Source organism: Protopterus annectens, chromosome 3.part1 (assembly GCF_019279795.1).
Source record: "Protopterus annectens isolate FY-2018-M chromosome 3.part1, PAN1.0, whole genome shotgun sequence".
Classification (NCBI taxonomy): domain Eukaryota; kingdom Metazoa; phylum Chordata; order Ceratodontiformes; family Protopteridae; genus Protopterus; species Protopterus annectens.
Window position 1 is genome coordinate 7,471,397 of NC_056732.1, and position 72,089 is coordinate 7,543,485.

Consider the following 72,089-nt stretch of genomic DNA (forward strand, 5'->3'; position numbering starts at 1 on the left):
AATGGTATAAAGAGTTGCAAACCCCCTGCTACCACTGTCAACAATGACTGCTATACAGGGGTGTACACAAATGGCCTGTATAAACAGCTAGACAAATGTATAGAGTCAGCTGAATGTGAATGAATCAAAACAAGTTCCTGACAGAAAGCAAACCACCCTGGTGGGCATCAAGCATACATAGGTTATACAACAAGTAGAAGAAAGTAATGTCTAACAACAAGAGGCAACTGACTCAGAAGAAGAAGGATGCCCTCCACAGCCTGAACAGGAAATTAGCTATCTTGAAAAGTCCTCCAAATCCAGATACAAATCTAAAGTTGCATCCCTACCTAAAGATAATTAGGAGACATTCTTTAGCTATATCAGGCATCTATAAGTGAAGGCCCAGCATTGTGCCCAACTAGTAGTGGATGGTACCACTCATACTGACCCTGAGGACATCACCAACCTGCTACCAGACAGTTTGGGACAAACTTCACCCCCTGTCCCTACCAGACATACCACAAAGCAGACCTGTCATAAGTCCACTACCTAGTAATTTCTTATGAACCTAAGATGATGTCTGCCTTGGCTCCAGGTCAGTGTCTGATCCTGGGCTTGTGGGATGGTTGTATTTGCAATAATTTGTTATCACTAATTACCTCAGCATTATCTGTTGAGCATATGGTGATAACAGTGTACCACATGCTGGTGTAAAAGGATCTCTGTTATGTTAGGTAACAGCTGTCACACATGCACAGTTGATTGCAGTGATAAAAGAACTCCCATCTGTCTAAATACACAGACTACAGAACACAGTATTATACGCAAGCACCACGGAACATGTATGACTTTTACTCTGCAGGTCAACTTATAGTGGATGACATCAGCAGGCCATGTGAGAGACAAGAGATTGGGAGGGCTGCAAGAAATGGATATGTAGGCTTCTGCAAGTATGAAAAGACTAGCAAGCCATGCCACTGGAGAAGTAACTGTAGAATAGTACATCTGTTCTGCTGCGTATGGATACACGCACACCCAATTGACTGTAGTAAGAACAGAACCCCTAACTAAGTATACAGACTATAGAACTCAGTACTATAAGCAAGCGCAACAACACAAGTCTGAATTTTACATGGTTTCATGTAAATTTATGGTAGATGACATCAGCAGGCTATGTGTAGGACAAAAGGTTGTGAGGCCTGCATAGGAACATAGATTCATAGGTTCATATGAAGCCAGTAGCCTAACTCTACAGTGTATCCTACGTGTGTAGAAACCTAGCTGTGTAAAAACAGAAATAAGCTTATTAAGTATAGTTGGGTGTTTCAGTTTAGCAGAGCAAGGTTGTCAGCACCACTGACTGGTCCTGTCCATGAGGAAGCACAAAACATTATATAGTACACTTTGTAGTGTGACTGATATATGTGTGTAAAAATACTGAGCTCCCAGGCTTGTATTGCTTGGTGGGCAGACAATACATGTATGTATTGTAAATATATGACTTATACCGAGAATGTGCCCTAAAAAATTGGTCATATGTACAGATGATTAGGTGAATTTGGAGTGTCACCTCCAGAGAGAGGTGACAATAATGTAATCTTGTTGTTTAGCCAGTTGGACCGAAACAAGTGTGTCAGGTAGACCTGTGTGCAACATGGGGAGCTATGTATGGGATGATTTTTTTGGGGGGAACAGGTGCCCTATTCTTTTTGTGAAGAGAGAGAAGAATGTTTGGAAAGGGACGCAGGTATGTCTGAGGCAGTTAAGTTGGCAAGGTGAGAAAGCAATTTCTGACAGGGAGGACATACAAGACAAGAGACTGGGACTGTGAAGAATAAAAGAGGTGTGTGAACACCATGGTTAGGGTAAGGGTATGGACCTTGCAAACCCATGGATGTCAAGCTGGATGACAGTGAGAAATGAGTCCTCACCCACTGGACTGTCATCACTGTCACCTCACTGCACTGATGGCTCCAGTGTCTGACATCTGTGTGTCCTTGTGTTATTCAGTACAATGATGGAGAGCAGTGTCTCCATCTGGTATAGGCATGCACCCACAATGCAGTACACAATCATGTGCACCATTCCCAGCAGAACCACAGGCCTGTACTCTAGGACAGAAGTACTTGAAGGGCCAGATAGTGCAGGTGCAGCACAGGGAGTGCTGCCTGGTTGTGGCTCAGATGTGCTGGGCCTTAGTGCTATAGCCAGTGGAGTGGGGGCAGGTGGATCCCGTGGGCCAGGACTACCCTGCATTGCTGTGGGGGAAAGAAAAAAAATCAAACAACAAAAGTAAAAATAAGGGCTGGGGTTAAAGATTGCACAAGTTGTCTTATTTGCTTGTTTAGGCTATAGAGGGTGGTCTTCCAGTTCTGGGTTCTCACTTTTGTATTGGTAGACAGCAGTTCTTTTACTTACTGTATAACCTAGTAATGACAGATGTGTCCAGGATAAAATATAAAGTGTCCAACAGGCTGGTGTAAAAGGCTCACTGTAAAGTTCAGCAACAGCACTCTCTCTCACTCACACACACACACACACACACACACACACACACACACACACACACACACACACACACACACACACACACACACACACACACACACACACCAAGCCCCCACCATTTGACTGCCATGAAAACAGAACTCCTACCTCCTACCTAACTTAGTACACAAACTGCAGAATACAGTTCTTATCACACTTGCCACAGCACAAGTCTTATTTTGTCTGGACTGCAGGTCAACTTATAGCATAGAAGCATAGACATCAACAGGCCATGTGGGAGAAAAGAGGGTGGGAAGAGTGTATGAAATGAATGAGTAGGCTTATGCAAGTCACTGGCAAGCCATACCATTGAAGAAGAAATTGCAGGATACATACTTCTGCTCTTCTGTGTAGACATACACACATAGTTAACTTCAGTGAGAATTGAACCTCTACCTAACTAGGTACACATACTGTTGTTAAATTTATCGTGTATTTTTATAGATGTGCATACTCCCACTCACATGTTACATCTCCCTTTAGATGGACGTTATCGGCCATGTGTACATATCTCCTTGACATACACCAGCTATTTGTAGCGCAGCTGTTAAAGGCAACATTGTCACTAATGGAAAGCGTGCTTGAAGCCGCATGAATTGAAAGCGGCTGACCTCTTGACCTTTTTTTATACCTGTTTGTTGATTTTTTGTTATTACTAATACCTTTTATATTTAGCATGTTTAATTCTGGAGCGTGCTGGGTTTAACTCTTTTTGTAATGATGTTGAAGTTTTAAACTGCTCTTAACCTCACTAACTGTAATTTTGTTGCTTAGCGATATTAAAATATATTACTGGTGTTTTTTAGAGCATATGTTGTTTTTATTCTAAATTAATCTCATTTCATTCGAAACTAATAAAATATATTATTGTTATTGTAACCATTATAGGTCCATTATTTTGTTGCTCTAACACGCATTTAACAAGAACTTACCACCTGTATATCACAAGAGGCCGGCCCTATGATATTTGGTATGTGCTAGTTGACAATATTTTTATGACACTACCCTCCCCTATATTTTTTTGAGTGTGTTATTTTACAATGCTTTTTTTGTGTACTTGTTTGTTCCTAATGTTTTGTTGTATTTTACTTTATGTGTGTTTTGAACATATTTTTTTGTAAATGGTTTGTTTGTTGGAGTTACTTTTCTATTCTACACTGTGAGGTGTGTGTTGTTCCTCTAGAATTTCTGTAGGCACTACCTTGTGTTATGACTGCCTTCATTATGAACCTTCTGTGTTCTACTAAACCTCTACTTTCTTTTATCACTAGTACTGCCTAATAGTGTGCCTGGGTGATTAAATCCTGCATTACTTCTATTGTTCTCTCTCTACTACTGGAACAGCCCCTGATTTACCCCCTCACTCCGCCTTTGGACACATCCCTTTCCTCCCTACAAAAGAAGTACAGGTGAAAGCTGTGTATTCTTTCTGCTAGACCTTTACTCCTTGAATTTGCTAGCTTGAAAGCTGCTTTATGCTGCCTTAATAGCAGCCTAACAGTGCCTATCCCAGCTTAACCCCTACTTCTAATCTTACCTCACAGCCTACTTTCCTAACCCCCAGCCCCAAAACAGCCAGTGTGGTCCTAGGAGTTGGGTTCTTTTTCTCTTTCTTTTGCTAGGGCATCAGGTCCCTGACCTTCCTTGACTTATTTTACTCACCCTTTTTATTCTCACAGGCTATAACAGTTCTTCCACCCACCCTCTCCATTCCTACTCTTCTCTGCTCTACACCTCTCTTCTTTCCTCTTTTTCTCCTGCTCCCATTCCTCTACCCACCCTCTCTCTCCTCCTCTCCTCTTTCCTCCCCCCACCCTCCCTCTACCCCTCTGCCCCACATTCTCCCACATTCAACTAGCCTCTCCTGCAGGCCTCTTGTCCCTCTCTGGGCTCTTCCTCTGGGCGTTCCACTTGTCTCCCCCCCTCCTGCCTCCCCTCCCAGATCCCCACCCCCCCCAGCACTCTTTTCTTTTATCCTGCCACTCCCACTCCGCTCCCACTCCCCCCCAATCTGAAGTGAGTCCCCACTCCTCCCTTCCCTTTTTCTTCCCCAAACCAACTGTCACTTCCACCCCTCCCCAAAAAATGATAACAAAACCTTCATACTCTCCTTCTCACCACCTCCCTCTCTCAAACTACCTAGCTAAAACCCCATCTCTTTCTTACCCCTCTTCCATAAACCTCTCACATTATAACTACTAATACCTTTCTAATACTACTCTACTGTTACTCTTCCACATCATACTCTTCTACATATCCTTCTCATACTACATATATACTCTACTTCTTACCTTCATCACTCTCCACCTTCTCCGCATACCTTACCTCCTTATCCTTCCTCACTTTCTCTCTCCCAACCTCCACTTCCACTCACCTCCTTACCCAACTTCATTCACGTATCCTTTATTCACCACGGCACAACTCACCTCAACCTCAAACATATAGACTTATTCCCTATTTTTATCCCACTCACCATCTTCCACTTCTTTACCTCGAAATGGAGCTTTATCTCCTTATCACTCACCACAGGCCAATTCACCAACCTACCTCCCTATTAATCCAAACTATTATAAGCCAACCCTCACTTTCTATCTCTTATCAGGTGACACTATACCCAACCCAGACTCTCTTGTCACTCTTATCAGGTGACATAATTCCCAACCCAGGCCTCCCATTATCTTCAGTAAATCCACCTTGCTTTTCACTTCACACAATTAAAATCGTTTATAAAGTCCCAGAGCAATAAAATTGCTTTGGCTAATACACGACCTAAAATTATTCATCTTGACTATCTCCACCAAAATTCTTCCTCTCTCAAAAAGGATGAGGACTAAAAAGGATTATTTCTTCCTCGGTATAAGGAGGATATCCTCAAAAAACCGGGAGGGAGTAGCTAACAAATATTCCCCCTAACCTCTAGTAGTATTACCCTACAGCAAACACAATTTACTTTAACAACACTGAATAATCGCCCTTACCCTCTGTAATCCTCTAATATTATACTGGCTACTCTGATATTCCTCCCAGCTTCAGACATACTCTGTTGTAATTTAAGCACTGATGTATAAACACCGAAATCATTCCAGCCTTAGCAATGCTTCGGGCGCCAAACCTCTACCTGCAAAACCCACAAGTCAAACTGCAACTTCTACTCTTGCCAACTCAACTCAACCTCTACACCCTGCCAAAACTTCACCTAAAAGGTAGGACCCATTTGGATCCCATCAGCTTCATCCATCCCTCTCTCCTTCCCACTCCTTCATACCCAACTTCCCTACCTGTACTCCTCACTATCCTTACCCATCTGACTTCCTACTATCATATACTGAGCGGGACCAACAGTTCAACCCAACAACCTTTTAAAAACTCTAAAAGCAGTAAATTGTACAAAACTAAATAAAACGATTAAAACTACCTGTCTCTCATATTTTCCTCTCTTGATTCTAAAACTTGATTTTTAACTCACATTCTTCTAAAAAGTACTTGGTTCTCAAACCTAAAGCCTAAAAACTATATAAGCTAAAAACAGCCCCTTATTACCTCTTAATTCTCCAAAGCAAGCATGAAAAGGGATAAACAAAAGCATAAAGCCATTTACAAAACATAAGGCAGAATCCTTCTCAAATATAAAATACTCACTCTCTAATAGACAAAACAAACACTCTAATTACCAACCCAAAACAAACAACTCTACAAAAACTTCAAAAAAAAAAAGAAAGGAACCTCCACTCTCCTCCACCCCACTCAAACCAAACCCAGAACCCACGTTCCTATCTCAGATTTAGCTCCAGAACTAGATCCCAATTCTATTGACTCCTCCTTTTTTACATTGACCTCCTTTCCTCTCTCTACTCCTCCCCCTTCATTTCCTCCCCTTCATCCCCCACCTATCTCTTCCCACCCACACCTCTACACCCACTTCTACTAACCACCCCTCATACACACTCACAAATCCCCATCAATCCTCATCTATACCACTAACATCACAACACATAACACCTCCACTCTTTCACTTACACTTTCCTACTGCTGCTACCATTAAAAAACCTTCAGAAATTGACCCCATGTACCAGCCTCCTTTCCTGATATAATGCTTTGGCACAAAACGCAGAGAATGCAGTCTCTATCCATCGGCATCTTAATTAACCTTAAGGCCTAGTCTCCTCAATTCCCCCACATCCCAGCGTTCCCGCCAATACTCCCGCCCACTAACACTAGGGAAAACACATAACAAACACAGCATTTCCAATCCCCCATAGCAGCCTGTCCCCATTGCAAAAAACTTTGAAAAATCCATTACACCTAACTCACTCTCTCATCTCCCTTGACAACAATCTTATCACCCCCACACCCACACAACGGCACGAACCTAACCACAGACTACCCTTCCCTTCTTCCCTCCTTCCTCAATCAATCATCAAAGCGCGACACAGGACGAACCATTTTCCACTACGCCACCTTCGAATCTCTTTCTTTCAGGCTCTCGACTATCTCTAGCTCTGCTCACAACTAACTAAACTCTCTTCCCTCCTCCCTTCCCTCCTCTTCCGACAGGTATCTTTTCCAACAGAAATCAAGCTGTGTAAAAAGCAAAAACCTCCCTTCCTAACCTCCCTCCACCTACTCCTTTCCGAATTCCTCAACTCTTGGGTCCTCTACCTTACTACTCCAATATCAATGACTCTCTTTCAAAGCTATCCCTCTCTCCAGCATCATCAATTCTCTCTACCTCTCTCTATCATCTGCCTCCATACTTCCATCCCCACTCTACAAAACTTCTTAACTTCTTTGCTGCTTCTTTTCCCACAGAATCTAATCTGCTTAGCATGATGCCACTGCTATTAATTAATTAAAAATAAATTAATGTTATTTACCCCCTCCAAACTCACTCTTCCAATGAAACTCATTTCTGAATCACCAGTCCAAATAACACCTCTCGAATAAATAATGTCACCAACCAGCACTTCCCGATCTTCAGAGAAAAACAAATCACAAAATTCAAAAAAACATCAAAAACACATCAAAAAAAACACATAAAAAAATTGTGGCATCCCACACTATCACCACCACCCAGAACCACTCTAGCTCCTCTTTCTTCTCCTTCCTGCTCCATCACCCTTCTACTCTCAGTAACTACTAAATTCAATATTCAGTCCCATGCTTACTATAAATTTGCTAATCATGCTATATCAAAAATTTGCTACTCTCCACTCTCTCCCCTCTTCCACTCTAAACAAAAAACTTCTCATAAACCTTACTACTTTTACTTAACACCATTACTCCCTTAGCAACTCCTAAATCCTAAACCTCTCAAGTGTCCCTCCCTTGCTTGCATTTAAAAAATACCTACCTAAGGTCTAAAGTGCTAAATAATAAAAAATTTACTAAGTGCTGAAACCCACAACCCCACAGGCAAGAGCCTCCTCTCCTTCCCTTTCTCCTCGCCTCCACTCCAACCAACCACCACTCATCCCACCTCCTCCCCTCACCACTAAAAAGTCCTTTTCCTTGCATCCATACGTCTCACAGGGGTGCTGCTGCTCCCACACCCCTTAACCCCACCTCACTAACAACCCCTAATAAAACCCACAAATCCCACCCTCTTCCCTTTTATTGTGTGTTAAAGTGCATGCATTTTTTGTTTTTTGTTCACTTTCCAATGATTAATTGATTGGCTTTTACTGTTTTGTTTAATTGTTGTGCTTATTTTTTTTGCTTCAATGTATCTAGAAATTAATGTTAATGTATATCTATTTTCTGTTTTTCGAGCTTTTCTCCCCAGGACTCCATTGAAAACGGGTTCTTCAAGGTCCAATGGACTATCCTGGTAAACCAACTGCAATAAATAAATAAATAAATAAATAAATAAATAAATACACATACTACAAAATACAGTATTTATTGCATATGGTATGGCACAAGTCTGAATTGAACAGGACTGCAGGTGAACTTATAGTAGATGACATCAGCAGGCTATGTGGGAGACAAGAAATTGGAAGGCTTGCATGAAATGGATGTGTAGGCTTGTGGAAGTCTCAAAAAATTTCCAAGCCATACTACTGGGGAAGTAACTATGGGACACACACTTCTGATCTTCTGTGGAGACACACACACACAGTTGACTGCAGTAAGAATATAACTCATACCTAAGTTCACAGACTACAGAATGCAGCCCTTACCACATGCACAATGGCACAAGTCCAATTTTAACAGCGTTGCAGGTGAGCTTATAGTAGATGACATTGGCAGACCATGACAGAGACAAAAGGTTGGAAGGCCTGAATAGATACATTGCTTCAGTGTCATCTGAGACTAGCAGCCTAATAGCAGTAGGCTGTTTGGAAGCCTAGCTATGTAACAACACAAGAACCCTTACTGAGCATACTTGACTGGTTGTGTTTTGCAGAGCAAGGCTGTGAGCACCACCAAGTGGCCTTGTCCACGAGTGAGCACACAACATTTATATAACACTTTGTATTGTGGTTAATATATGTGTGGAAAAAGTAATGAGATCCCAGGGTTCTAGTGTTTGTTTGGAGGTGTTTTTGGGGGGAATTAATGTATTGTAAACAACATGTTATTATTGTCCTAACACATATTATATTATATTATATAATATATTATATTGTACAATATTATATTATATTGTACCCTTGGTTTGTAATGTTTCCACATGTAGTTTTATGTCATACAAAGGAAATGGACAATAAACAGTAATAATAAAATATAATTTATCCAATTCCATAGTTGGATTTGTGTGATGGCCTGTTTGGGCATAGGGAAGCAGTGTGCAAATGCGAGAAGCATTGCTAATGCTTGCTACTATAATCCAGTCTCATCTGTACTCCAGGCCAGCTTTTTGCAATGGCTATGAGGATTGATTGAATGCATCTGTTTTCTATTTTTGCGTGTCTGCTTTCTAGGAAATTTGTTTTTCTCCTGTTTTCCGCATGTTGCGCATTGCACAAGCAAGATAGCCTTAGCTAAACTTTTTTTGGTGCGAGGCACATCACGCAAAACTGGAATTAAAAGAAAAAAAATAGGAAAAGATGCTAAAACTAAGAAACACTTACACAAAATCTGTACAAGCACAGTAAAACTTGGTAGTAGATATCACAAATTTCTACATATGTCAGGATTTGAACCCTCACACCTATACAGCTTCAGAAAATAGGAGGGATGCCTTAGTCTTCTTGGCCACACAAATAGCTTTGCATCAACAAAATAGAAAGTCATTCTTCAGACAACCAACTGCATCAGAATGTACACTGCTATCAAACCATCAGCTGTGCTTTGTACATTTAATTCTCTTTACTATATTTGGACATGCCACAGTTAGTGATCACACAACTTGCAATCATTATGCTTACAAATATACATCCGTGTGTTATCTTTCTGTTTATTGATCATTCATCAGTTATCTAACACATGCATTGTGTAAGCCATTCTATATCATTGGCCTTAACATGTGAGAGGATATTCATTGGGAATAATATGATATACAGTTGCCAATAAATGAAGTCCAGGTTGGATGGCACAAACACACATACACTGTTCTTTTGGGGGTAGCATAGCTGAGTTACTGTTATGGCAGGAACAAGGGTGCACTCCTCTTTTGAGGGGAGGCAAATCTCGGTTACTGTTATGACACAAACAAGTCTTAAGTCTAAAAGTGCAATGTGTATCATCACTTTCTAACTTCTACCTTCAATAATTTACCAGTACAAAGGTATGGTGCTAAACTGGGGCCATGGAAGGAACATCAGAATTCTTCAGAGGTATGACTATGTGAGTCTTTTATGAGTGAGGCCTTCTAATTACTAATGAACAAATATAATTAATATAAGTTATTGGTGTCACATATTAAGGTACTTTCTGTACAAATCAACCACTATTTACTTGCTTACTGTAACAAGTTAGGAAGTACAAGAATAGGCTATAATATTATCAAAGAATACACTCTAGGTTCAGGACTTACCTTGTAAATGCAGCAGTTGACACACCTTTAGTTCAGGGCTGACTCTGTCTGATACAAGCAGTACACAGCCGATACATGGTGAGGTAAAGATTGTATGAGATGCCTGGCATCAGTGTTACTATATGTATGTGAGGAGGAGAAAGTTATTAGGTCCCTAGGTGGTCAATGAATGTGCTATGCATTGTCTCTTGCCCAAAGCAAGGGCATACACTTATTGCCTACATCTGCCTACAGGAACAGCAGCTGGGGGCTCCTCCTCTGTGTCTTCTTCTAACTGTGGTTGTGGTGACCTAGGCATTGGTGGGGGGATGTGTGTCCCTTCCCCTTGCTGATCCTGCTGCAGCTGTTTCTGCAGGACCACACTGTGGAGCATACCACATGCTGTGAATATTTGTGCACATGTGCGCGGATTATAATGCAGGGCTCCACCGGATATATCTAGGCACCAGAACTGTGACTTCAGAAACCCAAACACATGCTCTGTGATGTTTCTATTTGGAGCATGTGCCTCATTATGGCATTCTTCCATTGGTGTATGTGCACTTCTGATGGGTGTCATCAGCCAAGGTTCCATGGCACAGCCAGCATTCCCCAGTAAATGGCCTGTGGGATGTCCCCACTAGCAAACATCTGATACAGCTGTGATGTGTGCCAAATATGGGAGTCATGATAACTGCCATGGTTGCCAGCACAGACATTCAAGATAATTCCCTGAACATTACACACAACTTGGCAGTTCATAGATTGGTATCCCTTGTGGTTAACAAATATTCCACCCTGGTCACCAGGTGGTGCTTTGATGTGTACATGAATGCAATCTATGACACCCAGTACTTCAGGGTAGTGTGCTACATGGTAAAACAGTGCCATATTGTTGGCTCTTTCTCCAGAAGTAATTGGTAAAAATATATGCTCACAGGCATGTATGAGCATAGCATCCAGAAATTGGTGGAGGATCCTGGAGGCCAATGCCTGTGACACACCCATCTGTTCCCAGTTGGTCTTTGGAAGGTATCAGTACCTAATATTCTAAAGGCTACACATACCTTAGTTTCCACTGGGATGGGTTCTCCTTGGTTCACTCTGGCTCTGAGTTGAGGGTGGCAGAGCTCACAGCATTCTTGTAATGTGTCCCTGTCCACCCTGTAGCACTGTACAATCTCCAGCACCTGGAAAGTTACCCCGGGCCTGAACACTCTTCTCTTTCTCAGCCTAGGCCTACTGTCATCAGCACCAGCAGCACTGGCTTCAGCCTCTGGCACATGCAGATGTAGAATAGCTGTAGCAGTTCCTAGCACTGTGTCAGTTAAAATTTCTTTGTCTCTATTCCAATGGTGTTGAACGATAAAGGAAAAACCAGAATGGAGGCTACACAGATACTTTATACATTGTTGAATAGCTACACTGTGTTGGATTGGTTGAGTAAAATGCAATTCACCTGCTAATGCTATAAATAGCATCTATTAAACACACCTGTTGTTTGCTCATTAGTGCACTATAAGCAGCTCTGAACATCTCTGCAGACCTTCATATAAATAAGATAAGCACAGGCAAAAGTGATATTTTCACTATTCTTGGGATATTGTGCAAAAATGGACCATAAAAAGTGAAGAAAAGGTTGCACTCAGTGGAGTTGAACCCAGGACTACCTATATTCCAGCTCTAACACATGCATGTGCTGCCACAGGAATAGTTGCATATCATTGAAAAAACTGCCATTCATTCCTTTGTTTCTCATGGTTGCACTAAGCACTGTATTGTACAAACCAGGATAAAAATTTAAAAAATACATTTTAAATTAATGCAGACAGATCTGATAATTTTTATAAACAATAAAAAGGATGACACAGAACTTAGGAATTGTGCACTGCTTACATGCACTTTTACCCTTCACAGCCTTACATGTTAACCTCTGCAAATTTAACCTGACATACCCCCCACCCCAATGTCAACATTCACCGTTACCATTCATTTAACATGAACACTGTGGAAGTGCCTACATCAAGTGAGCATCCCTAATTGGTTACTCTTTTTTGAGAATAAATTCTAATGTGTTTTGACCTCATTTACATCTTCAACTTGATGACAGCCCAGAATTTACATGGTTAGTAACCATGTAGGCAGGGAAACTGCACAGAAGCCCAATGCTGTAACAGATGAATACTGTAATCCATCAGCTACATCCTGCATATGATTACATTACAGTATAATACTCTGTTTCATGGAGGTTTAAACATTTTAGCAGCCTGCATTACTTACAAGTATATTCTTCATTTGAGGGGTGGGGGATCTAAGCTGCATTTATGTCATAGCACTTTAAATACATACATACATACATACATACATCCATACATACAAATATTTTAAGCACAGGCATTAATGCCCTTCTAGCTTGCCAATATACCAAAACACTTGTTCCCATAATAAGTATCCAGGCTGTTCTCAAAAATATCTGAACTAGTACTTGCTATAATGTAATTTGGTAGTCTGTTCCATGCATCACCTACTCTGTCAGAGAACCAATTAGTACCTTCTCATTCCTATAGAACCTTCTACATAGGTTATCTGATGATTCTCTAGTACTTTTTGTTAACCCCAAACATTCGCAGAGGTAGTTGTCTCTAAATGTCCTATATACCTGAATAAGATCTCCTCCTAGATATCTATAAGAAACACTGTACAAGTTTAGATATTTTAGTCTTTCGTAATAACTTAAATTTTCACATCCATGGATGCCCTTGGTATACTTCTGCTGTACTGTTTATAGTTTAATCATGCTTTTCCTATAGGGTTTCCATATTGTTATTCCATACTCAAGTTTGGGTCTAAGGTAACTAACAAACAATGACTTCATTACTTTTGATTTCCTAGATTTTCTAGACTTTATAAATCTTTTTTATGATTTTATTTTATTATGATTGTTACACTGATTTTCTAACATCCACCCTGTGTAATTAGGTCAACATATATGTGGCGTTACGTGTTAAGGGCAGTTCTGTACAAATGTAAGAGCTTTTACTTGCTGTTATTTCTGTGTAGACTCCTTTTCATGTCTGTATTCGGAAAGTTTTGGAATACACAGCCAACACGAACATGGAGTCTACACAGTTGCTTTAGAGGTTGTTGAATCATTCCACCACATTAATTTACTTCATTAGCATAAAATTCAGCTACTTATGCTATAATTTGCATGCCATAAAAGTTTCTATTTGTAAGTGAGTGCGCGCTGCTACCCAGAGTTTACTGAATTTAAAAGTTTTCACACCCATGTGCACATCTCGGCATGATGCACACACAGTAAAAATTGTCTAAACTTTATTGAATCTCCATGATGGAGTGTGTTAACAGCTCAGTGCCTTGAACATGTGTGTGCCACTTTCACAGTCACCCGTTTTAGTCAAAGCCTGAAAAATGTACCGTGTTAGTCAAAGCCTGAAAAATGTACTTCATAAATCCTAATGGTATGACATATTGTAAAAATTCTGTTCTGTCATTATCAGTGTATTTGTCAATGAGATTAATGAATACTGTACTGAATAGGGTATCTGCATGAAACAGACTGCTGTGTAATTTGTGACAATAAGAAATGCCTTCATTAAAATTATAGTACCTACGGCTTGGAGATATAATGTGTACTATGTGTCTGGGACTATTGCCTTACTTCGAAGCAGTACAATGTATCTATAGAATGATCCAGGCTTGATGCAGTTGAATTTATGAATAGATAATATGAATAAATAAGCAATAATCCTGAGCAGAATAAAAATGTCAATCCTTTCAGGTAAGTGTTGATGACGTGCAGGACATAAAAAATTACATAAATGTGGACCCTCTTTTAAAAAAAAAGAGCAATAACATTATTTACATACTGAAATACTCTTTTTATAGGGTAACGTAAACGTTTTGCGATTAATATCCTATCATAGCTCAAGAAAACATTTATGATGTTCAAAAGAATATGTTTACTCAAATGGTGAACCTTTTGGACTGCCGCTAATGATATCCTAGCTTTAAAAGATACAATGACAAAGCATATGATATGCTGTGATAATACAAATATATTTCAATGCAAAAAGCAACACTACAATTTTAGTTACTGCAACAGACTGCTGAGGGACCATATGAAACACTGCTGCTTTGCTCTTTTGGGGTTAATGATGCCTTGTTAATTGATCATTAACAACTGATTCTTGAGATGTACTTGTTTTGTAAATGTCATGAGGAATTGATTATTACACTTCATATAAAATAATGTGATTTTCTTTGGCGATCCCTTGAAGTAGATCATTCAAATTAATGTTCATAGCACTAGAACCTCATCACAACTACACAACATATACCTGTGCCACAATCTGAAAAATAATCATTTTATTGGAGGTATGACTTAAATCATCAGCACTTATTAATAAATAATTATTCTTACAAGTGGATATAATATATTACACTCTGGTCCTTTTGAGGAATTACTTTTAATAAATAACATATTGGAATGGTTTAACGCCTTCTGTAATAGTTCTGTGCAGTGTTCCATTCTGAAGAATCTGTAAATGAAAATATTTATTGTCAGTAGAAATTCAGGTACCATAGTGACAGTTAAACATATATGACCAGAAAGTATAATATTAACATAAATGTAATTTATATCTGCATGCAACATAACGTGTTATGAACATAGTCCTTAATGTCTTTGATCAAAAAGTTTGGACTGAGGGGACAAACAAAAATGTACATATTAACCAAATTTAACTGGTAGTAAATGTGAAGGTGCTGCATCTCAGTGATTACCAAGTTATTTATCTTGGATCCATAAGTGAAGGCTTGAATAATTAATAAGCTAATTATTTATTTGCTTATTTATTTATTTACGTATTTACTTTATTTATACTTGTTGTTAACTAGGGTAAAAACAATGATCCATGTGAACCTGTTTCAAATTCAGCCAGGGAGAGCAAAGTACAGATTTAAAGACCTGCAGTGTCTTCAACACAGTACAGACATGAGGAGACATGCAAATTATCAGTGAAAAGTATGAAGAGTGGATCTGCTTTATTAACTTGCACAATCACTGCTCAAGTTTCATCAAATCATTTCTGATCACTCAAGTCATGGTATTCATATGTCAACAAGCTTTTAAAAAGTATTTTATGCAGAGAGGCAAGTCCCTATTCCCCCTGGCAAGTAGGCTCTGCTGCCCCTCCCCCACACTATAAATATATTACCTCTGAGGTTGTACAAACTTGGAGATTGTGTAGCTGAGTCCGGAATGTACAGACCACGATTCACCTCTAGGCAAATGGGCTACATGCAACAAAACATTAAATAAGTGAAAGAGATGACCATTTGAAATCTCAGGAATTGCTTTGAGTCCCAAGATGGGGAGATCGAGTGGCTAAAAATACGGACTTAGTATATATACTAAGTCCAAGATTGCCATTTCTTGTAACATTTCCTTTTCTCCATGATATGGTGATCTCAGGGTTGGTATCTATAATTTTGGGCTTTCCCCCTGCAAAATACAAGTTTGAAGGAGAAGAGAGATGTTAGATATTCACTCATCTCCTACATTTTCAGTCTTTTTATTTTGTTATCTCATGACATGGCTATGTAAGTCTCAAGATTTTAGTAGGGAGCCAAATAAAAAATAGCCTCAAGCAGTAAATACATCTTAAACCCACAACAGAGTAATAAGGACATTCTGCTGTGGAATAACATGTTTTCCCCAGCATACATTTGAAATATATTTATATCAAGTGTAGTTTAACAGGTACTCAGCATGCATTTTGTTTATTTTACTTTGTAAACAAATTTAGTTCCACTAGGTCATTTCACTGAGCAGCGGAGACCAAGGGAGAAAAACTCCAAGGAAATATTACACAAACAAAGTGTGTTTTATACAGTAGCAGTGTGTCAGAATTCTTTTTATTTTGTTGAGCACTACTTCTGTATGTTGTAGTGAATGGCATGTTTAATCTATTATAAAAGTTCTGTACATTGAATAAATGTTACTGTAATCCATGGCCTACTTATGGGCTTAATACTGTATAGGTTGGATCAGTAAGTAATTTGTTGGACAGGGAATAGCAAGGGGTATTAGAAAAACAAATATACATACCCATACCATTCTGATCATACCTCTTAACCTGCAGACATTGAAAGTAAGAACAAAAGCCCTTGCAAGGTAGGTACATCCAGCTGAATATCTGAACATTTAATTAGCATGCAATTTGAATTTCAAATAACACTTAAACTTATCTACCAGTAAGGATGTTGAATTCTACTCAGAAACATGTTTACTAAACAGAAAGTGACAAAATGATGGAAAGATATATGCACATTATTAGAGACAGTGCACATTTTCTAGACTTTAATGAAATGTATTGCAAAATTCTACACACAAAGTAATTTTGTTTCAGAAAAAGGGAAATGTAAGACATGTCCTCTTTCATTAATTTATTATTGCCACTAGTATGTTGGTCATTCAGTGTCATTTTCTGCTTACTAGACAGCTTTAAAAATCATGCGTGATGGAGGGGATTCAGAAAATTGTGTGAAGGGGTAAATTAAGCCTCAAACTAGGGATATACCTCCTACAGTAGGGACATCCTGTGCAGGGATAAATCAGGCCTGAAAACAGGAATGTTCCTCCAAAATTGGGAGAGTTAAGAGGTCTGATTATGATGAATGCAGTCAGAAGGTGGTAGAAACTCATGATGCAGATAGTAAACAGTAGGCCATAGGAACTGGAGATGGGCATAATAAACATTAATAGAATAAGGCAGGAGTCAGTTATACTTAACAAGGGTAAAATACATTAATTCACATGGGGGCAGACTGAAAGTGAAAATATGGAGAGATAGTAAATGATAGAGCTCAGGCAGAACTTAAAAACACAGAACCTGAAATGCCTTTAAATCTGAGACTTGGGCAACCTAGCAGTATATATGTCTACAGATGTCTATCTGTTTAGCAAAAAATGGTCCTACGCAGGCAAATAACTGGTTTTCATGAGATAAAAGTATCCTGTAAGATGTAATGTCATGGCCAGGTTATTAATGGGTACAGTAAGTATACTCTAAGTGTATACGATCAGTATTTAAGAACATCCTACCACATTATTTGTGCTTTCTAGTCAGTCAGAAAGATTACATTATGTGTACATGTAGTCTACACTTTGATATAACCTTTATGAATCCCCTTCAGTATTTAAAACTGCACGTAAATCAGTAGGAAAACTAAAATTAGGATGACAAAGGTGTGTGTTATGCTTGTGTTGTCTGTTCACTTAGAATGGTGAACACAGTATAGGCATTAATGAATCTCATGTGCAAACTAAAATGTAACCAAATGCAATTATTTATCAATCAGAAATGTAATGAAAAATGTATGCTTATTTTTGTAATATAGTTTACACTACAGATATTTTCTAATTAGTCACTAGTCTTCTCTCCAAAAGCCATGATATAATTAAAAAAATATTTACCAAGCTGTATAATTTACAGCAATATTCCCAAATTGTGAGGCCTTCCCCCCTCAGGAGGATCAGTCCTGTTTCATAGAAGACCCAGCCAAGTCTGAAAATATTGTATGCTTAAAACTCCTAACTATTCAGTATAATTTTTATGGGGAGGGTCTCACTAAACACAGTGGTAATTAAATGCGAGCGATGTAAGAATAATCTACTAAACCAAAGAAAGTGGTTATTTCAAGTATGTCTGTGTGTGTGCAGTTTGGGTATCATGTTTTGGAAAGAGGCTAGCAATAGTTTTCTATACTGTACAGCATATTTTCCAGGGGAAATCTGTAGCACTTTTCAGATGTCTATCAGATGTCTAGAGGAGGCTAAAGGACATATCTGTGGTTAGAGGGAAGCTGAGGGTAATAGAATCTGAGAACCTGTATCATTGTATAATTTTGTAAAAGAAGGTAGAGTGCAACAATGTAACAGTAAATACTAAAAACTAACCTTTGGGTAAGAAATGTTTACTCATAGGCTTTAGACAGAGTGCTGATTTCATGTTTTTATGGATAGCTTTAACTACATGCAGACCACCTTGGTCCTTCAACTTTATTTGACAGCTGGCAGTGGAGACAAAAAAGAGGTCAGAACCACCTACTTACAGGATATGTGTTACTGCGTGACATGTAGGATTGTCATGCAAGAATGTGGTTTCAGGCAAATGTGTTCCTTATGATCACCTAGCCAATGGGATTTTGAGGTGAGAAGAAGGTGACTTCAGTTACTACTTAAGAATTTACTTCTGTTTTAGAAAGTAGCATTTCAAGTTGTTAGTAAAGATTTGGTACAATTTCGTACTAACCACATCAACCTTACACTGAGGTGATTCACCTACATAAACGCAGAGGAAGATGAAAGGGAAAAGCCACCTCTCCCCCACAAGAAAAATAATAAACTGGATTATCTGTCATTATGGTGTGAATTGTGAACCTTGCTATCATACACTGAAAACATGTTTGCAAGAGGGGGAGCAATCCTAATGGAGAGGTTCAGATAAGGGGGTGGAATTGGCATAAGAGTTAAGGTCTTTACCTCACAGATACAGGGTACAGGGTTTGATTCTGATCTCTGATTATCAGTTAGATGTATAATAGCATGCAAACTGATAGGTTTACAAGTAAATGCTAGCCTATGAACCTATATATCTTTGAACTTTATATATATTAATTGCATAGCCATTCTACCTAAGAAAAAGAGGATTACCATGAGATACTACCAGCTGAGAATTAATATCTTTATATGTGTGTGTGTGTGTGTGTGTGTGTGTGTGTATGTATATATATATATATATATATATATATATATAAATATATATATCTATATTATATATATATATATTTTATATATATATATATATATATATATATATATATATATATATATATATATATATATATATATATATATATATATATATATATATATATATATATATATATATATATATATATATATATATATATAAAGTATACCAATAAAAACAGCACTATCAACACAGAAAATACCATAAAAGTAAAACTTTAACAAATAAAATCAGATAAAAGATAAACACTTTTGGGTGTTGTGTCACCCCTCTTCAGATTTGATTCATTTACAAAAAATAGTCCATTAAAAAAAAAACTCCACTGCTCAGACATATTCTTTCCAATGATATGCATTCATTTATGTTTATGGTTATAAATGTTGTTAAAGAAAATCCAAGAGGTGGTGATATTATCCCAGCTACAGAATTAGCAGAAACTCAATGGATTGGAGATCTTCAAGTGGACACATATCCAAGACTTAACATAAGTATTCCATTGACGCCCACCCTAAAGAGGCATATGCTGTTCAAAGGACATTGATTGGTTGTATGTAAAACATCATTATATTTAAAGTCCGCCTTCGAAAGATATAGAGTACCATAAAAGCAATGACTGGTGGACCTTCTAGTATCTTTTATGAATGAATCAGACTTGAAGAACTTGGATTCCATTGAAGCCTACCCTAAAGAGGTGAAGGCTCTTCAAAGGACATTGATTGGTAGTATGTAAAACATCTGTTATATTGAAAGTCCACCTTGGATAGGCATAGAGTGCTATAAAGACAGTCATTGGTGGAGTTTTTCTTTAAATGGAGTATTTTTTATGACTGAATCAGATCTGAAGAGGGGTGACACAACACCCGAAAGCAGTTAACTTTTATCTGATTATATTTGTTTATTAAAGTTTTACTTTTATGGCATTTTCCATGGTGATAGTGCTATTGGTACACTTTGTTATTTTGGTACAGCACTTATCTTTAGTAGTTCTTCATCCACTGTTATTTATAATTATTAATCTATATGTATATAACTATATATATGGATCACAAAACCACGGAAACTTGAAGAATGGATTTTTACTAGGGTAAGTACACACTTGCCCAACATGCCCGTTTCTCCACTGTAGTGCAATCCTGGAGTTGGTATATATAGTTGGGAGGGGTGTGGGGGTGTAGCCTCCCACCTAGATGGGTTTTACTTACCCCAGTATGAGTTTTGTTTCCATTTGGCCAAGTGTTTACTTACCCTAGTAAAAATCCGACATTTGAGTTTTCACGGTTTCATGATTTTCGTCTTGGGATTATAAGCATCAATCTTCTGGGCATCGGGATTTAGAAATAGACCCCATATATAAAGTTTACCATCAAATGTTCAAATGGCACAATATAATCTGTTCAAAATATCACCTTTGCAAAACCACTTCCTGCATACTAAGTAGGGCAGAATGTTGAAGTACATTTAGAGACAGAATTGCATTCACACTTTCAACATTTAGTTTTGCAGTTCAGTACTGCAAATCATGTAACCTAATATTTTTGCAGGGGGTAAGCCCCCCTACACCCCCCACACCCCCTGCAAATTATATATTCCAACTCCAAGATCACACTACAGTGGGGAAAGGGCAATTTACTGATCTGCACTGTACTGCGATATCTAGTCGAAAAATCACAGAGTGGCATTCGCTGTACTGAATAATCGCAGTAGTGATGGTCAGCAATACGGGAAGCAGTCTAATAACTTTTGACATTCCCATATTTACCAGCAACCTTTATTCTATATTTTCTTGGTAAACCTATATTTACAATATTTGCACTTAAATTCTCACTGTTCCTGTGGATGGCAATTACAGTATTTGGATTTCACTAGCAGGCCTCTCCTCCAAACACACAGACTCACTTATATGCTTAAAAGGTTCAGCAGAAATGACAGGTGTCTTTGCAGAATGGTAAATAGGCAAAAATGAGTTTCATTTTTTTCATATTATAGAAACACTGAAAAATAAACAAAAATCTTTAGTTGTTCATTTATTTCAGTTTTATACTTACCATCAAACATAGCTCTTTTTCCCATAAGTCCAACAAAAGAATCTGATTTATGTCCTACAAACAAATACATAAATAAATAAAATTAATGTGAAAAAGACTGTAGATAGAAGCTATACATGCTGTCATTAGATATACTACTCTGCTGACAAAATGTTAACAAATATGCAGATTTGTTATCTCAGTGTTCACTAAGCAGGGCAGTCTTTCAATATTTCATTTTGATCAAAACAGTTTAATTGTTTTAACTGGGATGTGCCATGCAGTTACAGAATATTTTGTGAAGCATGAGAGATGAATTATCTTAAGTTACATAAATGAATGAAGCACTATAAATAAGTTAATTTCCAAGTGAAGTTATTGCTGGTAGCAGCAGCAACTATTGGGCTAGGAATCATCATTGCCAGGAAATACAAAATCTACTAACTGGTAGAACACAAGAAAATTAACATTCTCTGCTCCCCACATAGATTATTATGGCTTGTATGTGTGCAGTGGTACATATAATTTTCCTGCGTTATTAGGCATTTTAACAAAATCATCATGTTTATCTTGGAAATCAACTTTAAAATGACTGCAGATGAAAATGATTGCTTTGTGTGTAGTCTGATTAAAATGTCTTTCACATCAAATGCAAAGATTTTGTTCAGCTCTTTGTTAAGAAAATGGTTTGGCACTAACCAGATCTAGAGCAGCAATGTATTATCATGGAATCAATTAAGTATTATTCAATGACAGGTCATTTAAATTCAAAACATGCATGCTGATTGGTCAACCCAAACCAGCGTGTCTGTTGTAAATCGAGTATATACCAATAGAATAAAGTCCGGTCACCCAGACTTTCTTCTATTAATATATTCTACGGGGCTTTCCAGGGAGTTGCAATCAAGTCTTGGAAGAAAGCAAGATCAGACATAGATGCCGTCCTCAAAAGTGAGAAGGGTAGAAAAGAAATGTGTCTTTTCCCCATGAAGAATGAAAAACACATCAGTTTTCTTAAGCATGGCATTTCAGGCCCCCCCCCCCCCCCAAAAAAGCAAAAAAGCAAACAAATAAAAAAAACAGAAAGACTCCACCCATCAGTTCTTTCCTGGTAGCTTTGAAAACCTTTTGAGTAACAGGAGAACAGAGACTACATTTTCTTTAATGCAGACACAGTTATACAACTCCTTCACACATTCAGGAGATCGTTAAGTCAGGATGAGCCATGAAACTAAATATTAGCACCACTCACTCTGTATTCAATTAGTCTGAGTCTGCAATCTTTCATTTTACTACTGCACACTCAAGTTCACAATTTCTTTTTAGGAAGTTCCAGCCTACTCAGCACAATTTGTTTCACATGCCAGTGTTTCTGCTGTGCTTCCTTTCTGAAGCACTGATGTACTGCATAAGTGAGGGAACGTAAGTCCCATACACATCGCAGTACATGAAGAACCCCAGGATATGGAAACAAAGCAGAAGAACATCACAGAGTCATTATACAAAGACATTTAAGAAAACTAGATATTTTTTCTTAAATAATATCATTGTATAATAGCCTTTGTGACCAATGAAAATCATGGGTAAATCCAGCATTACCCAGACCCGGCCATGGGTTATTGATATATTATTTCATTGTTTAAACTAGAACACCAGAATGTATTGCAAACGAGCTAAGCAGTACTACCTGTAACATGTACATGGAGACTGCAGCTGACGAGTCTTACTGGCAAAAGTTCAACATGTCTTCATATCCTAGTTGTCTCTTGTTTGATAATCACATCGCCACAGTGGTCAGGAAATCCTTCTACATGGCACACCTCATCACAAAAGGTTTCTCATCCAGAATAAAAGAGGTCATTGTTCCTCTCTACTCATCATTCATTAGACCCATTATAGAGTACAACACCCCTTTTGGTATGTACCTCACAAGACATCTACAACAACTAGAAAGGCCTCAGAAATACCTCACAAAGAGGATTACTGGCCTCAAACAGATGCCCTACGCAGACTGTCTCAAAAAACTCCAGCTTTACTCCGTTACATATCACCGACTCAGAGGCAATCTCTGCCTAACATACAAAGCTATGTGAAACCCAGAGTTGTTGGACATGCTCCACTTAAAGAAATCCCAATCCCTCTGAGCTACACACTCTAGGGACCTAAACCTTGTTGCCACAATAAACAGAATATGCTGGAGGGATAGATTCCTGTCCCAGAGACTTCCCATACTCTGGAACAGACTACCTATCTACGTCAAACAGAGCTCCTCATTAGCACTCTTCAAGAAAAATCTTGATGATTGGATGGGAAATAGGAAATTCACCCCAGGGATCACTTCTGGGGCTCTGATTGACAGGGGCACAGGAAAATAATGTTCTTGGGTGGCAAAAGCCAGGGTACCTTTTTGGCTAGGCTTATACAGGCCCCAACGCCAATAGCCTAGTACCTACCTATGAACCTATGAACTTAAATAAGGACTTAAATGCTTAACTTTCTAAAGAAAATGAGAGTATAGCATTTTATACTGTCAGTCATTATTGTTTTTAGCAACCACTAAAATTATCCTGCGTGTGGTATGTCAGTAATTATGTTCAGGCAGGCTGCTGTATCTGTTATGGTCTTAAATTGATTATAATATTTTAAAGCAAAACCACGCACTATCCTAACTTCTTATAAATTGTGTTTCCTTGTCAGTGGAAAGAAATATACTGTAGCAACTTACTGTAATGTGTCTAAGTTTGTCCTTATTGCTTAGAAGTCAAGTAGTACTTGCTGAAAGTGTCCCCTCTGTTGTTGTTGAATTTGCATAATTCATGGCAGCCTCAATAGCATGACAGCTTAAGATACTATCACCTGCTTTACTGTATTTTCTATGTTAAAACAACAGAATGTAATCATCAACATAAGCACAGAAATTAGACCATTTAAAGGGGAAATATACTTACTTAACACACTGCAGATTTGGTCTACAACTAAGTGAAAGTAAAAATCCTACCGTATTACTGATTATAAATTATATATTCATAATGAATGCTAGAATATTATGTCATCACATAAGTGTGCATGGCAGAAAACAGAAAAACTTCATTATGGAGTCAGTAGACTAACTTGTTTTGTGAACCAGCTTCTAAATAAACCTCATATATTCAAATTCCTATGAAAGGATGCTATATATATATATATATATATATATATATATATATATATATATATATATACACACACACACACACACACACACAGTATATATATATATATATATATATATATATATATATATATATATATATATATACACATACACACACACACACACACACACACACACACACACACACACACACACACACACACACACACACACACACACGAAATGTAACCGGATGAATTATGACACACCAAGCCAAATTCCCAAGAAGGGAAAAGATAAAAGGTAAAATCCAAATCCAGCAGTCCAAACACTGCCTTTATTTAATGCTTTTGTCTCGGTCAGTTCTGAGACTTCATCAGAATAAATACAAGGTAAAAATTTCTACTTAAATATATTGCTAAATTAATTGCACTTAAATACGTAATTAAATAAAATGACAATACTAATAATTACAACAATTCTTTTCATTATACCCCAGCACTTCAGGGTACTTGGAACCACCCCAGAGGACAGCAATGGGGGAGATACAGGAATTGATAACCAACATTGAGTGTCTTGAAAAGAAAGGGTAGTTGATGAACACAATGAAAATATTAGGGTTTCAAATGAAAGGAAGTTAGTTAGCCACCAAGGGTTTAAAATTTTTAATTATACCCACTTGGTGATTAATAAAGAACATTTTTCCCTTTTTAATAAGAGTTTTAAATGTATACCCATTTCCACAATAAGTGTACCAGAAACTGACAGAAATTAAGCTATATTAAAGGAAATTAGGATTACATTCGATGTTTCAGAATAAGACAAGGGACTTGTGAGGTAAAAAATAAATATGAATTATTTAAACATAAGAGTACATTTAATCCCCCCACCATGCCCATTGTCGTCTCATATGAGAATTTATGTTTGAAAGACAAACATTCAGTTTTAACCTCATATAGAAACTATTTTAATCTTAACAGACAGGAGATGGCATTATTAAGAGAAATTAGATTAGATGACTCTTAGGGTAATGAAACCAGATATAGGGGGTGGGATGGTATTGGTGGAAAATATAGATTATAGTGCAAAAATGATGGATATTTTTTAGGACAAACAACAAATATATGGAAGCCTTATGCAATGAAGTTATGATTGCCCACAGGAAGGTTCAACTAATCATTTCGGAAGATCTACTTGATTTTCTTAAAACCGAACATCTTACCATCCCACAAGCCTTTGTAATCTCAAAGGTACATAAGGACATATTATACCCACCTTATAGAGTGGTAGTTCTACCTATCCATTGGGTGTATTTATTAATAGACTTTTTAAACTAATTGTGCTCACTACTGAATACATTTTAAGGGACACTTGGTACTATTTGTCTAGAGTAGGGTTTGAATTATTTTCCCCAGAAGTGTCATTTACCACAATGGATGTTGTGGATTTATTTTCAAGTATTCCACACAAGGAAGGGCTCGAACTATTTTTAGAAGCCATAGTAGATCTCACAGATATGAATAGCACCATGATCAGTTTTGTGGTTAGTGTTATGGATATGATTTTAGATAACAATTTTTTCATGTTTGAAGGCAGCTATTTCAAGCAGATAAAGGGGGCAGCAATGAGGGCCAGTTGTGCCCTCATATATGCAAATATGATAATGTATGCATGGAAGCGAAAAAACGTGTTTTCATCTGAGTTTAAGGATAGATGGACTTTGTACCTTCATTTTTTTGGATGATATATTTATCCTTTGGAAAGAACCAATTTCGGCTAACACAGATTTAGCTTATTACTTGAATCAACTTCCCTCATTTTTGAACTTTAGCCGTAAACGTTCAAATACTAGCATTGACTTTTTAGACATAATGCTAAGTAAAGATACATTTAAGGGGAAGTTTTGTTCAACAATTTTTAGGATACATTTTCCAGTTGTCATTTGAATGTTAACAGCCAGCACCCCTTTAAAATAAGGAAGAACATCTTAAAAGGGCAATTCGTGAGAGCCACAAGAATGTGTTCAGACTGGAATCTTCTGAGGAATGAAGTATTATTTATTACTAAACTATTTTTAGAGAGATGCTATCCTGGAGACCTTATTTGTAAGGTGAGCAAAGAGGTGGCACAGGCCTGGGGCACGAAGTTTAAACCACTTTTAGAAACAGGAAGAATAAATGTAGGGGTTAAAACTGATTCACCAACAGAAGAATTTAACAGCAGCATGGTGGTAACATTTGGCGAAGGTTCAAAAGAAGTTAAAGAAATTATGAAAAAATATTGGGTTATTTTTAGGAGTAACACAGAATATATACAAATTTTGGGGGAAGAGCCAAAATTCATGTATAAAATAGGTAAAAATTTGAAGTATTTCTTTGAACATAATATTATATTACCCAATCCATCCGAAAAAGGTACTACAAAATGTAGATGCTGTTCCTATTGTAAATATGTTTTAGAAGAAAAATGTATAAGCTTACCCAATAGGGTGAATCTAGTGGTTTTTAAACCGGGAAATTGTGCAACAAAGGGCTTGGTTTACCATGCTGTGTGTGAGTCGTGTAAACATTTTTATGTGGGTAAAACATAGAGACAGCTAAGTAAATGCATATATGAACATGGTTATGCCATAGTGCAGACGAATGACAATAATGCCCTATATAGACATTCAACTAAATGCCCAGGTTTTAAAAGGTTTAGATTTGTTATTTTAGAAGTGATGCATAAATCTTCAAGATGGGGTTGATGGGAACTGAACATCAAACTATGTGAATTAAAATGGCAATTTTTGTTAAATTCTTTTCAAGAACATGGTTTGACTGAAGCTTTGTCATTAGCACCAGTTTTAAAATTGAGGGCACTGACTAGATGAATTTGTATTTAGAGTGTCTGTTCTTTTAAGAATGTCTGATTATTCAATTAAGTATTTAAGTGCGATTAATTTAGCAATATATTTAAGTAGAAGTTTTTTTAGCTTGTATTTATTCTGATGAAGTCTCAGGATTGACCAAGACGAAAGCGCTTAATAAAGGTTGTGTTTGGACTGCTGGATTTGGATTTTATCTTTTATCTTTTCCCTTCTTGGGAATTTGGCTTGGTGTGTCATAATTCATCCTGTTACATTTCAGTTGTCATTTGGTCAGGATTGAATTTTCTGCCTTTGGTTTTACACACACACACACACACACACACACACACACACACACACACACACACACACACACACACACACACACATACATAGACATAAAACATGAAGGTTCTGCAGAAAATGCAGAGTGTACCAAATTAGAAAGACCCAGGCAAAATATAGTACCATCTGTAAAAAAAAAAATAAATACTAACCTCCTGTGATAAAGATATTATGGGAGATGAGCAAACTGCCCCTTAAGGACTTGCAAGAATACTAGGATACTGGGTTTTGATTTTGAATGCACAACGACACATCTTTATCGATACATTCAGATCAATAAAGCAGGCTTGGTAGCTGTAGACATCTTTCTACTCTTTGCTTAGGTTGCTTAGTACAACATAAATGCTGAGTTTAGCTATGCTATAAAACACTTGGCATATTAAAAGGCTAACATCCATTACATTAGGTTTGGATTTCAAATAAGACCCAAACTAAAAAAAAAGTGTGCTACAACAAAAACATATAGTACCAAACCAGAAAGAGAAAACATAGATGGATAGATAAAAATAATTTTATATATGACTACATGCATAGTTATGTATTTGTGTATATGATATATTGGCCATGGTGGTGCAGCAGTAGCATCGCCACCTCACAGCAAGAGGTTCTCCGGTTCAATCCTCGGCTGGGGTGCTTTCTGTGCAGAGTCTGCATGTCCTCCCTGTGGTCACGTGGGTTTCCTCTGGGTGCTCCAGTTTCCTCCCACATCCCAAAGACATGCTCTAGGTGGATTGGACACTCTAAATTGGCCCTAGGCATGAGTGAGTGCCTTCTGTGGAAGGTTGGGCGCCGGGCTGGCAACTCTTCACCATAAAACTCCACTGTCAATCATGAGCAGACAGGTGATCTGCTGTGGCGTCCCCAAACCGAGAAAAGCCAAAAGAAGAAGACAATATATTGTAAATAACTACAGACATTTCAGGGAGAGACATACCTTATCTGTTGCATAATTTATTTAATGTCCTGCACCAGTGCAGTAAAACATATTGTCCTCCTTTCTTTTCAATCATTCAAACATTTAGACATCCATTCTTCTGTGCCTTACTTCTGTTAGCTGCTGTTGCAGACTATAAGCAGTCATGTACCCCCTAGAAACTGTCTTCTTCACCTTTCTTCTCTTTTCCATATGAACCTGACATTCAGACTTTGTACATCCTCTGTATCTCGGTCCTTATAAAAGGTGAGTATGTGCCTAATTAGGTGCACTACCACTGTGGCTGCCATCATCCTAATAACACTGACTTTTCCCGTTTTGGTTCCCCCTCTTTCATGCAGTTGCTCTATTTATCTCGTCATGGCTCCCATGATGCTTCTGTTCCCTATACCCAGAGTTCCAGATATTTTGCTCCATCTTCACTTCTGTTCCTATCGTTCCTTTTCATTTATCTTGTCCTAAAATCTGTTACCTACTATTTTCATCTCACTGCATGTGTAGCTTATCCCACTTCCCTGCTAAAAGAACTAAATTCTCCCTAAGAAGTGACCAAACATTAATGGGCACCCCGGTCTTCTCACAATGTACTCCGTATCTTGTGATGTTCCTTCACTGGTTAATACTTCCAGTCTGAATTTATAAAGTAATACCCTTATTCACTAAGCAAACTTGCACCCAAACTTCATCAGTCTATAACCTTCCTCAAAAATGACCATTCTACTCAGTGAGGCAAATGCCTGTCAACAATGCTATATTTGCCCCCTACAGTTCTCCTTTCTCCATACTTTCTTGAAAATTCTACAAATACCTACTTACAGATTACTACTAGGCTAACTGCCCCTGGGGGCCATTTTAAGCCTAATTATTCCACTTGAGAATTAAACTCTGCACCTTGTGTCTGTAAGGTAAACACCTTAACCATTATGCCAGCCTCCCAACTCTCATTGCATGTGTGTTACCAGCCATTTTTAGAACATATCAAGTGTCCTTAGTTACACCTGGAAGCACATTTTTTTCAGACTGGTAACATGCATTCTTCCTAGTATCTTGGTATCTGTCTTTATCAAAGATGAGTCTATACACATATCACATTGATCCCCCCTCCCTCCTAATGAAAGACTGCATGCACCTGTAGCTATGAAAGCCCCCTCCCCAAGCTTTCTATCAACATATGGTTCAAGTATAATGTTAAAATCCCCTTACATGACTTCTGCTTTCAAATTCTGCTTCACTGCATTCCATGCACTAAGGCATCTTTTGAAGATTCACTTCCCATCATATTTAGGCCCACAGATGTTTACCTCATGCCATTCCCTACCCTTGCCTGGAAGGATCTACCGAACTTTTAAGTGAATACCATGCTTAGCTCTTTCAATTTGACCCAAATAGTTCAAGGGGGTACACCACAGCACAAGAGTGGAAACCAAACCTCCACCTTAGATGTTCTAATGACTAACATCTCAGAGAATGCCCACATTATAGCAGTTCTCCCTGATTCCATAGGTGACCATAACCCACTACTCTCTACTTGGTCATTCAAAACCACTAAGCTTCCTCCAATATTTAGGAAAATAATTATGAAGACATTTTAAATGCAAAACTAAGCCAACTAGATTGGTTGTCTGCATAGAAAGTCAGATATAGCATCTGCACTGATCAAACAACTCAAAATACTTTACTCAGTGCAAGGCAAACTCTTTCTCTTACAAGCAAGAAGACTTAGCAGCATGTGTATACCTCTGACAATACCAGCATTACATAAATCAAAATGAGAAACACCGCTTGGAGATCTTGGAAACAATAAACTAACAATCCAACTAAGCAAGCAGCCTATAAAACCGTAACAAAAGAAGTCAGATTCAGTATTAATAAGACCAGCATTATATACTGAAGAGTTCACAAACAGCCCATTTCAGAACTTCACAACAATTTCTTAAATCTATGAAGCAAGTTGCCACAGCCAAATTATTCCCCTAATATAAATACAACCAGCGACTCCAGCACAAAAACCTTAAATAAAATGAAATTTGCAAAACATAATCATCCCTCCCTTCCCCAGTGCTACCCTCTTTTTCAACTTTCAGTAACATTTACCCGGAATCCTCTAAACCACCTGGTCTACATTCTATCATTTTACTTTTAGGATGTTGACTGGCAAGAAGTTAAAAAAAATACTTTGACAATATACAGACCATTTTCAGTCTTGACCACCAATGCATTCATCCCTGCGTATATTAACTTGGTAGTCAAATATTATACTATTGGCACAAATCTTTACCTGACTCGAACCTGTAAGCTTCCACAGCAATTCAAATGCACAATTATCCACCCCAACAAAAATTTGCCTAGACACAAAATTACAAATGATTTCTGCTTCATAGCTAAAGTTGATCTTATAGGTGAAATCCTTCAAAAAGCAATTTACAATTAAACCACAAAAACTAATTTACAATTGTAAAACTATTGCCCTCCTCTTAAAACTAGGCTCCAAATAAGAAATAGTCTATATTCACCCAGAAATCCATTGAGTACAACATTATGCAGGCCACATTTAACAACCAGCAATCTCTTGAGTACAACACTGCACAGGTTGTGTTTTGCTATCACCACTGCCCAAAAAACATTCAGTAAAATTATCGCTATTGTGTGGAATTCTTTACCTGAAGAATTTAGAAGTGCAAACACGCTGCAGCAATTCATTAAACTAGGATAATCTGTAACAGCCTCATTCCTCATGCTGGGTACAGGAACTATGCTCTAATTCCTAGCTAGAGATGTTTATGTTGTACATGGTTTCACTCCTGTGTATTATACAAGCAAAACTGTGCTTTTTTGTTTTGCTGTTCTGCAAGATTGCTAATTGATGTTTTGTCTATACCACTGTGCCTTTTTGCTTCTGAGTCCAGGCTGTGTTGAAAAAGAGTCCTTGGACCAGTACACCATCCTAATTAACAAATGGAAACTAACTAACTAACTAACTAACTAACTAACTAACTAACTAACTAACTAACTAACTAAATAAATGCATTCTGCCCTGCAAGATTATCAATCTATTCTCCTAAGTTTGTTTTAATTACAGCTGCCACATCTGAAACAATACTATCGCCCACTTTCTCTTATTTTCATCACCTTTATTGTCTGCGTTCACCTTTATATACTACCTTATCGCCCACTTTCTCTAATTTTCACCACCTTTAACATCGCCGGCTTTCACCTTTATATACTACCTTATCACCCACTTTCTCTTATTTTCACCACCTTTAACATTGTTGGCTTTCACCTTTACATACTACCTTGACTTCAGACTATTGATATCTTCTTAAGAATTGTTAACATGAAAATAAATTGTAGCATTTGTGTTTACTCACCTTCTCTTTCTTTTTTACAGATGATTTTTTAAAACAGTCTCCATCATCTTTTTGAGAATCAGTACTAGTCACATGCCTGTGAAGGTGCTGATGCAGGTAGCAACAGACTCCCAAATATAGCTAGCATTGTCATGCAATCTCTTCAGTTCTTCGTACTAAATTGGTAATGCCAGTTCCTCAGTTTTGCACTGGAGTTAATTAACTGTGGGATGTCTCACACTAGTATGGGTTTGTGATTTTTTTGTTGTTCATAGGTACATAGATGTGTACTAGGCTAATGGCCCTGGACCCTTTACAAGCCTAGCCCAAAGAAATTGCCCAGGCACTGTACCACCCAATGTTAGTTCACAGTGCCCTTATCCAGTAGGGCAACTGGAGTGATCCCTGGGGTAAACTTTCTGTTACTCATCCATTTCTTCAACTAAAGATGGAGACCTTCTTCAGGACAGGAGAAATTAGAACTGTGTTTTCTTGCCTAGTGTGAGAACAAGGTTTGGCATGACTGTACTAGAAGGGACCTTATAACTCTCCATCAGACCGAGGTAGGCAACAGCATTATTTATGTCTCCAGGAAAATAGATCAATATTTTAGCTTCTTTAAGACAGGCAAAAGAAGTCTGCATATAAATAAACATGCCTTGTCAACATGGCTGCCCCACTATGTTGCCTGTTATTGTTGTTTAGTTGTTTAGTTAAGTCTGACTCTTCATGATCTCGAGGACTTCAACATACCATGCCTGTCTGCCAACAACTGCTTCTTTATGTTCTTGCAAATTTATATTCATTTTTTACTAATGCTGTTTCCATCTTAGTGTCTGCCATCCCTTCTTTGCACTTTGAGGTTCAACAGCATCAGTGGCTTCTCTATGGAAGCCTAATTTTGTATTGTGTGGTCAATGCATTTGAGTTTTAGTTTTAGTATCAGACACTGGTGAACATTTGTGGCTTATTTCCTTAGGTATTGACTGGTTTGATTTTCTTGTAGTCCAAGGACTTTTGAAAATTTGCTCCAACACCACAGTTCAAGAACAGTGATATTTTCAGTGAACATCTTTATTTATAGTCCAACAGTCTCTAATATTTTATTGAGATTGTATGCAGTGGTAAACACATGCAGTAGACATTTTTCAGGAACTGTAAGAAACTTTCTATTAGAATAATAGCAGTTTCAGCAGTTTACTTTAGAAATGTTTTGACACAAGATATTATAGAAGCTGCCTTATGGACTACAGCCCACACATTCAAAAATGTTTGTACAATTGAGATAGGCAGTCTAGTGTGAAAACAGGGTTTAGCAAGACTGTAAGAAAGGACCTCGTAACTGCCCACCCAAGGGTAGTCAAGGTCTCTACAGATTCTGCCTTAATGTTATTAATTTACTGTTACAGTAAGGAATTGACCATAGCAGCAGCTCTTCAAGGAGCAGTCATTGTAAGATTAATGTTTTTCTTCCTTCCTACCTACAGTTTGCAAATTTGTATATAGTCATTGTTATCATTCTAATTGCATTTTAAGGCATTTATTTTTACAATTCTGTTTAGAACCATTTTGTTTAGCTCAATAATGAATGTTTCTCAACCCAAAGTAAACTTCCAAGAGGGGAATCTAAGCTTGAAGAATGAAAGAGTGCATGTCAATGGTAGCTGTCTATGAGAATCTCACAAAGCTTGCACCAGTAACTTCAGAACAAAGAGATCAGCACAGGTCCTTGCAATGATTTGGACAGTGAAAAAAACTCCAAATACATGCAAAGGAGAACTGAATAAAACTAAATGTTATGATTTACTTTTATAGCATCCCCTCCTCAATCCTATACTAAAAGTGGTGCAAAAGGCACAACACTTGCCAACAGTGCAGAAGGCTGTTGGTTCTGTTCCCACTTTAGGTTGACAGACTGCTGACACTGCAGTGCAGCATAAGAAGGGTGCTGCTCTCCTGAGTGTGTTGTCCTAGAAACTAAATGGTAAACTGAGGTGCTATCTACTCGAGTTACTGGTAGCTCAGGTTGATGGAAACAATATCATGTCACCTTTCAAAATAAATAGGGGACATTGCACAATGTCCTGGCCAAATATTCCTAGTAATATAAACACCACCTTGGATTTCCAACTGAAAAGAAGCCAGTAGGCTAGTGGGGCTACCCTGGTCAACAAAGAATAAATAAAATAAACACCTTACACAATGGTACTTTTGCTGTGTTTGTGGAATCAATGCAATGTTCCCTTTCTCGCTTGGTAACTTCTGTTGCATTCTGCTTCTTTTCAGTGCATGACAAGTCTTCTCACTTTCCCTTAGATGACTCTTATTCCTTCATAGGTTCATAGATTTAGTACTAAGCTAACTGCCTTTGTGAGCCATTTTAAGCCTAGCCAATCATGCCTTGTGAGACTCAAACTCTGTACCTTGTGCTTGTAAGGCAAACACCTTAATCATTCGGCCACCCTTCCAACCCCTTCCTTTTACCTTTCAGTAAACACTTCCCCTCTCTGAAGTCATCTGCTTTCCTTTACCTTCCAAGCTATTGACTAACTGGCTAATACTTTGACCTGGGCAGAGTCATACCATCTACCTATTGCTCACCCAGCCTACGCTCAGCCCCCTTTCTGAATTGCCTTGTATTGAGCTATAACTCCCCACTTAGTATCCTGCACTTCAGCTCCAGGTTGTTATATGTCATTATATCCTGTTCTACTGTCTCCCCTTTGTTTATACTTCTGCTTATTACCACAGTCTTTTCCCTTCTCTTCTAGTGGTATCTTCCTTCTTCGACGTATATTCTTATCTATTCTTTCCAGATATTTCTTTTTTGCCATTTCATATTCTTATTCTTTTTGTCATCTTTACACATTCCCGGTTCTAAGGCCTCTTCTTACAAATACAGCATACTTAAAAAACATTAAAATTCTCACACATTACTAACAGGCTTTTTTAATAAATCATATTTTGAGTAGTTATTCTCAAAACACAGTACATTCTTCCATTTTTGTTTGCATCTTACTGTCTGAGACCCAAATTTTCATGCTTGCCTTTAACAATATTAAATTGCTGTCTTGCATCTCATGCACAGATTATAATAGCGCTATACACTTTTAATAGCAAATCTATATCTACCCTCCTTGACCTATTTTTTTTCCTGTATTTTTATCTTCCTTTTACCGTTAAATTTCCACACTCATGATTTAGCAGTCTAATTTACTTTGCAACATAATTTAGCATTGTGAGCCAACCCCTTTATAGTAAAATGAGAAATAATACTCCAGTTCTTCACCTTATTGATAGGGATAGAAAAAATACAGTTCAATTACGACTCATTATCTGTTATACATATTTACAAATGTTTATTAAATACATAAGTACTCTATCAGTTCAGGTTCTGAAGCTCCTCTCTCCTTGCCTCTTTTTCTCCTTTCTTCATATTAAGCTTCCCAGTTCTTCATGCTACAATATATACAGATATTATATTCCTTATGTATGACTCAAATGGCTTATATAATAAATATTTTAATGACTCTCCATTTTAATTAATATTTAAATACTGTTTTACAGATTTGTGTATGTTTCTGGTTCTCTTGACTGCTTTCACACATCTGGTTCATTGTTTGAAAGAATACCTCTTAGCATTCCATCTCCCTCCCCTTTTAACCCCATAACCACTCTTCACCTGTCTATTTTTTTCCCTTCTCCTCTCCTTCTCCTCATATTTATCATAGGCTAGTTCCCGGCTTTTAGGGCTAGTCTATGGTTAGTTCATAGTTCTGCTTTACTTATTATTTTCTGCTTGAGGGCTTATATTGCTTGACTTATATTGCTGCAGTGACACTGAGGTCAGTCATCTGGGGGTATCTGATCTATATTCATGAATCTCCCATTCTTCTGCAAGATCGAGGCTGGGAGGTCAACATACAAGCATAGGTTGTTCAGTGATGATGGGATTTTTTTGTCCGTGGCTATTATCTTAATGGCTGTTGGGTATGCACCAGCAGTCGAGGTTTTGTGATGAATCTATCACGTTTTGAAGTTTGTGCCTTTGACAAAGTCTCTGTTTGATCATCAAATCTTGGTGAAGCATATACATCTAATCTGGGTTTTGGCATTGCGAGGCAAAGATGGCTTCTGAATTAGCAGAGTGTTAGCTGAATAGAGCTGGAGTTCTTTCAGTCGGTGACCTTTTTGTGAGACCCTTTTTTTTTTTGACTTTTGCGTTTGCCTCCAGCTGCCCTGTCAGCTGGACTCATATGTGGCATTGGTCTGATGGTGATGGTCCGGTCAAGATTTGAGATGATGCATGATGATGATGATGATCATGACCTCCTAAAGACAGACTCCCTTCTCCCTTATCCTTAAGGTAAGCTCTGTATAAGGTCTTGGAATGTACTACTACTACAACTACTGAGAGGGTCCCCAGGTCCCTGATAACTCATTTCTGTGCTCCACCTATTCCTGTGGATGCAACCTTGTGCTCCCTTGTTTTTTTTGTAATTTTTTGGTAGCTACTTTTAGGGCTTGTTTTTTTTTGGTTGGGCTATTGCATTTGGCTTTTTGGCATTGGCCATGGATCCAAGATGATCTGTGTCAGATGTGTTTATCTGTGTCAGATGAGTTTTGTCAGTGTGTTGTCATCTTTGCTGCCCATTGCAGTCATCTGCAAACTTTGTCACTTACTTTGTGGAAAAGAAAAGTAGATGCTAAACAAGCTTGGGCCCCAGGACTGGAGCCTGTGGTACACCGGTACACCACTTGTGACAGGTTTGACAGTCTGACATGGCGCCAGCAACTGTGGGTTCTGGCACCCAGTCACCAGCATGTGTGTACCCATCTTGTTAAGTGATGGGTTTTTTCAATGATAGTTTTTTTTAGTAGTATTGTAAGAGGCAATCGAGGTCAAGGCCAGATGGCATCGAGACTAGCTTTTCTGCCTTTCCTTCTCATCAATGGCTTTGGTGACTGTTCAAAAAAGACCAAGTTTAGAAGGCATGATTGACCTGCACTGGGATGATGGATCCAAAGATCCAAAGTCTATGTCTTTATTTCTTCTTTATAGGGAGGTCCATTATGATCCTCTCCATGGCTTTGCAGATAAGGCTTGTCAAGCTAATGGGCCGGTAATTTCCAGGGTCGGTGGAGGCACCGCCTTTGTGAAGTTTTAAATGTCTGCATTAACACCTATGGAAATGTTATTTAAATACTTTAGTATTCACTGCCTCCATTCATAAATGGCCTTAGGCATAGGCCAACTAGGCGGCCGCCTAGGGCGCTGTTCTAGCAGGGTCGCTTTTCCAGTATTTATTTGGTGTAGATAGACCAAGATGGGGGCACCAGGTAGTGTGGTAGGGGGCACCGTGGACCCCTTTTGCCTGGGTGCCAGTTGACCTAAGGCCACTCCTGCCTCCATTGCTATCTTTATTCTTAAAATTAAATAAATGCATATAACCACAGACACTCCACTGACCTCCTTCACCTGTCCTCTTTAAGACCATGTTTTCTCATTTCCTAATTAAGCTGAAGTCCCCCTCGTTCTTTGCTCTTGTACACAAGCCTGACTCCTGTGTCTCAGATGTAGTTTTGAAACGTGTTCTCATCGCCTTCATTTCACCTCAGTTCAGTTTATTGCTCTGTATCTCCTGAGCAAATGCCACTCCAATCCAGATCTTTTGTAGCTGTTCCTGCCTCTGCTACTGATTCTAGGTTCTACCCTTTCCTCTTTGCATTATTCAGTCTTACTAATGATGCATTTGTTTTCATTTTTATCTACACAGAATGTTATTTTCTGTCTCGTTTGACCTGGCTATCTTTTTTCTTGTGTTTTTCTCCTTTGCTATCCTCTTTGTTTTGATTCTCTGTTTTAGGTGTCATTTCTCTCGCCCTTATTTATTTTGCCTCTTGTATATCCTGATTTCTATGTCATCAACATTGTTGTTATAAGCCTCGGTTTCCCATTTTTGCATGAGATAAGGGTGCCATAACAACATTAGTCAATGTGACCAAATCACCTACAGCCAGTGATTATACTGCCAAATGGCTAACCCTGTGTCGAAATCATTCACCTTTTTGGAGAACCTAGTTTTTGATTTGCATATTTTTTATGCAAACACCTTTTACTTTATATAAGATTTTTATATAGAACATTATTTTGTATAATTTTACTTGTTTACTAAAGCTAGTTTTACTCTCTTATTTGCACTGTGCTTTTCTGAAATCTATTACCCCCAGTTTTGATATGCAATTGAAAACTTGAATTTGGGCCTGTTAAGGCATCTGTCCATGGAGTAGATGACCTACAAAACAGATAAAGGATCAAAGAAAGAGATGCAGGCAGTATTGATCCGTTTAAAGGTGAAGAGGAAGTATCCACATTTACCATAAAAGTATCAGTTGTGGAAGTGATGGAAAAAACTAGAAAAACACATCTATACTAAGGTCTCCAGTGCAGCTATTGTCAGAGACCTACAGTCTTTTTTACTTTTTTCATTTCATAGGTAGTTAGTCATGCCGTCTAGGGCTGTTTGGGAACCTAGCCAAATTTACCATCTGCTCTGGAGCACAATACAATTAAGAGACATCTCATGAGTCACACAATAGGCAAATGTAGGCCGAGGGAATCAAACCCTGGACTACAGGAATTAGCTTTCTAACTGCCATTTCCTTACTTTGCTTTTAGATTGGTGATATAAAATTATTTAATTCAATCACAGAGGTAGAAAAACTTAACGTTATTTTGTTTGAGTTATATACCTCCTGAGAATGATCTGCAAAGTGTACTTTAATATATACTAAATGGACATGCAGGTGTGTATCTCACACATTGCTTTAAATGAGCCACTGAACATTAATGTGCAACATTGCCTCAACAATGGATCATCGAATAGTTGTTAAGTCAGAATAGCAGGGTTTGCATTGCACAGAGGAGAAGAAACAGATACTGTCCTCCCCTACCCCAAGCTTGTTAATTTGGACTATGAATACACGGTGTATTTAGTACCCTGCAACCTAATGAATAGTATCTGCATTGATAACTACTTAATGGTGGACTGAATGCAGGAAAGGAGATCAGCACCAAGAAGAAAGTACTGACCATGGCATCCCAGTTCTTCAGCTTGGTACTGTGCTACCTGTGACTTCAGGGAAATTGCTGGAAAGTGTAAAGTGCACTGAACTGAACCAAATATGTAAAAAGTGGCTGCACTGCTTTTGAAAATTTGATATGCGGGAGAAGAAAATTAGAAAAAGTACTGACATACATTAGGTGATGTATGTTTTAAAACAGTAAAGTACTTTGAAAAAAAGAACGCTTACCAAGTTGTGCACTTTTCATATGTGATTGCTACATAATCACTACTAATTTTATCTTGAAATGTACCAGTGACAGGAGAAAAGGCAACAGTACAGTTTGCCATTTTCAGTTTGTCTGAGACTTTTGAATTTCTAAAATATGCTGACGTGTCTACTAAATATTAAAGGATAAAGGTGAGTTTCTTTTTTCATTTTTAAATCTTTCCTCCTATTTTCTGACTCAGTTTGAACAAGCACAGTGGGCCCTTCCATGCTGAGGGTAAACGAGCAAACACCCTAATAACAATGACATGCAGGTTTTTGCACTATTTGGTTTATTCAGTCATTTTGCAGTGATGACATTTTGCCTTTTTTGATATATATTTTAAGATGTTTTAAGTCCTGGCATAACATGTTATGAACTCAAGAAAAAATGGTATGCATAAAGAAAACATGCAGCTATCTTATCTTAATATGAATAATGTAGACTTTCACAAAAATTAGCATTTTTGAACTATGAGAAAATCTGCAATGACTTAAGTGACATTATGGTCTGTACAAGTAGGAACATGGATATGATGAAGGGTTCATTAACAGAATTAATTATAGTTACATCTATGTTTGTAGCTACATTAACCAGAAAAAGAAGCTCTTAGTGTAACTATCGCACAGCATGTCTTTGGTTTAAAAGACTAGAAAGCACTGCTACCAAGGATATATCAGTGAAATATTAGGATCATAGGAAGTTACTAGGCTAATGGCTCTAAGGCCCTTACAAGCTTAGCCAAGTTCTAGCCTTATTTCCACAATCAGCACCTAATGCCAGTGTCCAAGAGGGACACAGGTGGAACCCCCGGGATGAATTTATGGTTACCCATCCAATCATCCAGATTGTGTTTGAAGAGGGCCAATAAGGTGCTCTGTGACATGAAATGGGAGTCAGTTCCAAAGGTGTGGTAACTTCTGGCAGACAAATCTGTCCCTCCAGCAGGTTGTATTAATGTGACTTATCAGGTTAAGGTGATTAGAGTGAGTAACCTGTGTACCATTTGACTTACAGATATGCAGCATTTCCAATAAAGCAGGGTCAGAGATTGCCTTATATGCAAGTCAGAGATCACCTCTGAGTAGTCTATATGAAACAGAATAAAGTGACAGTGATTTCAGATGATCCACATAGGGCAATTGATGAACACCTTGAATTTTCCTTGTGAGGAACCTTTGTGGTATCTCCAGTTGTTGCAGGTGCTTGGAAATGTACATATCAAAAGGGGAGTTGTACTCAATTGTTGGCTTGATGAGGGAAGAGTACAGAGAGGTTATAACTTATTTTATTTTTGGAGACAATGTCCTTACTTATGAGATGAGCACTATAGAATGCCCTTCTTACCACTGTGGAGACATGGTGATCAAACGTAAGGTTGCTGTCAACCTGTGTGCCCAGGTATCTCACCACTAAGTGCATACTTAGGGTTTTACTATTGATGTGGTAGTTAGCAGGAATATCACTCTTACTGATAGGGATGATAATACATTTTTTTGCATTGAGTTTAAGGCCATGACTTTGGCACCAATCATTTCTTTGTGTAAGACCCTCATGTAGGATTTTGACATAATTTGGAGATTCTATGACATCCCCCAGTTTGCAGGTATCAGCAAAATTTGTCAGCCACAGACCTTTAGTTTTTGCTTGAATTTTGGAATAATAGGTTTCAAACAGTAGAGCTCCCAGGACTGATCCCTGTGGAACACCACTGGTTACAGGTCTGCTGTTGGAGGTGGATTCCATTTTGACTATATGTGTTCTATCAGTGAGCCAGTTAATGACCCATCTAATGATATAAGGGTTGATACCTAGCCAGGTGAGTTTGTCAATGATGCCTGAGTGGGGGATAGTGTCAAAAGCCTTGGCTAAGTCTAGGTTGGCTGTATGCACAGATTCCCCCTCATCAAGGGCCTTGGTGACTGTCTCAAAGAAGTCCACCAGTTTAACAGACATGATCTCCCTTTGACAAATCCAAACTGAGTAGGGTCAAGTGTTTGGAGCTTACCTATATCTCTGTTGATAAGGTCCATGATGATTCACTACGTGGCCTTGCAGATAAGTCTAGCCAGGCTAATATGTCTATAGTTCCCAGGGTCAATGGAAGCACCACCTTTGTGCAAGGGAATAACAGTGGCTGTTTTCTATTCAGCTGGGATGAAGACAGTGCTTAGACTATTACTGAAAAGATTACCCAATGGTATTGCTACTTCTTGTTGGAGCCAATGTAAGATGCAGCCTAGGATGTTATCAGGTCCCATAGCTGCTCTGTTTTTGACCTTAGAGAGGGCATTTACAGCCTGCTCTTTAGAGACACAAGGTAGGGGACAGGTGGTAGGGATATCATGGGGTATGTGTGGCGGAGACACGGGAGTGAAGTTTTCACAGAACCTATCAGCTAACAGGTTAGCTATGTCCACAGGCTCAGTATATGTGTATCATTAACTACCAGTTCAACACAAATCTGTGTTTTCCTTTTAGGTTATGGATATAACTAAAGAACGCCTTATGGTTGTCCTTAGTTGAGGAAGCTAATTTGGATTCATAGTTTGCTTTGGATGACTTCACAAGAAGACTTATTTTCTTGTTTAAGCTGAGGAAGGAGTGTTTCCAGTTTAGGGCTCACTCCCTCTTACTCTTAGACAGCTATTTCTTCCTCTTAGTGTAAAGCCTGTTAATGGCAGTTGTCCACCAGGCAGGTTTGCTCTTCCTTGAGATGCTTGTTTTGGTCCTATCAGGTACGGCTAAGTCAATGCAGTTATACAGGTGTTTGTATAAAGCATTGGTGTAGAACTCGGCATTGTTGCCAATTCCATCTGGGTGGGCTGCAGTGAAACTATTTATACCATCCCATAAGAGGACACCATTTCATTGAGCCCTGGATATTTATCTGCATTAAGCTGCATGATCCATCATTGTTCTCTCTCCTCAGTCCTATTCTTCACACAGCTTAATGCAGATAAACATCCAGGGCTCAATGAAATGGTGTCCCTTAAACCCTTTTGAAAGCCAAACCACTTAAACATTAGAAGTGCTTAATAAACAACTGGATTTTTATATAGATATAAATTGCCAGTATGAATTATTGATATATTTTCTGTATAATATTTTAAGTATTGGTATATTGCTTATATGTTATGCATCCTTGCATTTTTAATGAGATGTATTTTGTAATGGATAAACTGCCTTTACCTAATTTGTTAATTGATTCTACTTTCTGGTTGGTGCTTCAAAGTTTAAATTTTAAGTGACAGTTGATGTATTTTAGCCTGAGGAAATGATCTGGTTGATCGTGAAAGCACTTACCTGTTTTTTACTATTTTATTAAACAAGTTTTGCTTCAGCCATGACAGTTTGCATTTTTTTGTGTCAAACAACTGGCCCAGGGCATTGGAGTTAAAGAAGTCAGGGAACCTCTGGGCAAGTGAGTTTGGGTACAAGTAGTTTACCCAGTCAGTGGATCGGTAGTTAAAGTTGTCCAAACCCATGGTGTTTATATGTATCTTGATAGACTCAAGTAGATCCAAATAGGCAGAGTGGGTGTCCTGATTCACGGAGGGGTTGTGTAGCTGGCAATGACTTGAATAGGTGTCTTACCAACAGTTAATTACACCTAAAGTATCTCCAGGGAATCATAAGGTTGAGCCAATCTGGAGGTGTATTTATCTTTAACGAATATTGATACACCACCTCCTTTAGTTTTCACTCCTTCAGTTTGTGGTCTGAACTAGAAATGTCTGAAATACTAATATAAATGCACAGAGTACAATTTAAGACTGCCTACAAAAATATTGAATACTATTTATTTTTGTAAATGTTGGAGACTGTAGCTTGTAATGGCACTCTGACTAATTATTTTTTTTCTTTGCAGTTTGATTAATTCTGTAACACTGGTACATCTGTTATCAGTGAAGATATGCAAATCATCTCTAGGACTGAGAAATACTAATGTTTGATCACACTTTACTTAAATGAACAGATATTTCAAATGACCCATTATTTTTCTTTGTAGGTTAGTTTATGCAAGCCTAAAAAACTGGGCAGAAATAGTGAGACTGTGGTTAAGCTAAAATTATAAACATTACAGGTGATTTCCTAAGATTAGTAAAATAGTTGGCTGACACTGGAGCAAGAAATCCCTTCTCATTGGTTAGCCTAGTGGTTGCCATGACTCTAGAACTGGTATTGGTGAGGAATGATTAAGTGGCCAGTGGAGCATTGGTTTTCCATGGAGTGTGAGACAGTGTGAGATGTACAGGTTAATGCTAAGTAAAGCTGCTGAAGGTACACCAAAGTCAAAGGAACCTTGACGACTGGGTGGGAGATAGGAGATTTCCCCCCCGGGGATCATGTCAGTCGCTCTGCTAGACAGGGGTCCAGGGAAGTAAATATTGTGGGAAGAAATAGCCAGGGAATTGTTATGGCCAGGCTTCTATAGGCCCTAGGGCTGATAGCCTAGTACTAACCTATGAACCTATTAACCTATGAGCAAGGCTTTAGCTCATGGGAGAATTTGGACCAAGATAATTGCATGCTTATGTTGAGGGGAAGGAAGGAAAAATCATAACCGGTGTACAGTAGATGCCAACATCCCCCCATTGCCACGTTTTGTGTTCACTAATCAGAAAATTCTTTATCTTCAGATAGTACATGGCTAGCAATACATGAAGAAGACTGAAGGAAGCAGAAGGACAACACAATTTGAAGATGAACTGACCTAAATAAAAAAAAAAATAAGCTGGACAAAGAGAGAGAGAGAGAGAGAGAAACTAACATTTTAAACATTAGCTGATAACAGGTGATAATGCCCATCTATATAATTCTGATCTGTTGAGTTTAAATTATTTGCATTCAAAAACAGAAAGACTATTAAAGGACTGATTTACAAACACTAAACCTGTATGTTACTGTAGCACTATGTTTCTCATCCATCTGTTCTCCATATAAGTAGCAATATTCCTTTAAAAGTGGCGATAGCTCCATACATTACTAACAAGCTTTGTCCCAAACTGTCACTCTCAATAATCACATTTTATACAGCACTCAAAGAGTTAACCATGCATCTTTCTTTCAATCCTGAAATGCCAATGTAGGGTACAAGGTGACGTCTATGCATTGCAGCACAAAAAGAATGCATGTGGTGGACTGTGGAGTTATTTCTTGCACTGAAAATTGCTGATGAGCATATCTAGCATTAAAATAAAATAAAAGCAAAATTCTGCACCATGTCTTGAAAATCATTAATATCAGTATGTGTATAATATGTGTGTGTGAGTTTGTGTGTGTTTATATATCTATTTCTATATAGAAAAATATAGATATATAGATATACACACATAATACTACATTAAATATTAAATGCAGATGTAACATCTGATGCAATAAGGTCTCATCTCAATAGTTAATTACATTAATTGCTGCAATTTTAAGATAATTCTTTGATAATTATACCTGGATATCCAGTATTATACAAAGAATTGTTCTAATGTGCTGCATGTAGTAATGAAATGCCGTGATACTGAAGTGGTATTTTTGCAACATATGTAAGAAAAGGGCACCTTTATCAAACAGTTTAATATGGATTTAATTATACACCTGCTATGTATCATTGTTGTTATTATTATCAGAACATGAAAAGCAATAGAATATCAGTTGATACCTAAAATAAGTTTTTAAATTCATTTTCCAGTCAGCCATGATTTTTTTAGTAATTCTTTTTTCCTTAGATCAATGTATTTTGTTTTCATTGTCACTCTGTTTTTCCCCTTTCATTAATGTTTGATGCTTTAGCATTTACAGTGTACCTAAATGCATGAATCCTAGCAAGAAATGTCTAGAAAATGCTAGACCTATGAACCTTGAGCACACATGTATCCATGTGTGTGTGTGTGTGTATATATATATATATATATATATATATATATATATATATATATGTATGCATATGGATATGGATGTGTGGTCTAAAAGAGTAACCATGTAAATGTGATTTTGTTTTTAATTTTGCTTGACAGTTACATATAAAAGTAATGAAGCTGCACTGATTATCATTATATGGAAAAATGATGAACTTCAATTTCAAAGGGTATAAAACTTACTTTTTCGAGTGATTTGACCACCTCCTAAGAAGAGAATGAATTAAACTTGTTGTTATTACATTAGTTACTTTGATGATTGTAGTGCTAATATAGTTTGTAAACCATGCAGCAAAAGCAGTATATATTAAAAAAAATAAAAATTATGCCTATGTCATATAGCACTTTTAATTTTTTTGAAGAAATTTTAGATAGTTTACATAAACTGTTGCCTATACCAATGTAATACTGCAGTATAAAATGGAACATAGTGTGTTATATGAAGACAAAAGGGCAAAACTGAGAAATCTGTGCACAGAAAACACCAAGTATAAATAGTGAAAATACGTTTCATTTTGTGGCTGTGTTGTCGCAAACTTTTTTAATAAGGGGGAGGAGGAGTGGCTGCCTTGCTATTGTAGAAATTCCTATTTTTGAGGCTTTCTGTGACCAGTTCCCCTGATTTGCTCTTCATAGGTTTATTCATGCAAAACCGTGGAGGCAGTGTAACCTGCTCACACACTAAAATATAACCTATGTTAAATATTTGACTTATAACACGTCAGGTTTAAGTGCATATTACACTCACATCCACAGACATGTTCCATGCACATACACAATAACTACATGAAAGAGTATCAGCTTACTAAAATCAATTAATGGACTTATAACACAAGTCAGGTTTAAGTGTACATTACACTCACATCCACAGACATTTTACATGCACACATACATTAACTACGTGAAAGAATAACAGCTTACCAAAATCAATTCACGGAAAAGCTTAACTTATTGAAAAGTTTGCAATAAATTCCCTTAGAAATGTAATGCAAGTACAATGCTGTCTTGAAGAGGTCATGCTTTTTCTGTACCCCACATGTGGAGTTACACTTCCTACACTAAGTAAAAATTATCCCTTAGAGGTCGTACGTCCAGTTGGAAAAAGGTAATATACATGGAATAGAGCAGACACCATGTGTCTCTAGTTTTCCAATACAGTGCAACCAAAGAGTGAGAATGTAAATTAGTCAGGGTGAGACATGACTCCCTTCAAAAGGTGTACAATATCTGCATCATTTTAAGGTTTTTAATGTTAAGTATTCATCAAGGAGGACTTTTCTGTGAATTAATTTTTGCCACTCGGGATTTCTAGAAAATAGGTTGGTTAAGCTGACAAGGACATCAAACACATATGCAGCACAGAATCATTAAATTACTTTAATGCAAATTATTCCTTGTAAAACTCTTATTTATGACTACTGTTTCACTCCAATCAACTTCACTGAAGATTGCATGAACTTCCCTCAGACCTGTGATAACTGACTGTGCTATGCTATTGTCCAAAGGAATGGATTTCATTCTGTGACTGCCGATTGACACATTTTCCTCAGCAAATAATGAAATTATGAATATTTGGGTGGGGGGAATGATTACATAACACCATTCCTTTGTGAGTATAACAGCTGATTTATTAAAAGAAGTGTTAGCATCAGTAAAAGTAACTGTACATAGTGGCCTAAAGCACATTATTGCTAATAAATAAATAAATGCTGTTGTTTTCTTAAGTAGCTGATTAATTTATTTTCAACCAGGATGATAGATATCATGAAGTATCACCACAACTAAAGAATGTAGCTGACTTGACAGCTTTTGAGTTTTGTTATCATTTTAACAATCAAGGAATTTTATCCACCTGGGTATACATCCACAAAAATCACCTAAGCTTGTGATAACCTATAAAAAATGCATCCAGTCTATAATTCTGATGATAAAATGAGCCAGCAGTGAAAAAATTAGAATATTGTTGATATGCTTAAATTAGTATATATAATTCTTGTTTCATTTGCAATACATCAGAGATACTCCAATCACATGTAAGTAGCAGAAATTTGGGGAGCATATTAAAGATGGTAGTTTTCTTTGTTGTTTTAAACACTGTTAGGAAGAACTAATAGCCCAAGCAAGCAACCAAGATTTGTTTATTAGTCATTTTTCCAATATTTATATAGTCATTCATTCACAAACACCATGATGATTATAACAAAGAATAAAATATTGCATAACTGTTACAAGGCAAGTTTGACAAATATTAAGGATGTTTAAGCTTGCTGGAACTAACAACCTTTAGGCTCATTTTAAAATATGATAAGCGCAGATATTCCTGGAACTGTCCTAGGTGAAGTGGGAATTGTTTGCTATGCAGGCATCTGACTTGTGCGTACAACTCCAAAGTGCATACCTATTTTATATTATTAACTGCAGTGTGTTACACCACTTACAGATGAGCTTCCATTTAGACAGGCAGTGCTTAGCAGATATAATCACTTTGACAAATTACACATGCACCACAGGTATTCCAAAATGATACTTTTATTAATACTACTTCACTATCTAAGGCAGGAGATCAGTTCCAGCGTTGATGGTATTTAATCTTTTATAGGAGTATCAGAATATTATCACATATTTTGGGAATTATGAAGTCGAAAAGTAAAGTTGGATATGCTTCCACTCTACTTGCTACAGTGGCATATTGGAGCTTTAACAATTATGCATCCTTAATTGTTATTATAGACTTTGTCATTTTTATTGTTGAAATGTATCCAGTTTTTGTTGAAATGCATCTAGTAGGATGGTATCCTGGGATGACATTTGTATTTTGGTGCATTGATTACACATTATCCCTTCATTATGATGACTGAGCCCTTGTTACAATGCATCTCAAATCCAACAAGAATATCAAGTGTTGCTTCCATGTCAGTGAAATCCTACAACAAATACAACAATTATGGTCTAGTCTGTATTCTGTATGTACTTTATGTGATGCATTTTTCAGTGCTCAGTAATGCATGAGTCTGCAGAATGCATTTTTCATGCTGGGTACCATCCGAGTTAACTAGTCATTACTGGTTAATCTCTACTATGACCACAAAGGGTGCTACCGTGGATAATAGTGATGTCACCAGTATTGCACTGATGTCTTACATAGCTTAATGTTAACAGTTACTGATGATGGCAGGAATAGTTGTTTTGTTTTAAATTTGTATTACCTTTGTCAAGATCCTAAACTTGTAATATAAATTAAATTATTTGTAAACATTATTTTTGGTGTCACTGACTAGAAACTTTTGAACTGTTCTTTCTTTTTTTTAACAAAATAAAACTGAAGAATCTTGAAACATTACTGTAGGCACCAAACATTAGCATATACTGAAGGCCACAAGTCCCATGCTAACACTTGCAAACTTACAACTGTTAGACCCAGTTGGATGCTATATTTATTTATCTGTACAGTTAGGCAGGTTGCTTCATTAAGTAACACATTTCCTTTAGTCGCTATGTGTATGTATGTTTATACCCATTTTAGAAACATCTTGTTCTTCTGGAGAAGTCTACCCCATCTTGATTTCACCAGAATATATTACTTTGGTGTCTAACAGTTTATGATCTTTGATAAATTCATATCCCCTATAATATTAATATCCTAGACCAAAAATATGTTCTAGCTATTATGACCTTCTTAATTGTAAATTTCCCCATTCCAAATGTTGTCCTGCCAGTGAGAAATTTTAATTACAAGTCTTGATACTGCAGTTAGCTGCTCTACCCATACAAGGACTGTGCATATACATCGCACCCCCCAGCCTTGTGTACCTACACCAAGTAATGTGTATTGTGGCATATATCAGTATGGTAAGTAAAATAATAGTTCTGCAGCCCTTGCTTTATTTAGGAAAAATGTGTAAAACTGTGGCTACATTACATCTACAAGACCTATCTTGTAGAACGGTACCTCATGTCACAGCTTCAGTCAATAAAGGTAGTGTTATCATTAGTTACGTTTCCTTGTTCTGTTTTATTTAAACACCTGCTCCTTATACCGCTGTACATACAAGTTTCAGTTCATTTCTAACTGTTGGGTTATCTCCCTACAATATTTTCACACATCTCTCTCTCTCTGTGCTCTCCTATACTTTACACTCTGTGATGACTTACTGGATTCTTGTGTGCTTTCGATTAATTACTTATGCGCATTAAAACTGTCTCTTTCACAACAGTTTTACTTTCCTTGCCTTCATTTAACTGGTAGACAGCACAAAAAATACAATTTGTTAGTCTAACATTGGATTCTCCATACTGACACACCCTCCAATGTCTTCTTTTCTTTCTTGCTGAGTTTTTCACCATACCCTTTTTTAAACTCCTAGGATAATAATATGCATTAAAAACAGTAGGGACCTACTCGCTAATAGTCTGCTAGCACTGCAAGCCCTGCTTCTGGTACGGCTTTAACTTTGTGTTGTAACAACACCAAGGGAATTTTTCAACAATACTACCCTATTCCTAGTACTGCTAGGATAACTTTCCATGCATATAATCCTTCATCATATCCTCTTATTAATTTTTACCTCCATTGTACAAAATAATGTATGTACTTGAAATACATACATCACATTCACTGTATCTCTTTTTAACTATTTTATGCATCTTTCATGCAGTTGATGTTTCTGTTTAAAATTATTACTCCCTTCCTACAGAGTTTTTTACTTAAAATATTTCTGCATCTGGAACCATGAATGAAGAATATAGTAAATGTACCTAAAAGAGGAACTGTATTTTGTTTTTCCCATTCCATACTATGTGCTAGAGACCAAATTGTGGATATTTTTGTTACGTCATTTATTGTACTGACATGATATTTTCAGCATCAACATGAAAGGACACAATGTGCCATACCCTATTAAAGCCTTCCCAGATATGGATGGAGATAAAATGCTACATTATTTAAATATATTCTTGACTCTATTTATGTTTACCTGTTCTACACTGAAGCTGCCCTGAACATGGGATTGCCTTATTTTTGCTGAGCTGTATTTTATAGTTATCAGGTAGTGAAATTATGCTGAGCTGTATTTTAAAATTGTCAGGTAGTGAAAATGAATGTTACAATGAAGTCTGTAATAAATATGTCAAAAATCTGTTGCAACAGCCAGAATTTTTTAAATAAATTTGCTTCTAAGAAATCCTACCAATTATGCTGTGTCTTCTGACTTCTATAGTGATTCTTCCAAAACATCCAACACCATTTACAGAGTTTACTATGCAGGTACAGAATGGGAGGAAGTTGGCAAACCTTCCTTCCATATCACATACATCAATGGACAATTTAGAGTTGTCAATCCACCTCCCAAATTAAAAATAAATAAATAAATAAATAAATAAATAAATAAAAACACAAGGAGGGCATGCAGAATCCACACAAGACACCTAAGCCAAGAACCAAACTGGAGAACTTCTTGCTGTGATGCAATAGTAATACTTACTGTTTTGGTGATACATAACACCCTAAATTCAAGCATATTGTTTGTTTTGAAAAAGAAAGAAACATTCATAAACTCTCACCAGGTGCTCTCTTTCCCATTAAACCATAGAACTGATCTGGTCTAGGTTTCCTGGCGATTCTTCTTAGCATTTCTTGAAGGGGTGCTGATGCCATTAGATCTTCCTACAAGCACAAAAACAGATGGAAGTATTGCATTGTGCAGTTCTGCATCATCATACTTATTGCAGCCAGTGTTCATCCTATCACTTTATAACTGAAGAACAGATGCATTGCAATGGCAGTCAGTGTTCAATCTATCACTTTAAGACTGAATAACAGATGCATTGCAATGAGTTTATTTCCAAATTTATATTATAATAGGTGTATGATTACAAAGACTGTAAATTAAATTTATAAAGCATGTGGAGTTTGTATGTTTATGTACTCTCTCTCTCGCACATACATGCACACACAGCCACACCCACACACACACTGTGTATGTGTGTGTGTGTGTGTGTGTGTGTGTGTGTGTGTGTGTGTGTGTGTGTGTGTATTTACCTCTGAAAAAAAAGACTGCATTACAATTCTGGACTGACAAATGGATGACATTGTACTGTAGGAAGATGCAGCCGTAAGTGAACAATGCTAGTGTTATGCAAATGTAGCTTTGTTCAAGTTTTTATACAAAAGGGCTTTCAACCTTACATACTCTGAATGAAAGATATATGATAAAAATAACAACCCCCCCCCCCCCCCCCCCCAAAACTACTGACTATATGCTTAGAATTAGAAAGAATTCTAACTGGTTGAAATTATTGCAGGACAAGCTTATAGATGTGGGGGAGGGGCAGGATTGCTCTTACGGGAACAGCTAATCCTTCAAATGCCAAGGCGAACGTATTTTCCTTCCATTCATTTACAGAAAGCATGGAATACTGCACATGGGTTCTACATGTCAGAGAGTGAATAAAGAAATGGGTGACGCAGTACTGTTTTAGTGTTAGAAAGCTCCATTATATTGTAAATTATTTTCTTTTCATGTGGTGAGACTGTTAATTTGTAAATATAATGATTCTTTGCATATTTCAAACCTGGCAGTCTGCAAAATAACAATAGTATAACCCTCAGAAAAACTCTGACTTTGCTCATAGCTAGAGCCACATACCACAAAAGAGTGATTTGTTAAATTCTCAACAGCACCTTTATAGCTCTAGTGTCTTCAGACAGGGTGAAATAAACCCTGAATATCCTAACTAAATAAGACTGGGGCAGCCAAGAGCTACTTCTGTTTTAATATCTACTGATGCTCAGATATGATAATTGGGAACATAAACCCGTCAAAATAAACATTCCCAGCAAACAAAGGTGGGCATATGTGGGACTATACTTCCTTAGGTTAGAAAGAACTGGTGAGCTGGAATCTGGGCAACTTCAGATGTTTATACAGACTCTAAAATAAAATTAATCTGCACACTGCAAGTGCCATCATTTCAAATGTAATCAATAGAAGAAATATATACACAAATCATGTCATTTCAAGCTGTTTTTTTTATTTGTTAAATGGGTAAGGACACAGAGAACAGGAACTTTTTCTCCCACAAGACAACCAGGGAATTTACAAATGCAAGTAAAAAATAGAGAAGATCAAACCTAGGAGTACAGGAACTAGAAAGCAGTTCACACCCCTAAGCTTATGTGTTGCATTTATATTTACTAACGTTTGAGAATTAACAAATATGTTCTGCTGCACGTACGAAATGACATATGTGTAGTTTTAAGGAACTGAATCACTTAGGATAGTAGTAAAATTGATAGGAAAAGTACCAGGTATAGTCACTTGCAGTGGTATTTACATCCACAACGTTTCCTTTTTTTCTGAAATGACGTGAATACTCTAGATTGTGATACGGTATTAACACGTCTTGTAGTTCCCATTTTGTGCTCGCAGCTTACCTGACACTAATATTTGGTCACTTTCTGATCCAGAAGAGTGTTGGGTCCCACGTACATGTAGTGTGCTCCCGGTACTTAGCAACGATTTATATTATAGTCGGTATAGGACAGTAAAACCAGCCAAGCACTCCAGTCAGCAGCAAACAGGGTTAAGGGGCTCAGGGGCACACCCCGAACTGCCAAGAAGCTCGGTTTTGTTGTTAAACGTACTATTAAAGCTACTTTATTTTCTGATCACTCTTTTGCATTTTTCTGCAGAATTTTTCCCTATAACCAACTATTTAACCAAGATTATCTTCTGCACGTAAGCAGTTCGCTTGTTGGAAAAACTGCAATAAATCAATGATTGTTATTTGTCATTAGATACTGGAATAATTAAAGTAGTTGCCAAAGTATTTAATAACAGTGCAAGATCGGGTTCAGTGCTGCATCTCCTGGATATATACTCCCTGGCAATGTTTAAGCGAAAGTCGGAGATACAGCGATCATAATCCTGCTTCCTAAAACCTGGACACAACATCCCAATGGCAAACTGACACACGTCTTAAGTACAGCATTTACTGTCATGCAAATGCTAGACAAAAAAGATTTGTGTTAATATAGACAAAGCAAAAACCTAAGCAATGGCATTGTTTTGCAATTTAATTCCCAGCTTTTCATCAAAGGACTCAAACGTTTCCGGAATAAGAAACATTGTTACTTTTCTTAGGGGGAAAAGTCAGTTTTAAAACGCAGACCGCTTAGAAGAAACATTGTTACCTTTCTTATGGGAAAAAGTTAGTTTTAAAACCCACAGCGCGTTTAAGCTGACTATTGCGATCTAAGTTGTGCACTGTGCATTTTTTGTTACCTATAGCAAAAAAGTGAAGTAGAGCATACCTGCTGTGCTTGGCTCAGGTCTGTCCAGTAACCGAGGTCCTCATTTGTGCCCAAATCTTCTGAAAAAACGTTTACTAGAACCAAAAACATCACAGCTACGGCTAAATGGACTTTCATTTTTCTGTCAGATATCAGAGTGGAAGTTTGCAGGAAACGCTGGTTTGATCCTTGTAGAAAGACGAAAATAAGAAATTAACAGTGAGACCAGTGTCTTTATAGACCAAATAAAGGCACACGGAGAGTTACAAAAAGTGAATGACAGTACTAACTTGTCTAGAAGTAAGAAGCTCGCTGTCGTCAATTCTGGCACCAGCTTGGTGAATAAAGCGCAATCTAAAATAACCACACAACTTACAAGAGGTTTGTGGATGAGAAGCTGTCCTCATATAATGTATTGAGAGCTACAGGGGTGACTTGGTGGATAACCAAAGGGACGGTTCCTACTGTCCCCCTCTCTGACTTCTGACGCTGTTACTGAATAGACTCTCCTGCACTTTCCTGCTTATATACCAAGATGGGGAGGTCCAAAGCATCTTAATTTACCAAAATGTAATCACTAATTATATATGTCAGGTGAAGGGAGGAAACGAGATGAGACTGAATTGTGTCTGCATACCTTGTTTCCTCCTCTTTGCATCACTGAGCAAACAGTGACATTTGGTCACGTTTTTGAACTTTTTTCCCCTTGCATTAATGGCTCAACTTTGGGTGGAGGCTGCTGGCCATGTTCGCTCTAAATGACGCAGTCTGTGTGCAAACCTTACCCAGAGCTTTCAAAGTCACTGCCAATTTACCCCGCAATGGCAACACTTAGTTGCCCACCCGGTATACATTAGTCATCAAAGCGTAAGTGACGCATCTCTTTAAGTATTCAGAGATTATCCTGAGTCTGTAGTCTCTCTCAACAGCAATAAGCTTATACTTCTCAACCAGCATATAGGATCGGATAGTTAGGATTCTTTCAAACAATAGATACCCGAACACATGCAAGATGCAGCGTGTATGCTGCCTATAAACTAAGCTACCTATCCAGCCCTTCACTCGATTCAGTGTTTTTGGTGCTTATTGTTCATGTCTCCTTCTGTCAGAACATTGCACAAATTAACAGTGTGTGGTTCTAGATTATAATGAAACAGTCAACACCACTTTATATGTACTCCAAAAAGAAATATTTCTAATTGGCTTGGGGTTCAACTAACTTTATAAGATGAGAGAGAGACAGAGAGATGAGTTGTTGTTGTTGTTGTTGTTGTGTGTGTGTGTGTGTGTGTGTGTGTGTGTGTGTGTGTGTGTGTGTAATTTTTTATGGACCCTTACAGTCTTAAGAAAATATTAGTTTATGGGCACAGGTAACAAAAATAATACATTATTCAGCAAATTCCTAAAAATGTCTTAAAACATAAGGCAAGAGATGTGTTATTCTTGTTTCTTAAGATGCCCAAGGGGCAATGTACTGGAACGTCCTGTTATGCATCTTGCTACAATATTTTAACTGAAATGAACATACATCATCATCAATGGGTCATGTATTCACTGCTTTGAGTTAATATTCTGGTATTTTTCTGACTCTCCAAGGTACACTTCCTTTAATCATGTGGCTAACTTTCATAACAACCACCAGCAAAGTATCTGTTATCACACCTCTCAATTGTACCTCATTAGGAGGAATGTGAAATGGGAAAAAGGGGTTGATGAGATAGATGGATGGGTGGTAAAAAAACTGAATCATATCAATTCACCAAAAGAACTTTCTGTAAGTATGACAAAACATTTAGCGGCCAGGCTGTGAGATTCCTTGCTGAAGATACTAGTAAGTATTCCACATTTTACCCACTTGTTCCACATTATGAGTGGCAGTAATCCACATATTGGAAATGGAAGATTAGGAGCTCTGCATGCTATAACACCACAGGACCAGTGTAGTACATTAGGTTAGTGGCATTCTACTTTTTCAACTACCAAAACAAAACCTATACTGATTCCTTTGTCTACCATCACAGCAATGTCTGCATTTAGCTGGGAGATTCTGTTGAGGGTCATACACCTACTGTATTCCTTTATTCCAGAGTAGAATTGTAAAAGTCATAATCAAAGCGATACAAACAAAAGGAGTCTGGACAGAAGCAGGGTAACCCATACAGAAAACCAAGTTGTCTATAATTAAGCAACTTTATTTATTTATGGTCATTTATTGACATTTGTTAACTGGGATTGTCCAACTGGGCTTGTGGCCCATTTTCAGTGGAGACCCGAGGAGAAAAGCTCCAGTAGTACATTTTTAAACAAGTACAATTTTAAACAATATTGATATAATAGCAGTTATAGCAAAAAGATTCACATATGTTGGCTTACATGCATAAAGTTAAAGTTGCATTAAAAAGAAGCTAAGTAACATAATTTTACACTCATATAGTTCAACAGGTCAACAATAACTTTTTTTGTTTGTATAAAATTATGCAAATACATAGTAGACAGATTAGAGAGAGAGAGGTGTAATGAGATACTAAGTATGGTCCTTTTGAGGGTACATAAAGGGATGGAAGACTAGGTGGGGTCATGGCAAGGGCAGGTTCTGGAATTCAGAAAATAAGCTTTTAGTTAATTTTTAAAGTGTGAGGTGTGGGAGACTGAACGTAAGTCAAGGGGAAGCTTGTTCCAAACATGAGTAAGGGAGTGTTTGTAGAGTAGTTTGCCTACTGACCTTTTTTGGGTGGTAGATATCAAATAATTGTTGATTAGAAGTATGGAGGGTCTGGGATGGGATGTAGATGGAGACTAAGGAAGATAGAGATGGACAGAAGGAGGGTTTATAAAGAATAGAGTGTAGCATATGAAATTGATAAGATAAGATAGCAGAAATTGGGGAAGTTCAAGCCATTGAAGAGAGTTTAAAGAAATGCAGTGGTGTGAGTTGAATGGGGTGTTAGTAATGAATCTGGCTATTTTATGGTAAGTCTGTTGGAGTTTGTTTAGAGTGGAGGCCTGGATATTGGTAAGAACTGGGGCGGCATATAAGAGGGAGGGGAGGAGGAGTGCCTGACCCTCAGTCTCTGTTTGTATACTGTGTGATTTACCCCATACAGTTCATCATGATTTTCCCACAAAAGATACTTTTTTGTACAGGGCTTGCCTTGTTAACACACAAATAAAATAAAAATAGACCTAAGAGCTAGAGTGTAAATGTGCAGTGGGTAGCGTTGCTGCCTCACATCATTTGGTTCTTCTGTTTGGTTTTCACCCATGGTGCCTTCTGTGTGGACATTTCACATCCTTTTGTGACCGCAAGGGTTTTGTTGGGGAAGTCTTTCATTTCTTTTTTCATCACAATAACATGTGCAGAGATGAACTGAGTAAACAGAAGATTCCCTGCATTTTCAATTAGGATGCACGAGTGTGGAACACATGCACTCAAACACACACACACGCACACACACACACACGCACACGCACACGCACACACACACACACACACACACACACACACACACACACACACACACACACACACGCACACACACACACACACACACACACACACCTGAATGCACTCCTGCATGTACTTCTTTAATGGACTGACATTCAATACAGGATTGGTTATTTGCATTGTACCCTTTGCTGGTCAGGACAGGCTATGGCTCCCCTGTGTCCCTGAAAAGGAAAATGATGGGTATCCTAAAAGGAGGGAATGAGTGAATAAGCCAAACAAACCTTGCTTGCCATCAAATATACTTGTTTTTTGCTTACTTTAGCTTCGTCTTTGTTAACAATGAAAGTTAACTAGCCGCACTTGTTATTTGTCCATTCACTAAAGAATAACATTACTCTTCTATCTCATGATGGTAAGCAGTAAAGCATTCCAAGATCAACAGATGCACAGACAGTGCAAGGACAGAAGGGATTTATTGTAGATACATTCAGTTCTGTGGCTAAATGCCATAAGCTGACCGAAGTCTTATGACAACATGACTTATTTCTTGGCAGTGGTGCAGACACAAAGTGTACTGAAGCCCTGTTAAACATGCAATTACTTACTTATCATGGTCACATCACTGTACTATATGATCTGAACAGAAGCGATGTAGCAAGAGCATATAGCAGGGCATTACTTACTATTAGTACTGTATATTCAGTGGGATACTGGGGCTTTTTCTTAGGGAAAACAAATTTTTGTTCAGAGAGTTATACTCAGCATTTTATGAAACTGGTAGTCAATTGATTGGAGAGTATTTTGATTATAGTCTTAGTTTTATCTAGGATCTATTTATTTATTTTATTCTTGGTGACCATCTCAACAGCTGCTTGCCAGTCTAGATGTCCATATGTGTATGGATTGTGAAACTGATTTCTATTTCATTGACAGCCTTTTTCTCCAAATCTATACAAAATGTGTACAAAAAAAAGTTCTGTTTGTTAGCCCATCATGGCATCCTGATGTCACTCATGCCCAGGCTTCATCTTTCCATCTCTTTTGCTTATTATAATCATGTCCCAACTTGTACCAAATCAGGGGAGATTAGCACAGCTAGGAAACAGTGTGTCATTGTCACAAACAAATACCACTTTATTGATTAATTTCTTATGGTGTGATGAGCTGCACCATAATCATAATTAGAGGCACGTCCTCCATGTATTAGGAACATGTCCTTAGCGGCGTTGCAATGTGTGGTCACCAATCCTTGGAAAGCAAGAGTTATTAAAGAAGCTATCATACTGCAGTCAGAGGGGAAGCGTTTTTGTTATTTCTAAGGAAATTATCTTGGATGGCAGAAGAAGAACCCTCCTCACAGGAGGGCCACATTCTCAGTGATGCTGTGTTTGTCCCTCTCTGCTTTCATGTGTTAGTAATCACTTAGCATGTGCTCACCCCTTCTACATCAGCATGCTCAACAGCTGGAACCTCACTTTCTCCAATCTCCACTAGAGGGCGCCCCTCATTCAGCAAAATCACCAAACTTCCCAAGGGGAAGGACAGTCGGCAATAGCAGCATACTCCCTCTCCCAATGTTTGCCCCTAGCTCTCAAATTTCTAGTTAATCTCAGATCATTGGCTACAGTCAAACAGCCTGCACTAGCATGTTGGCTGTTTCCATGTCATTTAATAGCAATGCAATCACATTTGGTTGCATTAAATGTTGCAGCAATCGGATTTTAACCATCTTGTCACCTGGCAGTATGTATCAGAAGTATTACCCAGAATGAAATAGTCCCTACAGCATCACACATTCATTAAGCATTTTGGCTCTGTATTAAAACAAAAATAAATATGCAGATGGAGAGTCTATGTTTTAGAGTAAAAGCAGTTCTTGCATTTCATGTAGTCCAATAGCTAGCGTCTGCCTTTATTATCATAGTGTTTAGATTTATTATAAAAAACTGACTAAAATAATAGTTAAAAATGGGGTGTTGGTTAATACAAAACAAAGATTTTTTTTCTTTATAAGAAATGGCTAGATATAAACAAAATAAACACATGTTGGGTTATGACTGTACTGTCATATAACTGAAATTGTTTTAAGGTTCAAATGTCCAGCCTGAGAAAAGAAAGAAGTAGCTTATTCTATGATCCCATTAAATATACAGCAGACAAAGGGAACACAGACACGTGGCTGTATAATTCCAGGAAATATATCACAGGCAATTATTTTCTCCCTCTTTTGCCCTAAGAAAAATTGTGATCACCTCAGTTACATGCGAGAATGGGAAAAATCATGTTAACCAACGTGAATTCACCACATCAAATCAAGCACGGGAAAAGAGCATCACAAAACCAAATCAGTGGTGAAAGCAAGACTGCTGTCAGGAAAATAGACAGACAGACGTTTCCACAACTCCCTTTTCCCATTTTTGCACATGAGGTCAGGGTGTCACTTCAGAAAGTGACAATCATCTAATGCCAAGGTTTACACCATCGGGTGGCTAGCCCTCCCATGGTAGTTCTTCACACCGCACACTCACACCTACAGCCAATTTAGAGCGTCCAATCCACCTACTGTATGTCTTTGGAATGTGGGAGGAAACCAGAGCACCCAGAGGAAACCCATTCAAACACAGGGAGGACATGCAGACTCCACACAGAAGGCTGGGGTGTTTCAGCTAAATAGCAATTCTGAATGTCCATGACTTTTTCTTTTATGTCTGATATTCTTAAAGGCTAATTTGCATATATCCCATGTCACTTCTACAAGAAGAGGTTTGAGGTTTCACACAATGGAAAGTCTAGCTTTGCTAGATTTTTCTTTTTGTGTTTTTTAACCAATTGTTTTTTCTCTGTGACCTTTTAACTCATTGTTTTAGTTTAGTTGGGCGGCCATGGTGGTGCAGCGGTTAGTGTTGCCACCTCACAGCAAGAGGTTCTCTGGTTCGATTCTCGGCTGGGGTGCCTTCTGTGCGGAGTCTGCATGTCTTCCCTGTGGTCACGTGGGTTTCCTCCAGATGCTCTGGTTTCCTCCCACATTCCAAAGACATACTGTAGGTGGATTGGACACTCTAGAATGGCCCTAGGCATGAGTGTGTGTGTGCATGAGTCTTCTGTGGAAGGTTGGGCATCGGGCTGGCAACTCAACACTGTAAAACTCCACTGCCAATCATGAGCAGACAGGTGATCCGCTGTGGTGACCCCTTACTGGGAAAAGCCGAAAGAAGAAGTTTTAGTTTGTTAGTTGGGATATTTTGCAGTCACCCTAATGTTTATGAATATCAGTTGGGTACAACAACCCTGTGTTTCCATATGTTAGCCAAACATTACACTTATGCTGTGCTTGTCCATTGTTAGTGAGGTTTGGATTTATTGACCTGAAACTATCCTTAAATAGACTTAAAAGAAAAAGTCATGGACATTCAGAGTTACTTTTTAGCTGAAACACCTGATATTCTTAAATGGTAATTGCATATCTACAACAAGAGATTTGAAATATCACACAGTGAAAAGTCCAGCTTTGCTAGATTTTTCTTTGTGTGTTTTTTAACCAATTGTTTTTTCTGTGTGACTTTTTAACTCATTGTTTTATGCTTTGACATTTACTGAATGTAAACATTCCCTGAAAAGTATGTTCACTGTTTTGCTGTCAGTATATAGCTGTTTGAAGAATGTACTCACTGATGATTTAATATAAACCCTCTTTGATCAAATCAACTATGGTCTTTTTCCTGTTTTAATTTCTCCAAATGTTTAGGGTTTTTAATACATTGAGAGGACATCACCCATTCTTAAGTCAGGGCACAATTAATGCTCTTGAAATTAGTATTACTCCAATCTTTGTCTTTAGACAGGAGTGCTTTTCTCTGCACCAGTGATGTACCCATAATCTCCCCCTTCTACGGTCCATATGTTGCTTGTATTACTACCATATTTAAGTGTGCATGAAAAGTCTTGTTTTATCGGCCCTGTTTCTGATATTACTATTGGAATGGTGTTGATATATTTATTCCACATTGTTCTAGTTTCAGCTTACATATCCTGCTATTTTATGAGTTTATGCTTTTCAGGAGAGAAGGCAATAGAATCACTGGATGTAGCCATTTTTAATAATTAACGCTACTTTTGCCCTTTTCCTTTTACTGCAGTATAGCTTTCTCATGCTTTGCTTCTTCTTTTCAGACCGTTGGTATTAGAGTATCCCATGTGATCAGGACTGCTTCATTTTCAGCAGTTCTTTGTGTTCTTATTTCCAGTGCGTCTCAATTACCTACATGTTGTAATGTTTGTACAATGATAATGTAACAGCAGTACCATATTACTGTACCTTTTGCACAACGGTCAGTCTAATATTCTTTCTACATTATTCTGCTCTTCTGTATACAGGCTCTCAGCCATGACTATATTCAAGCTACATCACAGTGTATAACTGTTTCTAATTCTGTGCTACAGAACCTACATTTGTCTGACTCTCCCACATTTTCCATAAAGTTTGCAAACCAGTGTGTACGCAGTGTACTGTCTTGAGGTGCTGTTATTTTTCTTTCATCTTTGGGTTTAAAGTTGTGCCTTCTTAACTCATTCACTTTCTGTAGTCTCTTTCCATTGTCTATCGTAATAGTAAATTGAGAAATCGAGGAGGCTTTTCCTTCAGTCATTCTGCTTTTGGATCAGGGCATCTTATTTGCTGGTTTTCTATTTTCTGCTCTTTTTTCTGTTGTATAATCCTAAATGGACTTTCATCCGAATCTCCCACAGAAAGTTGTAAACATTTATTTTGTGATATGTATTTTTTAAAAAATGGCTTCCTTTATTGTACCATTTTTGGGGGTTTATTAATTTATAACTTGATGTCTGTATCAGTATCTCCACACTAAACCTTAAACTTTTTACTCGGTCTATAACTTCAGATTATATCTGTTTCCTTTCCACTTCACTAAATTTGTTGCTTCACAATACTTTCCAGTTTTGTGTTGTTATGATTTTCTTTGTAAAAAAATAGCTTTTTATACTTTTCTTTATAAAATATACCATATCTGGATATCTTTGCTTATATATATCTTCAAATACCTTTAGAGCTGCAGTGGTTGTACTGGTTAGTACATCTTTATTTTCTGCAAAAGTATATCATAATATCAGAGATTTTAATTGTAACAATAATATCAGAGATTTTTTTCCCAACTCCAGCCTTCTTTTTTATGAATTTTGAAAGCCTCTAGCTTTTATTCATTTTCTTGTAGCACTTCTTCAGTCATGCCTTTTTCCAGATTTATTTTATATTCTGTTTGTTAACAGGATACATAATTTGGTCCATCAGCTACAACACAAGACAGAAATGGCAAAGCATCTTCTTCTAGCTTTTCCCATGAGGGGTCACCACAGCAGAACAATGGTCTAAAGAATAATTGGCAGTAGAGTTTTACGATGTTAAGTTGCTAGCTTGGTACCCAACCTTCTACTGAAGGCACAAACACACACACACACACACACACACACACACACACACACACACACACACACACACACACACACACACACACACACACACACACACACACACACACACACACACACACACACACACATACACACACACTCTCTCTCTCTCTCACTCTCTCCTATGGCCAATTTAGAGTATCCAGTCCACCTGCAGCATGTCTTCGGACTGTGGGAGGAAACCCACATGACCAAAGGGTGGACATGCTGACTTCCACACAGAAGGCACCCTAGCCAATAATTGAGCTGGAAAAACCTCCTGCTGTCAGATGGCAACACTAACTGCTACACCACTGTGGCCACCCAAAAATGGCAAAGTGTATTGTTGCTAAATTAGAACATATATATTCACAGTTATCCCATACAGTCATAGAGTGAATTAATGTTTTACAATTCATAAAGAAGAGAAAGATCAATGTCATTTCAGCAATAAAATTAAAAGTGCAATAACAGTGTTGTAAAGGCAGTTACAATTGTAAGTTATAGATAATAAGATATCAGAATTTCTAGCCACTATCAATAAAATATTTGCATGCCATGTTAGTGAAAAACTGCTCAGAAATGGTTGTTTTAAATTCTAATATATATATATATATATATATATATATATATATATATATATATATATATATATTTTTTTTTTTGCATCTAGGATTGTGGGTTGAGGGAACACTGTTTCATATTGCCAGTCCAAATCTTGAAAAGGCCCTTTCACCATATATTAGTTTAAATGGTGGTCTATGCAGTGAGATAGGATCAGGCTAATAGATTCCAAGATAGTACTTAGGTTCTGTGATGGAATGTTTTTAGAGGGGGAAGGGGCAATATTCTTTATGCAAAAGTTTGAATATTAGTGTGCTAAGTATGAAGGTGGCTCTTTTATTTATCTGGGTAACTATTGTTTTGTTCTGGTGTGCTCTATTAATGATCTCATGTTTTACTCATGATCTCATGTTTTACTCGTTAGCTTATACCAGGTTTTCTGGTGGCTGTATTTTTCTTTCCTCTAAGTTCTTTCTGGTTTTTTATATATGTCCTCTGTGTGGAAATCATGGGTTTACTGTATGGCAGAAACAATGCATAATCTCTTTTTTATTCTCTGTAATTCACTTTATTGTCTCTATGCTTCTTACCTGGCTGATTATGCATGGACTGCTTCCTTCTCTCACATGGAAACCACTTACAATATGGCCTAGCCATACAGTAGGAATGTTACCCTGTTATGAGGATTCTGTACTTTTTATTTTAACATTACTGGCACCTGTGCTGATGCAAAGCATGGCTAATTTGTTATTCTAGAACCCATGCCCCATGTCTTCTTCTTTATTTTTGACCTTTCTTTTTCCATGATATGTAAAATACAGTCTACCGCTCCATATCTTCTTGTTGAGATTCTGTGTGTACAAGGCCCACCGTATAAAGGTACCAGTGGCGGCTGGTGACTTCAAATCAAAGGGGGGCTGCAGGAGACAGCTGAATGGGTGGGGTCAAGGGAAAGGGGTGTGGCCAACCAGAAAGGGGAGGAGCTATGTCCCAAACCACAAAAAACAACTTTAATTAAATATGCTGCCCTGGGTGCCAAACCATCATTATGAGAGTCCAATTAAGACAAAAATAAGTGTAGAAGAATAAAAATATTTCAATGCATTGGCTGCATGACAGCTTACTTAATATCTAGATGGAAACAAAAGGTTGTGAGGCATGAAAAAATCTCTTTGCACTGCAGTTCTAATTATAATTTATATTCAGCTTTATTAAAGTACCAAGTAACATGCTGAAAGTAGAAATCTCTGTGATGCCCCCACTTGTAAAAATGTTTCTTATCCAAAAAAGACCTGCTGCCTGACAACTATCTACTTGTTTCATGGGGAAAACATGATCAAAGTAAAAAATGAAAAGCAAACAAGAAACAAGCTCAAGATACATTGCTTAAAGGATTACTGTACAGGTTATGGACCACACATGATTGGCATTCTGTTTAGTTTACGGGTAAAGCCTGTAGAGATGACTGGAAGTCTCCAACAAGTGTGAGCTTTTTAAAAGAATGTAATCCTGTCCTTCAATACCAAATGCTTATACATTATATAGTTAAGTATTCTCTACATGGCAACAACAGAAAGGTTTTAATGTTGGCAATTCTTTAATAGTATGCTTATTAAAGCGTACTTGCATCTTACGATCTCAGACAAGCTTACCTTATGGTCATTAAAGCATTGCTACTTAAACACAGAGCAACAGGCACTTTGAGTAATAAGCATAAATCTGAGTAATAAGCATACATCAACAGTACAGAAATATGACAGAAACCAGACCATTCTGCAAAATCAAGGACAGATGAAAAGCCACTGTAGTACTTGTGTCTACCTTGGATGGGGGGGGGGGGGTACTGCACATTTACACTGCATAACTACTCCTTGCCTTGCTTGGACACATCCAGAGTCACTACATGGGGAGTGGGGTGCAACAAGTAAGTCACAGTTTAAAATGTCTCTGGCTGACTGTGATGGCCCTGACACATTTGTCATACCTCTTAACCTCAGAGCAAGAAATCTGGACAAAGCCATACACAGAAGTGGGACAAAGGCCCAAAAATAAGGACAATTTTTAAATATTACTCTAATAAACTTAGAAAGATAATAGAATAGGTCTTGCATTAGTATGAATTTTCTGAAGGGTATAAAATCTGAAACTGAAATGTCTGTCATTATTTTCTAACTTCAGTCTTTAATTATTTGTCACTAATTTGCCAAAACACACAATTTTATGAAAAATGGACCAAAAATGTGATGCAAAAATATGAAATAGCCACACAATACAGCTGGGAACCTGTCAAAGAAGGGACACTTTAATATTAGTACTGCTAACTTGAGCAGCTGACAAAATAAAAGAATCTACACGCATTTAAATTAATCTATAACTTTGATTATTATAATTATTTCTTAATTGTAAACCCCCCATGTTTTCTTCCAAAATTGCTATTTTGCGGAGGGATTATTAAGGGGAAGAGCAACATTTTGAGCCAAAATTGGGGACAGTTGAGAGGTTGGCTATGCCTAATTCTATAAAGCAATTTGCATGTACCTCTCAACCTGTTAATGCAGTAAATCTGAACAAGGCCAAATATATTGGGGGAACATATAAACAGTACTAAAAATTGCTCTTGTATAAATTGAGACAGTTGATAGAATAACAGTTCTTATCTTAGCATGCATTTTTCTGAAGGTTATGAAGTCTGAAATTCAGTGTATCATTATTTAGTGACTTAATTCCTAAATGATTTGCCAGAAAACTACAAATTTTATGAAGAACAAACCAAAAATAAGAAGCAAAAATCTATTAATTCTTTGAAAATCTGGACAGTTGGGAAGTATAGTTCAGCTGGGCCTGTCTCAGTTTGCTGCCCTTCCCCCCTGACAAAATCATGGTTGAATGGAGCCTCTGCAGCCATTCCAATGATCCATTACTTGGCTATTTCACTCCATTTACCATAAACACTAATGTGCATGCTGGTTTACTTCTATGATGAGTTGGACTTCATTTGAAAGTTTTATTTTGTATTTTACAGCACAAACACTAAGCCATCTGCTAAACAAAGCAATGCAGTCTCACAATGAAAAACCGACTTAGCATTAAAACTTCTCTGCCCTTGAAACTCACATTCATTGAAACAGCATCGAAACCCACATTCAAAGAAAATACATTTTGCCAGTGGCAGATAAAGATTAATTTTGGGCTGTTTTCAAATCATAGGCCCCTTGCATATGAAATATACACGTGCTCTTTGATACACCTTCCTAATTGTACTAAATTTATATTCCTTGTACAATACAGTACAGTTGTTAGAGGGCATTTTAAATTTGTTTTGAACATTTTTCCAGTAAGCAATGAAACAAAACGCATGCACCCATAATGACAAAACTGCCCAGTTCAGAACATTTCCATCATAAAAGTCTACTCAAACTTCCACAGTCCACCATTATTAGTAAATATGCACAATTCTACAGTCCACCATTATCAGTAATATGCACAATTCTACAGTCCACCATTATCAGTAAATATGCACAATTCTACAGTCCATTATCAGTAAATATGCACAATTCTACAGTCCATTATCAGTAAATATGCACAATCTCTGAAGAAGTAAAAGTCATCTAAATAATTCCACATTAAAAAGACTTAAGAAACATGACATTCAGAGTTGCTTTTACTGTTAATTCGATATTCTAAATGGTAATTGCATATTCACAACAAGATTTGAATATCACACAGTGAAAAGTCTAGCTTTGCTAGATTTTTCGTGTGTTTTTAACCAATTGTTTTTTCTGTGTGACTTTCAATCATTGCCCATGCTTCTTGACATTTTACTGAATGTAAAGACCCCTATGTTTCACTGCTCATGTCAGTATATAGCTGTTTGAAGAATGTACCACTGATGATTTAATATAAACCCCTTTGACCAAATCAACTATGGTCTTTTTCCTGTTTTAATTTCCTCCAAACAAGTTGTGGTTTAACACCACATTTATATTTTTATTATCACTCCATTTCAAGTCAGGGCACAATTAATGCTCTTGAAATTAGCAATACTCAAATCTTTGTCTTAGACAGAGTGCTTTTCTCTGCAACCAGTGATGTACTCCCATAACTTCCCCTTTCATGTCCATATGTTGCTTGTATTATACCTATATTTAAGTGTGTATGAAAGTCTTGTTTTATCGGCCTCCGTTTCTGATATTACTATTGGAATGGTGTTGATATATTTATTCCATACTACCCAGTTTCTCAAACAGCGGGTCCCAAGTTATTTTATGAGTTTGAGTTTTCACAGAGAGAAGGTACAGAATCACTGGATGTAGCCTCTTTAATAATTAACGCCATTTTGCCCTTCCTTTACTGCAGTATAGCTTTCATGCTTTGCTTCTTCTTCAGACTGTTGATATTTAGAGTATCCCATGGACTTGCACTGCCTATCGTTGTAGTTCTTGTTCCTTGGCCTGCGTCTCAAATTACCTACATGTTGTACTGTTTGTACAATGATAATGTAATAGCAGTACTCATATATTAATGTACCTTTGCACAACGGCTGGTCTAATATTCTTTCTACATTATTCTGCTCAGCAGCACAGGCTCTCAAAACATGACTATATTCAAGCCACATCACAGCAAGGTCTGTTTTCAATTCCTGTGCTGTTAGAACCACATTTGTCTGATTCCTCCCACATTTTTCACAGTTTGCAACCAGTGTGTACTGAGTGTACTTCTGTCTGAGTAAAAAGTTGTTAATTGTCTTCATCTCGCTGTTTAAAGTTGTGCCTTAACTCATTCACTTTCTGCAGTCCTCTTTTCTATTGCTCATCGTAAATAGTAAATTGAAATCGAGGAGGCTTTTCCTTCAGTCATTCTGCTGGATCAGGCATCTTATTTATGGTTTCTATTTTCTTCTGCTCTTTTTTTTCTGTTGTATAATCCTAAATGACTTTCATCCTAATCTCCCACAGAAAGTTGTAAACATTTATTTTGTGATATGTATTTTTTAAAATGGCTTCCTTTATTGTACCATTTTCGTGGTTTATTAATTTATAACTTGATGTCGCACCATATTCTACACTAACCCAAACTTTTACTCGGTCTATAACTTCCGATTATATCTGTTTCTTTTCCACTTCAAATTGCTGCTTCAATACTTTCCAGTTTTGAAAAGTATGACTTTTGTAAAAATAGCTTTTATACTTTTTCTTTTTATAAAATACCATATCTGGATATCTTTGCTTATATATATCTTCAAATACCTTGAAGCTGCGTGTCAAATATTATTATAACTTTCTTTTTCTGCAAAAGTATATCATAATATCAGAGCTTTAATTGTAACAATATCAGAGATTTTCTTCCCAACCCAGCCTTTCTTTGCGAATTTTGAGTTCTATTTTTATTCATTTTCTTGTAGCACTTCTTCAGTCATGCCTTTTCTGACTTATTTTTATATTCTGTTTGTTAACAGGATACACAATTTGGTCCAAAGATCCTTTTTTCTAGCCACAACACAAGACATAGAAATGTGCCATCTTCTTCTAGCTTCTTCCCATGAGGGGTCACCACAGCAGCAAACAACAATGGTCTTAAAGAATAATTGGCAGTAGAGTTTTATGTCAGTTGCTAGCTTGCACCCAACCTCTACTGAAGGCACACGATACACACACACGCACACACACACACACACACACACACACACACACACACCCGCCAGACACACACACACACACACACACACACACACACACACACACACACACTCTCTCTCTCACCTCCTATGGCTAATTTAGAGTATCCAGTCCACCTGCAGCATGTGTTCTGACTGTGAGAAACCACATGATCAAAGTGCAGGTTAATTCAGAAGGGCAATTCTAGCCAATTGAGCTGAAAAACCTGCCGTCAGAGATGGGCAACACTAACTGCTACACCACTGTGGCCACCCAAAATGCAAAAGTGTATTAGTTGTTAATTAGAACATATATATTCACAGTTAATTTACAGAGTGAAATTAATGTTTTTACAATTCATAAAGAGAAAGATCAATGTTGGCTCAGCAATAAATTAAAAGTGCACAACAGTGTTGCATGCAGTTAATGGTGTGTTATAGATAACAGATATCAGAATTTCTAGCCAATTAACAAATATTATTTGTATGCCATGTTAGTGGAAAACTGCTCTGAAAGGGTTGTTTTAAAATTTAATATATATATATATATATATATATATATATATATATATATATATATATATATATATATACATTTTTTGCATCTAGGATTGGAGGTTGTGGGGAACACTGTTTCATATTGCTAGTCCAAATCTGAAAAGTTATTCTTTTCTCACCATGAAAATAGTTTAAATGGTGGCTCATGCAGGAGATAGGATCAGGCTAATAGATTCCAAGATAGTACTTAGTTCCAGATGGAACAAATGTTTTAGAGGGGCAAATATTCTTATGCAAAAGTTTGAATATTAGTGCTAAGTGAAGGTGCTCTTTTATTTATCTGGGGCAACTATTGTTTTGTTCAGGTGTTTCTATTAATGATCCTCTACGCTTACCTATGATCTCATGTTTTACTCAGCCACACTGTGTTTCAATGCATTTTCTCCTTTCCTGTCCTGAATCACATCTCGTCTCGTAATTCACTCTTATTGTCTCTATGCTTCACCGGCTGATTATGCATGGATCTGCTCTCCCTTTCCTCCCCACATGGAAACCACTTCTGCAGCATGGCCTAGCCATACATTATTAGAATGTTACCCTGTTAAGAGATTCGTACTTTTATTTTAACATTACTGGCATCAAAGATGCAAAGGACAATTTGTTATTCTAGAACCCATGCACCATGTCTTTTCTTTTTTATTTTGACCTTTCTTTTCCCAAGGATATGTAAAACAAGCAGTCTAATGCCCATATCTTCAATAGATTCTAAAGTACAAGTCTACTGTGTAAATGTACTCACCAAGGCTTATGGATGAACTCAGTTACAACAACCCAACCCTTCTTTTCTTTGTAGTACATAGCATGGCTTCTAAAGTGCCATCAATATCATGACTGCTTTGTACAATGTGCTTAACAACAGCTATTTTAATATGAATGATAGGACTGTTTATTGATATGACAAGGACATTTGAAACTGTGAAACATCCTCTCCTACAAATTACATTTTGGAGACAATACAGTCAATTGCTTCAACAGCTACTTGGAAGAAAGAACTTCCTAAGTCTATGCAAACAACTTCTGCTCAGATGTAGATACTCTTAATACTGGAGTACCCTAAGGGTCTGTACTGGGTTCTCTTTTCTTCTCAGTCTATATTAATGACTAAACCCACAGTCTCCCATCATTTAAGTACATCCACCACCAGGGCCAGATCCAGCACAAGGTGACCTAGGCAGCTACCTAGGGCCCTGTGCTGGTCAGAGGGCCTGGATTTCCTAAGAAACTACTGATTTCCTGCACTAAAAATGATCATACAACTTAAAAAATATTTTCTAAAAACTAATGCTTTCCTGCAATAATAAAAAAAATATCCTTAATGCTTTCCAGCATAAAAAACAAATAAATAAAAAAACTTAAACACTATTTGTTCTGTTTGGACAGTTTCCAAACAGCAAACTAATAGAAATGCTCCTTTATTTCCTGGTTTGCATCGTCTTTCATTTTAACAGAACTGACATGAGCATGCATGCAGAGGTAACAGAAACTGGTGCGAGATTAATCTCTCAGAACAGGCAGCCACAGTATTGCTGCTTTATTTCCTGATTTGCATCAGCTTTCATTGGCACAGAACTGGTACAAGAACAAACTCAGAGCTAACTGGAACTGGCACAAAATTTAATCTCACAGAAGAGGCAGCTGCAACAGCCAACAGCATGCAAAATGGGTGGGATTTCTTTTTTTGTGTGTATGTGCAAATGGGCAGCTGCAACAGCACATTTTTTATTTTTATAAAGTATCTGCTGTACTCTGCTTTTTAGGAGATATAATGGAAGGGAAAAGCAGGTAGATTTAAGATACAGTATTAGAAACATGGGCAGAAGCTATTATATTATGAGGTGAGCTGGATTGAATTTTGTTTTTTGTGATTTCTGGAAGTGAGAGATAGATACAAGGTGTGTGTGTGTGTGTGTGTGTGTGTGTGTGTGTGTGTGTGTGTGTGTGTGTGTGTGTGTGTGTGTAAACTGAGATACTCACAGTCACACAGACTCAAACCTTGTACTTTGGCTATAGGAGACAAGTGCCTTAATCCTCTACTCCAACTACCTACATTAATTTTTTTTTCAGACTTGCATATTTCCAGATCACATCCATAGCTCTTATCGCATCCAGATATTTATTGGGTTCGGCTTCTTTAACTAAGTGACTTACTAGTTAACAATAGGTTGGATTAAAAAGTGCAAGAAGTTATTAACAAAAGGATACTATGATTATTAATCCCAGATGTGCTGCAGTAGAGAAATTAATCAGTATCTGTCACTCATTATTCATATTTTTATAATTGAGCGCCCTGGATGATATCGACAGGTATTGTGATATATACCATTCTAGGAGACAGAAAGTTCATTTATATCACACTATACCTGAGATATTGCTAGTTGTTTGCTAGTGATTATGAAAATAATCGATATTTCCACCTGTACTTAATACTTCAAAAACCAAGGGACTTTTAAAGTGCTGCATGATATCAGGACAAACCTTAAATGTTGTTGACTTAGCCAGTAATGGTTGCACTATAAGTTGCACATCTCGAGTGATATCCAGTATTAATGGTATTGTTAATTATAAAATGACTGATATATTTTCATATTTCTGTAAATATCTCAATAAACATACACCCAAAGAGGAATTTCTTTTTGTGATGTGAAAGCTTATGTTTGGTTAACAAAAACATGCTAACAATGTATGTCTGATTTGTACAGTTGGAGTTTCCTTTGGTAAATCACTGCGGATTAGAGTCAGCCAATGTCAGTCATTAGAGTTGCACAGGGTTTGCGGTTCACAACATAACCTTATAACCTGATAACCTTATAAGTGATTTAGAGCTGTCTGCTTTTTTCTTCAGTTTTCCGGAATATCCCTTATTTTGCCTGTTGTCATTGTTTGCCAGTCATTCCTTACTTCATGACTT

At 37.4% G+C, this 72,089-nt stretch overlaps 1 protein-coding gene across 2 annotated transcripts; it reads right to left on the reverse strand.

Annotated features, from left to right (window-relative positions):
• Window positions 1-14,860: 14,860 nt before the first annotated feature.
• TAC1 (tachykinin precursor 1) lies at window positions 14,861-54,252 on the reverse strand. 2 transcript variants are annotated; one of them, XM_044066499.1, is made up of 6 exons: window positions 53,786-54,250; window positions 53,517-53,683; window positions 50,765-50,867; window positions 45,389-45,412; window positions 21,372-21,425; window positions 14,861-15,048 (listed from the first exon to the last, which is right to left on the reverse strand). In XM_044066499.1, exons 2-6 carry the CDS (start codon window positions 53,631-53,633, stop codon window positions 15,002-15,004), a joined length of 345 nt encoding a protein of 114 aa, XP_043922434.1. In that variant the 5' UTR covers window positions 53,634-53,683; window positions 53,786-54,250; the 3' UTR covers window positions 14,861-15,001. The 2 variants fall into 2 exon arrangements, with proteins under 2 accessions (XP_043922434.1, XP_043922435.1); XM_044066500.1 differs by lacking the exon at window positions 45,389-45,412 and having other exon boundaries at window positions 53,786-54,252.
• Between the last annotated feature and the right edge of the window lie 17,837 nt (window positions 54,253-72,089).

What these genes read in the sequence shown, in the direction of transcription:
- TAC1 (XM_044066499.1), bottom strand. Translation starts at nt 53,633, where the DNA reads ATGAAAGTCCATTTAGCCGTAGCTGTGATGTTTTTGGTTCTAGTAAAC. An exon ending in AATGGGAAAGAGAGCACCTG is followed by an intron (nt 45,413 to 50,764) that starts GTGAGAGTTTAT and finishes TTCTCTTCTTAG; the next exon opens with GAGGTGGTCAAATCACTCGA. An exon ending in TGGTCAAATCACTCGAAAAA is followed by an intron (nt 21,426 to 45,388) that starts GTAAGTTTTATA and finishes ATTTGTTTGTAG; the next exon opens with GACATAAATCAGATTCTTTT.